A 70389-nucleotide genomic window follows, 5' to 3' on the forward strand; every position below is an offset into this window, starting at 1 on the left:
CACTAACCTTTGATGATCTTCATCAGATGACAACCCTAGGACATTATGTTATACAATACATACATGTTTTGGTCAATCAAGTTCATATTTATATCAAAAACCAGCTTTTTACATTAGCATGTGACTAGCATGTGACTAGCATTCCCACCGAACACTTCCGGTGAATTTACTAAATTACTCACGATAAACGTTCACAAAAAACATAACAATTATTTAAAGAATTATAGATACAGAACTCCTTTATGCACTCGCTATGTCCGATTTTAAAATTGCTTTTCGGTGAAAGCACATTTTGCAATATTCTGAGTAGATAGCCCGGCCATCACACGCTAGCTATTTTGACACCCACCAAGTGTGGTACTCACCAAACTCCGATTTACTATTAGAAAAGTTTGATTACCTTTGCTGTTCTTCGTCAGAATGCACTCCCAGGACTTCTACTTCAATAACAAATGTTGGTTTGGTTCCAAATAATCCATAGTTATATCCAAATAGCGGCGTTTTGTTTGTGCGTTCAAGACACTATCCGAAGGGTAAAGAAGGGTGACGCGCCCGACGCGTTTCGTGACAAAAAAATTCTAAATATTCCATTAGCGTACTTCGAAGCATGTCAACCGCTGTTTAAAATCAATTTTTATGCGATTTTTCTCGTATAAAAGTGATAATATTCCGACCGGGAGTCGTTGTTTTCGTTCAAAGAGAGAGAAAGTAAACATGGTGTCGGCTCGTGCACGCGCCTCCAGTCTCATTGTCCTCAGATCGACCACTATCAAAATGCGCTAATGTTTTTCAGCCATGGCCTGCAAAGCCACCATTCATCGTTCTGGCGCCTTCTGAGAGCCTATGGGAGCGTTAGAAAATGTCATGTTATGCCAGAGATCCCCTGTTTTGGTTAGAGATGATCAAGAAGGACATGAAATGGTCAGAGAGAGCGCTTCCTGTTTGGAATCTTCTCAGGTTTTGGCCTGCCAAATGAGTTCTGTTATACTCACAGACACCATTCAAACAGTTTTAGAAACTTTAGGGTGTTTTCTATCCAAATCAAACAATTATATGCATATTCTAATTACTGGGCAGGAGTAGTAACCAGATTAAATCGGGTACGTTTTTTATCCGGCCGTGCAAATACTGCCCCCTATCCCCAACAGGTTAAAGAGCGTTTGACATGCTTCGAAGTACAGTAATGGAATATTTTCAAATGTTTTGTCACGAAATGCGCTCGCGCGTCACCCTTCGGATACTGACCTGAACGCACGAACAAAAAGGAGGTATTTGAATATAACTATGGATTATTTGGAACCAAAACAACATTTGTTGTTGAAGTAGAAGTCCTGGGAGTGCATTCTGACGAAGAAGAGCAAAGGTAATCCAATGTTTCTTATAGTAAATCTGAGTTTGGTGAGGGCCAATCTTCGTGGGTGTCAAATTAGCTAGCCGTGATGGCCGGGCTATGTCCTCAGAATATTGCAAAATGTGCTTTCGCCGAAAAGCTATTTTAAAATCTGACAGCGCGATTGCATAAAGGAGTTCTGTGTCTATAATTCTTTAAATAATTGTTATGTGTTTTGTGAATGTTAATCTTGAGTAATTTATTAAATTCACCGGACGTTTGCGGTGGGTATGCCAGTTCTGAACATCACATGCTAATGTAAAAAGCTGTTTTTTGATATAAATATGAACTTGATTGAACAAAACATGCATGTATTGCATAACATAATGTCCTAGGAGTGTCATCTGATGAATATCATCAAAGATTAGTGTTGCATTTAGCTGTGGTTTTGGTTTTTGTGGCATATATGCTTGCTTTGAAAATGAATGTGTGATTATTTTTGGCTGGGTACTCTCCTGATATAATCTAATGTTTTGCTTTCGCTGTAAAGCCTTTTTGAAATCGGACAATGTGGTTAGATTAACGAGAGTCTTGTCTTTAAAATGGCGTAAAATAGTCATATGTTTGAGAAATTGAAGTTATAGCATTTTTTAGGTATTTGTATTTCGCGCCACGCGATTCCACTGGCTGTTGACTAGGTGGGACGCGAACTAGTTATTCAAAAACTCCACACATTTCTTGTTAACTAATTATAGTGTTGGCAAGTCTGTTAAGACAACAGACTTGTCAAAACTATAAATTGTTAACCTGTTGGGGGTAGGGGGCAGTATTGACACGGCCGGATAAAAAACATACCCGATTTAATCTGGTTACTACTCCTGCCCAGTAACTAGAATATGCATATAATTATTGGCTTTGGATAGACAACACCCTAAAGTTTCTAAAACTGTTTGAATGGTGTCTGTGAGTATAACATAACTCATATGGCAGGCAAAAACAAGAGAAGATTCCTTACAGGAAGTGCCCTCTCTGACAAGATCTTGTTCTTCTTGTCTCTGTTTATTGAAGACTGAGGATCTTTGCTGTAACGTGACACTTCCTACGGCTCCCATAGGCTCTCAGAGCCCGGGAAAAAGCTGAATGATATCGAGGCAGCCCCAGGCTGAAACACATTATCGCGTTTGGATAGTGGCCGGTCAGAGTACTCTGAGACTCAGGCTCATGCACGAGGGCACGAGATGTTTTTATTTTCTCTCTCTTTGTACGTATACAAGCTTTCCCGGTCGGAATATTATAGCTTTTTTACGAGAAAAATTGCATAAAAATTGATTTTAAACAGCGGTTGACATGCTTCGAAGTACTGTAATGGAATATTTAGAATTTTTTTGTCACGAAATGCGCCATGCTCGTCACCCTTATTTACCCTTTCGGATATTGTCTTGAACGCACGAACAAAACGCCGCTATTTGGATATAACAATGGATTATTTGGGACCAAACCAACATTTGTTATTGAAGTAGAAGTCCTGGGAGTGCATTCTGACGAAGAACACCAAAGGTAATCAAACTTTTCTAATAGTAAATCGGAGTTTGGTGAAGGCTAAACTTGCTGGGTGTCTAAAGAGCTAGCCCTGTGATGCCGGGCTATCTACTTAGAATATTGCAAAATGTGCTTTCACCGAAAAGCTATTTTAAAATCGGACATATCGAGTGCATAGAGGAGTTCTGTATCTATAATTCTTAAAATAATTGTTATGTTTTTTGTGAACGTTTATCGTGAGTAATTTAGTAAATTTTTTGTAAATTCACCGGAAGTTTGCGGGCGGTATGCTAGTTCTGAACGTCACATGCTAATGTAAAAAGCTGGTTCTTGATATAAATATGAACTTGATTGAACAAAACATGCATGTATTGTATAACATAATGTCCTAGGGTTGTCATCTGATGAAGATCATCACAGGTTAGTGCTGCATTTAGCTGTCTTCTGGGTTTTTGTGACATTATATGCTAGCTTGAAAAATGGGTGTCTGATTATTTCTGGCTGGGTACTCTGCTGACATAATCTAATGTTTTGCTTTCGTTGTAAAGCCTTTTTGAAATCGGACAGTGTGGTTAGATTAACGAGAGTCTTGTCTTTAAATAGCTGTAAAATAGTCATATGTTTGAGAAATTGAAGTAATAGCATTTCAAAGGTTTTGAAAATCGCGCCACAGGATTCAACTGCCTGTTACGTAGGTGGGACGAATTCGTCCCGCCGGTCCCATAGAGGTTAAAATGGTGTAAAATAGTCATATGTTTGAGAAATTGAAGTAATAGCATTTCTAAGGTATTTGAATAACGCGCCACGGGATTTCACTGGCTGTTACGTAGGTGGGACGAAATCGTCCCACTGGCCCTAGAGAAGTTAACAAGAAATGTGTGGAGTTGTTGAAAAATGAGTTTTAATGACTCCAACCTAAGTGTAGTTAAACTTCCGACTTCAACTGTATATGAAAATGATTAATATATTATTATAATACATAATATGATGAATTACAGTATCAGTTCCACTTTGTAGGCTACTGCTAATCACATCATTTAGCAGGTCAAATTAGATTTTAACATTCACGATTTGAACATTCTCTCATAACATTGCATAATATCTAAAGTGACCCTGTGTCATGTTACTAATTACAATGTTACCAATGATTACCTTCTAAATTGTTGGTCATCTCTGTCAGAGTTGTCCTACCTAACTGTATGATAAACCATATAACTGAACGTTACAATCTTTTTCCCCTCAATCATTTCTTAATAACGTATATCATTGGATGTCTTCTCCATAAGGTGTTTCTTGGTGTTCTTCTCCGGCCTGAACAGAATAATAAAGCATTTAGGAACAAATAATAGAAAGAACAACCCAAAGCTAGAGGTGATGATGGCAAATATCTCCACAGCTACAGTGAACTTCCCAGGAGAGCTGACATAAGCTGGGATAAAGGTGATCCAGACTGCACAGAATATGAGCATGCTGAAGGTGATGAATTTGGCCTCATTGAAGTTATCAGGCAGCTTTCGAGCCAGAAAAGCCAGCACAAAGCACAAGAGAGCCAGGAGTCCTATATAGCCCAACACAGCCCAGAATCCAATAGCTGAACCCACATCACACTCTAGAATGATCTTTTCCTTGTAGGTGGTGGGGTTTTTAATGGGGAAGGGAGGGGACAGGACCAACCACAGAGTGCATATCAAAGCCTGGACAAACGTGAAGGACACTACAGTCAATCTCTGCTGTGGAGGACCAAACCATTTCATAACATTACTGCCTGGAAGCGTAGCCCTGAAGGCCATCAACACCACTATTGTTTTCCCCAGAACACAAGAGATGCAGAGGACGAAGGTGATCCCAAACGCTGTGTGGCGCAGCATACAGGACCATTCAGAGGGCCGGCCAATGAACGTAAGAGAACACAGAAAACACAGAGCCAAGGAGAAGAGCAGCAGGAAGCTCAGCTCAGAGTTGTTGGCCCTGACGATGGCCGAAGATCGGTGGCGGTAGAAGATAGTTGCCGTGGCGATGGCCAGACAAGCCCCGCCCACAGAGCAGGCGGTCAGGATGATTCCGAGGACCTCGTGGAAGGACAGGAACTCCACAGGCTTAAGGATACAGCGGTCTCTCTCAGCGTTGGGCCAGTACTCCTCGGGACAGATCAGACAGTCTGAAGAATCTGACCAGGACAAAACAACAGACATCAAATGTTAATAATAATAGTTTCAGGTTTATTTTTTTACAAATACATGTCCCACAATGCTGCATTTTGTCAGTTTACAATAAAGAATGTTGAATTAATGTGCAGCTTACATGAGATAATAAGAACAGGAACATGATTGACAGACACTACCTCTGAAGTTCTGGTAATATGAATATACCACTACTTTGTAAACCGTGATAGAAATTACTACACATTTTATGCCAACTATTCCTATAGCCCTACCTGTGTTATTACTGATCTCTCCCTCTGCACATTGGATACAGTCATAACAGCATACAGGCTTTCCTTTCTGTATAGCCTTACGAGTGCCTGGGGGACAGCTCTCACTGCACACTGACACAGGTACTTGTGAACTGTTCTTTACCCAGGTGATTTCCCTCTCCATGTCAAACCTCTGGTCAAGAGGCAGGGACGCATCATAGCGCCCCACTGTCACAAACTCCAACTTCCCCCTCTCCCGTCTCTGCCAATTGACCAGCTCATAAGTGGCTATTGGGTCCCCGTTGGCATCGAAAGACACCTGGTACCCATTACGAGAAAAATTCACCCTCCTCAATCTCTCCAGGACCTGGGGGTTTGGAAGTGCAAGGGAGAGATAGAGAGAGGGGACAAAAGAGAAGGAGAGAGGTGAAGAGAGATGGAGATAAGGGAAGAGAGAGATGAGTAAAGGGAAGAGAGATGGAGAGATAGATGGAGAGAGGGGAAGAAAGATGCAAAGAGAGAAATGGAGAGAAGGGAAGATGGATCGAGAGAAGGAGAGAGAGAAAACAAAACATCAATTCAACTCATATATTTATCAGATGTGTTACTTCAGAAGAAGTTGTAAATTACAATGAGAACTCTAAGGCCTTCATACATGTAGTCTAAATAAACATATTTATCAGGAAATTATACTATTGACTTGTCATTCACCTGTGTTGGCTTCACATTAAGGTTTTTGTCACAGTTCACAGTGGAGTTTTCACTCTCTTCACAAACAATGCTGTGGATGGCGTGTGCTATGGCGTAAACAGCTTTATACACCATGTTAGTAACACGTAGCTGAGATGTATCTGTGTAGGGGGCCTGTAGCTGCTGTATATCCTCACTGCCATCACACACCTTCTCCTCAACCCCAACACCTGTAGAGGTCCCGACAGACAGACAGACAGACAGACAGACAGACAGACAGACAGACAGACAGACAGACAGACAGACAGACAGACAGACAGACAGACAGACAGACAGACAGACAGACAGACAGACAGACAGACAGACAGACATGTAAATAGATAGTTCGATAGACAGATTGATGGATGGATTGATAGATAGATAGATAGATATATAGATAGATAGAGAGATAGAGAGATAGACAGATACCTATCCCCAGCCTACAGCCAAAGGCTCCCTCCCAGAACTCAGTGAGCAGGGGAGAGTTGGACACCTTCTGTGGGGAGAGGTCCAGGAGGAAATCCCTGAAGCCGGGGATGACAGAGCGTTTGATGCCAAATCCGATGGCCCCGGCACACAGGCCGAAGCGCAGCATATCTGGGTCAGTGACCCAGGTCTCGCTCCCGATCCACTGGCGGGGCGGAGAGGGCAGGCGGTCCATCTCCTCCAGCAGGTTTCTCATGTCCCCAGAGGATACGAATGCAACCACCACCTGGGCTGTGGAGCTAGGGAACATGATTATATCATATGCTTAATATGCTGGTCATGTTTGTCATTCATTGGAATGTCTCAGTAAAGTGAACATGAGCATTAGTATTAATCAACAGTTTTGACAAGCTTAAGATATGCAAATCATGTTGGTCTCACAGATCAGCTTTGGGAAAAGAGAGAAATTAATAACAATAGTATTTTTTTATAAATATAGTCTTGCATTTGTGTGAATGAAAAGTTCACAAGTAATCATGGATCACCTGCGGATCACGTCGGCCACCCGTTGCACTCTGCTGAGTGGGTTGGTACGGGAGAAGGCTTCAGAATACTCCACACAGATGCCTTCCTCTTGTGCTGCCTGTAGGAAAGCCGCCATCCCGTTATTACCGTAGTCAGAGTCGGAACGGACCGCCCCAATCCAGGTCCAGCCGAAGTGCCTGATGAGGTGGGCCAGAGCGGCAGCCTGGAACTGGTCACTGGGGATGGTTCTGAAGAAGGTTGGATACTGTTTCTTATCACTCAGACACGCACAGGTGGAAAAGTGACTCACCTAGATAAAAACAGACAGTCGAAAACATGAGAAAGAACATCATGTCGCCCTAACAATTCTAATGTATTGGCTACTTCCTGCTTTCTTTCTTCAGCTATGTATTATGGTGTTAGGGAGACATTAATAGTAATAATCCCATGTATTTTTTTTCATTAGGCCAGAATGAAAAGGATACACATTTCTACCCAAGACCTTGGTCATTCTATTCATATTGAAAATATTTTTATAGGACATACTGGTTCTGTGAAATACATGAGTAAAAGGTGTGAAACTAATCCCTGGTCTCCCATAACAACCTAGCCTATGAAAGATAGTCCTCAGATCATGTTTTAATGCCTACAGAAGTTCTCCAGACTCAAAGTCCTCATCAGTCCATGTTCAAATGCCTTTCTACACATAATTTCACACAGAAATGTATTTCCTGAAAGAGAGGAGAATGTAAACTAGGAATACAGTAAATTAAAAGAAGCTGAATGATTTCTTTCCACGGGAGTTTACCTGAGGAATGCCTAAAGGGCCGATGATGCGCAACATGCTGATGGTAGGCGTGGAGGCAGACTCGCCAACGATAGCTGTCACTGTAGCTGAACCCGAGCACTGTTCTCCGGTATCAAACATGGGATCCTGGCCGTTAGCCAGCTGGAAGGCCACTTTCACGGCCATGGGGACCGAGGAGCAGGAATCGTGCACTTGATAACCAAGCGTGACACCCGGTAGAAGATATGAACTGTTGTTTATCTCCTCAACTGCGAAGATCATGGCGCGCGAGAAGCGCAACTCACGGGAATCCATTCTGTAAATAGAAAATTGGTCAGTGAGCACCTCCTGACGAATCATAAACTAGCCTATAGAATGTTTCCATGGCAAACAACCTAATATCTAGTATTATTTTCCACACCGTCTATATGCCTACACTTTTGTTGTCTGTAATTGAGGACATTGTATGATAGCCTGCAATTGAAAATGTGATCCTTTGTAACAGCAGTCTTTACCTACTCTCTCAGACACAAACAGTTTTTATCTGTCTTCAAACACACTGTTAGTCTGTCTTTAAACACACTGTTTATCTGCCTTTAAAACACTGTTTACCTATCTTTAAAACACTGTTTATCTGTCTTTAAAACACTGTTTGTCTCTTTAAAACACAGTTTATCTGTCTTTAAACACACTGTTTGTCTCTTTAAAACACTGTTTATCGTCTTTAAAAACACTGATTATCTGTCTTTAAACAAATTGTATCTCTGTCTTTAAAACACAATTTATCTGTCTACCCACACAGCCACAGTCCTGTCCCCTGTTCCCTCTTGCGCTCACTGACCTCCCTGTGCACTGCAGGGGCTCAGGCATGCTGGTGTAGCTGTGATCCACAGTGTGCACAAAGTAATGGATGGAGAAAACACCCCCGATGACAAAGTCCCCGTCCTGGGAGAACGCCGGAGGAAGAGGGGTGCCTTGGAGCCTGCATCTGACAGACTCCAGCCCAGAGGCAGAGACAGAGGCAGACGAGAGCAAGGCGAGCCCACCAGCCACCACAGCTAGATGTAGTAGAACCAGACTACCAGCCAGACTTGGATCCAGAGCAGAAGCCGGAGAGAGCCTCATTCCCCTGATGTGTGGAAGGTATGGCGTAATACAGCGCCACACAGACCCACATAGGTCAGGTTACCTCTCTACTCTGGGTTAAATACCCACCGTACCTCTGTGGGGATTCCTCTGGGGGCCACACTGTGGGTATGGCCATGCCAAGGAGGGAGGGGCTAGAGGCTGCTCTGCTCACCCAGTCAGGTCCTGCTTCTTTCAGCTATAGACAGTGTATGCACCAGCATCAGAACTACGTTGACTGTAATGGTTTATTTAGACATAAACATACATTAGACATACAATAACCATTTCCCTTACTTTCTAGTCCTCTTGGCACACTGGCTCTGCACAGTATTTCCCCTATCGTCTAGTCCACTTGGCACTTTGCCTCACTTATATTTCCTCTACAGTCTAGTCCTCTTGGCACGCTGGCTCTGCACAGTATTTCCTCAACTGTCTTGTCTTCTTGGTATGCTGGCTCTATACAGTTATTCCTCTACAGTCTAGTCCTCTTGGCAAGTTGGCTCTACACAGTATTTCCCCTACTGTGTAGTCCATTTGTCACTTTGCCTCACTTATATTTCCTCTACAGTCTAGTCCTCTTGGTATGCTGGCACTACTCAGTATTTACCCAACAGTCTAGTCCTCTAGGCACTTTTGCTCTTCACAGTATTTTTGTTACAGTCTAGTCCATTTGGCACTTTGCCTCAATTATATTTCCCCTAAAATCTAGTCCTCTTTGCAAGATGGCTCGACTCAGTATTTCCCCTACAATCTATTACTCTTGGCACGCTGGTAGTACACAGTATTTATTCTTAAGTCTAGTCCTCATGGTACGCTTCCTCTCATATATTTCCCCCACAGTCTAGTCCTCTTGGCACTTTGCCTCACTTACAGTTGAAGTCAGAAGTTTACATTCAACATTGCCAAATACATTTAAACTCAGTTTTTCAAAATTCCTGACATTAAATCCAAGTAAAAATTCCCTGCCTTAGGTCAGTTAGGATCACCACTTTATTTTAAGAATGTGAAAAGTCAGAATAATAGCAGATAAAATGATTTATTTTGGCTTTTATTTCTTTCATCACATTCCCAGTGGGTCAGATGTTTACATACACTCAATTAGTATTTGGAAGCATTGCCTTTAAATTGTTTAACTTGGGTCAAACGTTTTGGGTAGCCTTCCACAAGCTTCCCACAATAAGTTGGGTGAATTTTGGCCCATTCCTCCTCACAGAGCTGGTGTAACTGAGTCAGGTTTGTCGGCCTCCTAGCTCGCACACGCTTTTTCAGTTCTTCCCACAAATGTTCTATTGCATTGAGGTCAGGGCTTTGTGATGACCACTCCAATACCTTGACTTTGTTGTCCTTAGGCCATTTTTGTTACAACTTTGGAAGTATGTTTGGGGTCACTGTTCATTTGGAACGAAGTTTTAACTTCCTGACTGATGTCTTGAGATGTTGTTTCATCATATCCACATAATTTTCAATCCTCATGATGCCATCTATTTTGTGAAGTGCACCAGTCCTTCCTGCAGCAAAGCAACCCCACAACATGATGCTGCCACCCCCGTGCTTCACGATCGGGATGATGTTCTTCGGCTTGCAAGCCTCCCACTTTTTCCTCCAAACATAACGAATGTCACTATCTTTGTCCACATGTGCAGTTGCAAACCGTAGTCTAGCATTTTTATGGTGGTTTTGGAGCAGTGGCATCTTCCTTACTGAGCGGCCTTTCAGGTTATGTCGATATAGTACTCGTTTTACTGTGGATACAGATACTTTCGTACCTGTTTCCTCCAGCATCTTCACAAGGTCCTTTGCTGTTGTTCTGGGATTGATTTGCACTTTTCGCACCAAAGTACGTTAATCTCTAGGAGACAGAACGCATCTTCTTCCTGAGCGGTATGATGCCTGCGTGGTCCCATGGTGTTTATACTTGCGTACTTGTCAGGGTTGTATTAAGAACGGGACCAAGGTGCAGTGGATATTGAGTTCCACGAATTTATTCCAATGTGAAACTTAATTAATCACTCCAACCTAATTGTATGTAAACTTCCGACTTCAACTGTGTATGAAAATGTTTATTATGTTATTATAATACATAATATGATGAATTACAATATCAACTGAACACATGCACTTCAATGTTATATCAATTCATATAGGAATAAAGCTTTTCTCCAAACAACATGGAAGTGGTTCCACTCTGTAGGCTACTGCTAATCACATCATTTAGCAGGTCAAATTAGATTTAAATACTCTAGATTTGAACAATCTCTCATAACATTGGAATATCTAAAGTGAACCTGTGTCAAGTTACTCATTACAATGTTACCAATGATTAGATGCTAAATTGTTGGTCATCTCTTTCAGAGTAGTCCTACCTAACTATATAATTCACCATATAACTGAACGCTACAATGTATTTTCCCCTCAATCATTTCTTAATAACGTATATCATTGGATGTCTTCTCCATAAGGTGTTTCTTGGTGTTCTTCTCCGGCCTGAACAGAATAATAAAGCATTTAGGAACAAATAATAGAAAGAACAACCCAAAGCTAGAGGTGATGATGGCAAAGATCTCCACAGCTACTGTGAACTTCCCAGGAGAGCTGACATAAGCTGGGATAAAGGTGATCCAGACTGCACAGAATATGAGCATGCTGAAGGTGATGAATTTGGCCTCATTGAAGTTATCAGGCAGCTTCCGAGCCAGAAAAGCCAGCACAAAGCACAAGAGAGCCAGGAGACCAATATAGCTCAACACAGCCCAGAAACCAATAGCTGAACCCACATCACACTCAAGAATGATCTTTTCCTTGTAGGTAGTGAGGTTTTTAATGGGGAAGGGAGGGGACAGGACCAACCACAGAGTGCATATCAAAGCCTGGACAAATGTGAAGGACACTACAGTCAATCTCTGCTGTGGAGGACCAAACCATTTCATGACATTACTGGCTGGAAGCGTAGCCCTGAAGGCCATCAACACCACTATTGTTTTCCCCAGAACACAAGAGATGCAGAGTACGAAGGTGATCCCAAACACTGTGTGACGCAGCATACAGGACAATTCAGAGGGCCGGCCAATGAAGGTAAGAGAACACAGAAAACACAGAGTCAAGGAGAAGAGAAGCAGGAAGCTCAGCTCAGAGTTGTTGGCCCTGACGATGGCTGAAGTCCGGTGGCGGTAGAAGATGGTTGCCGTAGCAATGGCCAGACAAGCCCCGCCCACAGAGCAGGCGGTCAGGATGATTCCGAGGACCTCGTGGAAGGACAGGAACTCCACAGGCTTAAGGATACAGCGGTCTCTCTCAGCGTTGGGCCAGTACTCCTCGGGACAGATCAGACAGTCTGAAGAATCTGACCAGGACAAAATAACAGACATCAAATGTTAATAATAATAGATTCAGGTTTTATTTATTTACAAATACATGTCCCACAATGCTGCACTTTGTCAGTTTACAATAAAGAATGTTGAATTAATGTGCAGCTTACATGAGATAATAAGAACAGGAACATGATTGACAGACACTACCTTTGTAGTGCTGGTAATATGAATAAACCACTACTTAGTTAACCGTGATAGAAATTACTACACATTTTATGCCAACTATTCCTATTGTCCTACCTGTGTTATTACTGATCTCTCCCTCTCCACATTGGATACAGTCATAACAGCATACAGGCTTTCCTTTCTGTATAGCCTTACGAGTGCCTGGGGGACAGCTCTCACTGCAAACTGACACAGGTACTTGTGTACTGTTCTTTACCCAGGTGATTTCCTTCTCGATGTCAAGCCTCTGGTCAGGAGCCAGGGACGCATCATAGCGCCCCACTGTCACAAACTTCATCTTCCCACTCTCCCGTCTCTGCCAGTTGACCAGCTCATAGGTGGCCACTGGGTCCCCGTTGGCATCGAAAGACACCTGGTACCCATTACGAGAGAAGTTCACCCTCCTCAATCTCTCCAGGACCTGGGGGTTGGAAGAGCAAGAGAGAGAGAAAGAGAACGGGGACGAGAGAGAAGGAGAGAGTTGAAGAAAGGTGGAGATAAGGGAAGAGAGATGAGTGAAGGGATGAGAGATGGAGAGAGAGAGGTGAGTAGATGAGAGATGGAGAGATTAATGCAGAGAGGGGAAGAGAGAGATGAGAGATGGAGAGAGGGAAGAAAGATGGAAAGAGAGAAATGGAGAGAAGGGAAGAGAGATGGAGAGAGGCAGAGAGAGAAACAGAACATTAATTCAACTCATATTTATCAGATGTGTTACTTTAGAAGAAGTTTTAAAGTATAATGAGAACTCCTTGGCCTTCATACTTGTAGTCTAAATAAACATATTTATCAGGAAATTATAGTATAGACTTGTCATTCACCTGTGTTTGCTTCACATTAAGGTTTTTGTCACAGTTCACAGTGGAGTTTCCTCTCTCTTCACAAACAATGCTGTGGATGGCGTGTGCTATGGCATAAACAGCTTTATACACCATGTTAGTGACACGCAGCTGAGATGTATCTGTGTAGGGGACCTGTAGCTGCTGTATATCCTCACTGCCATCACACACCTTCTCCTCAACCCCAACACCTGTAGAGGTCCATACAGACAGACAGAGAGAGAGAGCAACAGACAGACAGACAGACAGACAGACAGACAGACAGACAGACAGACAGACAGACAGACAGACAGACAGACAGACAGACAGACAGACAGACAGACAGACAGACAGACAGACAGACAGACAGACAGACAGACAGACAGACAGACAGACAGACAGACAGACAGACAGACAGACAGACAGACAGACAGACAGACGGATGATGAATGGATAGATAGATAGATAGATAGATAGATAGATAGATAGATAGATAGATAGATAGATAGATAGATAGATAGATAGATAGATAGATAGATAGATAGATAGATAGATAGATAGATAGATAGATAGATAGATAGATAGATACCTTTCCCCAGCCTACAGCCAAAGGCTCCCTCCCAGAACTCTGTGAGCAGGGGAGAGTTGGACACCTTCTGTGGGGAGAGGTCCAGGAGGAAGTCCCTGAGGCCGGGGATGACAGAGCGTTGGATGCCAAATCCGATGGCCCCGGCACACAGGCCGAAGCGCAGCATATCTGGGTTAGTGACCCAGGACTCACTCCCGATCCACTGGCGGGGGGGAGAGGGCAGGCGGTCCATCTCCTCCAGCAGGGTTCGCATGTCCCAAGAGGATACGAATGCAACCACCACCCGGGCTGTGGAGCTGGGGAACATGATTATATCACATGCTTAATATGCCGGTCATGGTTGTCATTCAATGGAATGTCTCAGTGAAGTGAACATGAACATTAGTATTAATCAACACTTTGACAAGCTTAACCTGTTAGGGCTAGTGGGCAGTATTGAAACGGCCGGATAAAAAACGTACCCGATTTAATCTGGTTACTACTCCTGCCCAGTAACTAGAATATGCATATAATTATTCGCTTTGGATAGAAAACACCCTAAAACTGTTTGAATGGTGTCTGTGAGTATAACATAACTCAAATGGCTGGCCAAAACCTGAGAAGATTCCATGCAGGAAGTGGCCTGTCTGACAAGTTGTGTTTCATCTTGGCTCTTTTTATTGAAAACTGAGGATCTTTGCTCTAACGTGACACTTCCTACGGCTCCCATAGGCTCTCAGAGCCCGGGAAAAACCTGAACGATATCGAGGCAGCCTCTGGCTGAAACACATTATTGCTTTTGGCAAGTGGCCGATCAGAGTACTATGGGCTTAGGCGCATGCCCGAGTCGACCGAATGCTTTATTTTCTTTCGTCTGTTTACCTAAACGCAGATTCCCGGTCGGAATATTTTCGCTTTTTTAGCGGTTGACATGCTTCGAAGTACGGTAATGGAATATTTAGATTTTTTTTGTCACGAATTGCACCATGTTCGTCACCCTTATTTACCCTTTTGGATAGTGTCTTGAACGCACGAACAAAACGCCGCTGTTTGGATATAACTATGGATTATTTGGAACCAAACCAACATTTGTTATTGAAGTAGAAGTCCTGGGAGTGCATTCTGACGAAGACAGCAAAGGTAATAACATTTTTCTTATAGTAAAGCTGACTTTGGTGAGTGCTAAACTTGCTGGGTGTCAAAATAGCTAGCCCTGTGATGCCGGGCTATCTACTGAGAATATTGCAAAATGTGCTTTCACCGAAAAGCTATTTTAAAATCGGACATATCGAGTGCATAGAGGAGTTCTGTATCTATAATTCTTAAAATAATTGTTATGCTTTTTGTGAACGTTTATCGTGAGTAATTTAGTAAATTCACCGGCAGTGTTCGGTGGGAATGCTAGTCACATGCTAGTCACATGCTAATGTAAAAAGCTGGTTTTTGATATAAATATGAACTTGATTGAACAAAACATGCATATATTGTATAACATAATGTCCTAGGAGTGTCATCTGATGAAGATCACCAAAGGTTAGTGCTGCATTTAGCTGTGGTTTGGGTTTATGTGACATTATATGCTAGCTTGAAAAATGGGTGTCTGATTATTTCTGGCTGGGTACTCTGCTGACATAATCTAATGTTTTGCTTTCGTTGTAAAGCCTTTTTGAAATCGGACAGTGTGGTTAGATTAACGAGAGTCTTGTCTTTAAAATGGTGTAAAATAGTCATATGTTTGAAAAATTGAAGTTTTTGCATTTTTGAGGTTTTTGAATATCGCGCCACGGGATTACACTGGCTGTTACGTAGGTGGGACGATTTGGTGCCACCTACCCTAGAGAGGTTAAGATATGCATATCATGTTGGTCTCACAGATCATCTTTGGGAAAAGAGATAAATTAACAATAATAGTGTTGTTTTAATATAGTCTTGCATTTGTGTGAATGAAAAGTTCACAAGTAATCATGGATCACCTGCGGATCACGTCGGCCACCCGTTGCACTCTGCTGAGTGGGTTGGTACGGTAGAAGGCTTCAGAATACTCCACACAGATGCCTTCCTCTTGTGCTGCCTGTAGGAAAGCCGCCATCCCGTTATTACCGTAGTCAGAGTCGGAACGGACCGCCCCAATCCAGGTCCAGCCGAAGTGCCTGATGAGGTGGGCCAGAGCGGCAGCCTGGAACTGGTCACTGGGGATGGTTCTGAAGAAGGTTGGATACTGTTTCTTATCACTCAGACACGCACAGGTGGAAGAGTGACTCACCTAGATAAAAACAGACAGTCGAAAACATGAGAAAGAACATAATGTCGGCCTGCTTCCTGCTTTTTTTATTTATCTATGTAGTTTGATGTTAGGGAGACATTAATAATAATAAGCCAATTCATTGTTTTTCATTAGGCCAGAATGAATAGGATACACAAAAGTGTGACACCAATCTCTGGTCTCCCATAACAACCTAGCCTATGAAAGATAGTCCTCAGATCATGTTTTAATGCCTCCAGACGTTCTCCAGACTCATATTCCTCAGTCTATGTTCAAATACCTTTCTACACATAATTTCACACAGAAATGTACATTCCTGAAAGAGAGGAGAATACAATTGGAATACAGGGAATTAAAAGAAGCTGAATGATTTCTTTCCACGGGAGTTTACCTGAGGAATGCCTAAAGGGCCGATGATGCGCAACATGCTGATGGTAGGCGTGGAGGCAGACTCGCCAATGATAGCTGTCACTGTAGCCGACCCCGAGCACTGTTCTCCGGTATCAAACATGGGGTCCAGGCCATTAGCCAGCTGGAAGGCCACTTTCACGGCCATAGGGACCGAGTTGCAGGAGTCGTGCACTTGATAACCAAGTGTGACACCCGGTAGCAGGTATGAACTGTTGTTTATCTCCTCAACTGCGAAGATCATGGCGCGCGAGAAACGCAACTGACGGGAATCCATACTGTAAATAGAAGATGGGTTAGTGAGCACCTCCTGACGAATCATAAACTAGCTTATAGAATGTTACCATGGCAAACAGCCTAATATCTAGTATTATTTTCCACACCGTCTATATGCCTACACTTTTGTTGTCTGTAATTGAGGACATTGTAGGATAGCCTGCAGTTGAAAATGTGATCCTTTGTAAGAGTAGTCTTTCCCTATTATCTCAGACACAAACACACTTTTTATGTCTTTAAACACACTGTTAATCTGTCTTTAAACACACTTTTTATCTGTCTTTAAAACATTGTTTACCTGTCTTTATAACACTGTTTATCTGTCTTTAAAACACTGATTATCTTCTTTAAACACATTGTTTATCTTTCTTTTAACACACTGTCTCTGTCTTTAAAAACACTGTTTATCGGTCTTTAAACACATTGTTTCTCTTTCTTTAAAACACAATTTATCTGTCTACCCACACAGCCACAGTCCTGTCCCCTGATCCCTCTTGCGCTCACTGACCTCCCTGTGCACTGCAGGGGCTCAGGCATGCTGGTGTAGCTGTGATCCACAGTGTGCATGTAGTAATGGATGGAGAAAACACCCCCGATGACAAAGTCCCCGTCCTGGGAGAACGCCGGAGGACGAGGGGTTTCTTGGAGCCTGCATCTGACAGACTCCAGCCCAGAGGCAGATGTAGAGGTAGAGGCAGATGTGAGCAAGGCGAGCCCACCAGCCATCACAGCTAGATGTAGTAGAACCAGACAACCAGCCAGACTTGGATCCAGAGCAGGAGCCAGAGAGAGCCTCATTCCCCTGATGTGTGGAAGGTATGGGGTAGCACAGCGCCAGACAGACCCACATAGGTCAGGTTACCTCTCTACTCTTGGTTAAATACCCACCGTACCTCTGTGGGGATTCCTCTGGGGGCCACACTGTGGGTATGGCCATGCCAGGAAGGGAGGGGTTAGAGGCTGCTCTGCTCACCCAGTCAGGTCCTTCTTCTTTCAGCTATAGAGAGTTTATGCACCAGAATCAGAACTACGTTGACTGTAATGGTTTAGATAGACATAAACATACATTAGACACACAATAACCATGAGCCTCTCTAATATTTCCCTTACTGTCTAGTCCTCTTGGCACGCTGGCTCTGACAGTATTTACCCCACTGTCTAGTTCATTTGGCACTTTGCCTCACTTATATTTCCTCTACAGTCTAGTCCTCTTGGTACGCTGGCTCTACACAGTATTTACCCAACAGTCTAGGCCTCTTGGCACGCTGGCTCTGCACAGTATTTAACCCACTGTCTAGTTCATTTGGCACTTTGCCTCACTTATATTTCCTCTATAGTCTCGTCCTCCAGGCACGCTGTCTCTTCACAGTAATTCTGCGACAGTCTAGTCCATTTGGCATGTTGCCAAAATTATATTTAACCTACAATCTAGTCCTCTTTGCAAGCTGGCTCTATTCAGTATTTCCCCAACAGTCTAGTCCTCTTGGCATGCTGGCAATACACAGAATTTATTCTAAAGTCTAGTCCTCTTGGTACGCTTCCTCTCTTATATTTACCCTACAGTATAGTCCTCTGGGCACGTTGCCTCACTTACAGGTGAAGTATGAAGTTTACATTCACCTTAGCCAAATACATTTAAACTCAGTTTTTCAAAATTCCTGACATTTAACCTGTTAGGGCTAGGGGGCAGTATTGACACGGCTGGATAAAAAACGTACCCGATATAATCTGGTTACTACTCCTGCCCAGTAACTAGAATATGCATATAATTATTGGCTTTGGATATAAAACACCCTAAGGTTTCTAAAACTGTTTGAATGGTGTCTGTGAGTATAACAGAACTCATATGGCAGGCCAAAACCTGAGAAGATTTCAAGCAGGAAGTGGCCTGTCTGAACGATATCGGGGGACAAAGGGATTGGATATGCGCAATCCCACGATCGTGCTGTTCCTTCTTTTTCTTCTTGAATTAATATGCTATTGTCCGAGTTGGAATATTAGCGCATTTTTACGTAAAAAATACCATAAAGATTGATTTTAACATTTACATTTACATTTAAGTCATTTAGCAGACGCTCTTATCCAGAGCGACTTACAAATTGGTGCATTCACCTTATAATATCCAGTGGAACAACCACTTTACCATAGTGCATCTAAATCTTTTAAGGGGGGGTTAGAAGGATTACTTTAAACAGCATTTGACATGCTTCTAAGAACGTAATGGAACATTTTGACTTTTCGTCTCTGGTACTGCACTCGCGTGTTATGCCTTTGGATAGTGCTCTGTACGCACGAACAAAACAGAGGTATTTGAACATAAATATGGATTATTTCAAACAAAAACAACATTTCTTGTGGAAGTAGCAGTCCTGGGAGTGCATTCTGACGAAGATCAGCAAAGGTAAGAGAATATTTATAATATTAATTCTGAGTTTAGGTGACACCGAACTTGGCGGGTGTCTGTATAGCTTGCTGTGATGGCGAGCTATGTACTCAGAATATTGAAAAAATGTGCTTTCTCCATAAAGATATTTTAAAATCTGACACAGCGGTTGCATAAAGGAGTACTGTATCTATAATTCTTAAAATAATTGTTATATTTTGTCAACGTTTATGATGAGTATTTTTGTAAATTCACCAGAAGTTTATGGTGGGAATACATTTTCTGAACATCATGTGCCAATGTAAAATGCTGTTTTTGGATATAAATATGAACTTTATCAAACAAAACATACATGTATTGTGTAACATGATGTCCTAGGAGTGTCATCTGATGAAGATCATCAAAGGTTAGTGCTTCATTTAGCTGTGTTTTGGGTTTTTGTGACATATATCCTTGCTTGGAAAATGGCTGTGTTGTTATTTTTGTCTATGTATTCTCTTAACTTGTTATGGATAGGGGGCAGTATTTTCACGGCCGGATAAAAAACGTACCCGATTTAATCTGGTTATTACTCCTGCCCAGAAACTAGAATATGCATATAATGAGTAGCTTTGGATAGAAAACACTCCAAAGTTTCTAAAACTGTTTGAATGGTGTCTGTGAGTATAACAGAACTCAAATGGCAGGCCAAAACCTGAGAAGATTCTGTACAGGAAGAACCCTGTCTGACCATTTCTTGGCCTTCTTTGTCATCTCTATCCAAAACAAAGGATCTCTGCTGTAACGTGACATTTTCTAAGGCTCCCATAGGCTCTCAGAAGGCGCCAGAACGTTGAATGATGACTTTGCAGCCCATGGCTGAAAAACAGTATCGCATTTGGTAAGTGGTCGATCTGAGAACAATGAGACGGGTGTGCACATGCAAGTGAAGAGTCCATTTTAGATTATCAGTCTTTGAACGAAAACAACGACTCCCTGTCGGAATTTTATCGCTATTTTATGAGAAAAATCGCATAAAAATTGATTTTAAACAGCGTTTGACATGCTTCGAAGTACGGTAATGGAATATTTTGAATTTTTTTTGTCACGATACGCGTCCGTGCGTCACCCTTCGTTACCCTTCGGATAGAGTCTTGAACGCACAAACAAAACGCCGCTATTTGGATATAACTATGGATTATTTGGAACCAAACCAACATTTGTTGTTGAAGTAGAAGTCCTGGGAGTGCATTCTGACGAAGAACAGCAAAGGTAATCAAATTTTTCTTATAGTAAATCTGAGTTTGGTGAGTACCAAACTTGGTGGGTGTCAAAATAGCTAGCCCGTGATGGCGAGCTATCTACTCAGAATATTGCAAAATGTGCTTTCACCGAAAAGCTATTTTAAAATCGGACAACGCGATTGCATAAAGGAGTTCTGTATCTATAATTCTTAAAATAATTGTTATGTTTTTTGTGAACGTTTATCATGAGTAATTTAGTAAATTCACCGGAAGTGTTCGGTGTGAATGCTAGTTCTGAACGTCACATGCTAATGTAAAAAGCTGTTTTTTGATATAAATATGTACTTGATTGAACAAAACATGCATGTATTGTATAACATAATGTCCTAGGAGTGTCATCTGATGAAGATCATCAAAGGTTAGTGCTGCATTTAGCTGTGGTTTTGGTTTTTGTGACATTATATGCTAGCTTGAAAAATGGGTGTCTGATTATTTCTGGCTGGGTACTCTGCTGACATAATCTAATGTTTTGCTTTCGTTGTAAAGCCTTTTTGAAATCAGACAGTGTGGTTAGATAAAGGAGAGTCTTGTCTTTAAAATGCTGTAAAATAGTCATATGTTTGAAAAATTGAAGTTTTCGGATTTTTCGAGGAGTTTGTATTTCGCGCCACGCCCATCATTCGATATTGGAGCAGGTGTTCCGCTAGCGGAACGTCTAGATGTAAGTTAACACAATCTAATGTTTTGCTTTCGCTGTAAAGCCTTTTTGAAATCGGACAATGTGGTTGGATTAAGGAAATGTGTATCTTTAAAATGGTGTAAAATAGTCGTATGTTTGAGAAATTGAAATTTTTTGATTTTTGAGATTTGTTTTTCGCGCCGTGCTGTTCCATTGGATGTTGGCTAGGGGGTTCCGCTAGCGGAACGTCTGTCCTCAACAGGTGTTAATCCAAATAAAGATTCCCTGTCTTTGGTCACTGAGGATCACCACTTTATTTTAAGAATGTGAAAAGTCAGAATATTCTAGAGAAAATGACTAATTTCAGCTTTCATTTCTTTCATTACATTCCCAGTGGGTCAGAAGTTTACATGCACTCAATTAGTATTTGGTAGCATTACCTTCAAATTGTTTAACTTGGGTCGAACGTTTTGGGTAGCCTTCCACAAGCTTCCCACAATAAGTTGGGTGAATTTTGGCCCATTCCTCCTCACAGAGCTGGTGTAACTGAGTCAGGTTTGTCGGCCTCCTAGCTCGCACACGCTTTTTCAGTTCTTCCCACAAATGTTCTATTGCATTGAGGTCAGGGCTTTGTGATGACCACTCCAATACCTTGACTTTGTTGTCCTTAGGCCATTTTGCCACAACTTTGGAAGTATGCTTGAAGTCACTGTCCATTTGGAATACCCATTTGCAACCAAGCTTTAACTTCCTGACTGATGTCTTGAGATGTTGCTTCAATATATCCACATAATTTTCCATCTTCATGATGCCATCTATTTTTTGAAGTGCACCAGTCCCTCTTGCAGCAAAGCAACCCAACAACATGATTCTGCCACCCCCATGCTTCACGGTTGGGATGGTCTTCTTCGATTTGCAAGCCTCCTCCTTTTTCCTCCAAACATAACGATGGTCACGATCTTTGTCCCCATGTGCAGTTGCAAACCGTAGTCTGGCATTTCTATGGTGGTTTTGGAGCAGTGGCTTCTTCCTTGCTGAGCGGCCTTTCAGGTTATGTCGATATAGGACTCGTTTTACTGTGGAAAAAGATACTTTCGTACCTGTTTCCTCCAGCATCTTCACAAGGTCCTTTGCTGTTGTTCTGGGATTGATTTGCACTTTTCACACCAAAGTACGTTAATCTCAAGGAGACAGAACGCGTCTTCTTCCTGAGCTGTACGACGCCTGCGTGGTCCCATGGTGTTTTTACTTGCGTTTTATTGTTTGTACAGATGAACGTGGTTGCTTCAGGCGTTTGGAAATTGCTCCCTGTCACTACTACTTCTGAAGTCGGTCCCTCTCCTTGTTCGGGCGGCATTCGGTGGTCAACGTCACCAGCCTTCTAGCCATCGCCGATCCACTTTTTATTTTCCATTTGTTTTGTCCTTGTCTTACACACCTGGTTTCATTCCCCCATTTACTTGTCCAATATTTAACCCTCTGTTCCCCCATGTTTGTTTGTGAGTGATTGTTTGCATTTAATACGGTCCGTTATTGTGCCCTAGATTATTGCATTGTATTATTGATTCTTTGATTAAATTACATTTATTACTTATATCTGCTGTCCTGCGCCTGACTCCTCTACACCAGCTACACACAGGCTCATTACAGAATCAATCTCCTTGAATGGAGTCAGCAGGAGCAGACACCCTCACTGTGGCAGTAGAGGAGTGCGTCCAGCAGCACTCGACCCTTTTGCAACGTCTGGGCACCACCATGGATCGAGTGTTGCAGACGATAGATCGTTAGGAGAGAGGAGGAGGTCTTCAAGCGCCCCCACCAGCCCCACTACAGCAGACCCCCCTCCTTCACCCGGTCCCAGTGGGATTTGGCTCGCACTCCAGAGGGAGTATGATGGGACGGCTGCCGGATGCCAGGGGTTCCTACTCCAGCTGGAACACTACCTGGCGACCGTCCACCCGGCTCCTTCGGGACGTGAGAGTGTGTCCACCCTCGGCTCCTACCTCTTAGGCAAAGCCCTGGAGTGGGCCAACGCCGTATGGAGGGAAGGAGATGTGGCGCCATTGGACCATTACGCAGAGTTCACCCACCGCTTTCGGGCAGTTTTCATGCACTCGCCTGAGGGTCGAGCGGCAGGTGAACGTTTGTTCCACCTGAGGCAGGGGACGAGGAGTGCACAGGATTTCACTTTGGACTTCCGGACCCTGGCCGCCAGCGCGGGATGGAACGACAGGGCCCTGATTGATCACTACCGGTGCAGTCTGAGCGAGGACGCCCGTCGGGATCTGGCCTGCCTAGACACCACCCTCACGTTGGACCAGCTGGTGGACCTGTCCATCCGGCTGGACAACCTTGCTACCCGCGGACGTCCGGATTGGGGCCTGTCAGTTCCATCCCCAAGCAGCTCCGCTCCGATGCCCATGGAGCTGGGAGATGCTGCGCTTAGGGCGACCGGAGGAGGGGCCATTCCCTGCACCATCTGTGGCCGCAGAGGGCACACTGCTGGTCGGTGCTGGGGGGGTTTCTCAGAGAGTCGAGGAAGCAGGCAGGGCACTATCGTGTCACCCCAGGTGAGATGGAACCACGCTCACCCAGAGCCCCCTGTTGCTCACATGTATGTGTTTATTACATTTCCTGAGTTTTCCCTGCATTCCCAGCATAAGGCGCTCGTAGATTCAGGCGCATCTGGGAATTTTATTGACCCTTCATTTGCCCATAGTTTAGGGATCCCCCTTGTTCCTGTGGTTATGCCCTTCCCTGTGCACGCCCTAGATAGTCGACCATTAGGGTCAGGGCTGATTAGGGAGGCCACCGCTCCACTGGACATGGTTACGCAGGAGGGTCACAAGGAGAGAATCAGTCTCTTCCTTATTGATTCTCCTGCATTTCCTGTGGTGCTGGGCCTACCCTTGTTGGCCTGTCATGACCCCACTACTTCGTGGCAACAGAAGACTATCAAGGGGTGGTCACGAAAGTGCTCAGGGTGGTGTGTAGGGGTTTCCATCGGTGCGACTACGGTGGAAAGTCCAGACCAGGTCTCCACCTTGCGCATCCCCTCAGAATATGCCGATTTGGCTCTCGAAGGCGACTCAATTACCACCCCGTCGACGGGGGGATTGTGCGATAAATCTCCTCGTAGACGCAGCACTTCCCAGGAGTCATGTGTATCCTCTGTCACAGGAGGTGACGGTGGCTATGGAAACATATGTCTCCGAATCCCTGTGGCAGGGATACATTCAGCCCTCCACTTCACCTGCCTCCTCAAGTTTATGTTTTGTGAAGAAGAAGGATGGAGGTCTGCACCCGTGTATTGACTATCGGGGTATCAATCCGATCACGGTGAGGTACAGCTACCTGCTCCTCTCATCGCCAGTGCGATCGAGTCAATGCACGGGGCGCGCTTCCTCACAAAATTGGATCTCAGGAGTGCATACAACCTGCTGCGTATCTGGGAGGGGGACGAGTGCAAGACGGCATTTAGTACCACCTCAGGGCACTATGAGGACCTTGTCATGCCGTACGAGTTGATGAATGCTCCATCAGTCATCCAGGTTTTTTTTTGACGAGAATTTCCGGGACCTGCACGGGCAGGGTGTAGTGGTGTATATCGACGACATTCTGATAAACTCCGCTACACGCGCCGAGCATGTGTCCCTGGTGCGCAGGGTGCTTGGTCGACTGTTGAAGCATGACCTGTACGTGAAGGCTGAGAAATGTCTGTTCTTCCAACAGTCCGTCTCCTTCATAGGGTACCGCATTTCCACTTCAGGGGTGGAGATGGAGAGTGACCGCATTTCAGCCGTGCGTAATTGGCCGACTCCCACCACGGTAAAGGAAGTAGAGCGGACCTGTGAAGTAGGTGGACCTGTGCGATTGCAGTGGTCGGCTGTGGCGGTAAGGGCTTTTGGTCACCTGAGGGCTCTGTTTACCTCGGCTCCCGTGCTGGCTCATCCAGATCCCTCTTTGGCGTTTATAGTGGAGGTGGATACGTCCGAGGCTGGGATAGGAGCCGTGCTCTCTCACCGAAGCTCTCACACCGACGCTCCGCCCCTGTGCCTTCTTTTCGAAGAAGTTCAGCCCGGCGAGCGAAACTATGATGTGGGGGACCGGGAGCTTTGGCTGTCGTCAAGGCTCTGAAGGCATGGAGACATTGGCTTGAGGGGGCGAGACACCCTTTTCTCATCTGGACTGACCACCGCAATATGGAGTACATCCTGGTGGCGAGGAGACTGAACCCTCGCCAGGCAAGGTGGGCCATGTTTTTTACTCATTTTGTGTTCACCCTGTCCTACCGACCAGGTTCCCAGAACGCTAAGGCAGAAGCACTGCCCCCGATGTATGACACAGAGGAGTGGTCAATGGATCACACTCCCATACTCCCGACCTCTTGCCTAGTGGCACCGGTAGTGTGGGAGCTGGACACCGACATCGAGCGGGCATTACGTACAGAGCCCACTCCTCTCTAGTGTCCAGCTGGGCGTCTGTACGTTCCATCTGCTGTCTGCGACCGGTTGATCTATTGGGCCCATACGTCACCCTCCTCTGGTCATCCTGGCATCGGTCGGACGGTACGCTGTCTTAGTGGGAAGTACTTGTGGTCCACCTTGGCCAAGGACGTGCCCGGTCTCCCTACGGCCCTACAGACTTAGGAGGCCCTGTTCACTCATGTCTTCCTACACTACGGGGTGCCTGAGAACAAATTCTCTGATCGGGGTCCCCAGGTCACGTCCAGGATATGGAGGGCGTTCATGGAACGTCTGGGGTCTCGGTCAGCCTCACCTCAGGTTTTCACCCCGAGAGTAACGGGCAGGTGGAGAGAGTAAACCAGGATGTGGGTAGGTTTCTGCGGTCATATTGCCAGGACCGGCCGGGGGAGTGGGCGGTGTTCATCCCTTGGGCAGAGATGGCCCAAAACTCACTCCGCCACTCCTCCATTAACCTCTTACATCTAGACGTTCCGCTAGCGGAACACCTGCTCCAATATCCAATGATAGGCGTGGCGCGAATTACAAATTCCTCAAAAATACAAAAACTTCAATTTTTCAAACATATGACTATTTTACACCATTTTAAAAACAAGACTCTCCTTTATCTCCTTTGTCAGTTTACAATAAAGAATGTTCAATTAATGTGCAGCTTACATGAGATAATAAGAAAAGGATCGTGATTGACAGACACTACCTTTGTAGTGCTGGTAATATGAATAAACCACTATTTAGTAAACCGTGATAGAAATTACTACACGTTTTAAGCCAACGATTCCTATTGTCCTACCTGTTTTATTACTGATCTCTCCCTCTGCACATTGGATACAGTCATAACAGCATACAGGCTTTCCCTTCTGTACAGCCTTACGAGTGCCTCGGGGACAGCTCTCACTGCACACTGACAGAGGTACTTGTGTACTGTTCTTTACCCAGGTGATTTCCCTCTCCATGTCAAACCTCTGGTCAGGAGGCAGGGACGCATCATAGCGCCCCACTGTCACAAACTCCATCTTCCCACTCTCCCGTCTCTGCCAGTTGACCAGCTCATAGGTGGCCACTGGGTCCCCGTTGGCATCGAAAGACACCTGGTACCCATTACGAGAGAAGTTCACCCTCCTCAATCTCTCCAGGACCTGGGAGTTGGAAGGGAAGGGAGAGAGAGAGGGGACGAGAGAGAAGGAGAAAGGGGAAGAGAGATGGAAAGAATGGAAGAGAGATGGAGAGAGAAACAGAACATTAATTCAACTCATATTTATCACACGTGTTACTTCAGAAGAATTTATAATGTATAATGAGAACTCCTAGTTCTTCATACATGTAGTCTAAATAAACATATCAATCAGGACATACAATCGTCTTGTCATTCACCTGTGTTGGCTTCACATGAAGGTTTATGACACAGTTCACAGTGGAGTTTTCTCTCTCTTCGCAAACAATGCTGTGGATGGCGTGTGCTATGGCGTAAACAGCTTTATACACCATGTGAGTGATACGTAGCTGAGATGTATCTGTGTAGGGGGTCTGTAGCTGCTGTATATCCTCACTGCCATCACACACCTTCTCCTCAACACCAACACCTGTAGAGGTCCCTACAGACAGACAGACAGACAGACAGACAGACAGACAGACAGACAGACAGACAGACAGACAGACAGACAGACAGACAGACAGACAGACAGACAGACAGACAGACAGACAGACAGACAGACAGACAGACAGACAGACATGTAAAAAGATATATAGAAAAACAGACAGATTAATGGATGGATGGATGGATGGATGAATGAATGGATGGATGGATAGATAGATACCTATCCCAGTCTACAGCCAAAGGCTCCCTCCCAGAACTCAGTGAACATGGGAGAGTTGGACACCTTCTGTGGGGAGAGGTCCAGGAGGAAGTCCCTGAGGCCGGGGATGACAGAGCGTTGGATGCCAAATCCGATGGCCCCGGCACACAGGCCGAAGCGCAGCATATCTGGGTTAGTGACCCAGGTCTCGCTCCCGATCCACTGGCGGGGCGGAGAGGGCAGGCGGTCCATCTCCTCCAGCAGGATTCTCATGTCCCCAGAGGCTACGAATGCAACCACCACCTGGGCTGTGGAGCTGGGGAACATGATTATATCATGGTTAATATGCTGGTCATGTTTGTCATTCATTGGAATGTCTCAGTGAAGTGAACATGAACATTAGTATTAATCAACACTTTTGACAAGTTTAAGCTATGCAAATCATGTTGGTCTCACAGATCAGCTTTGGGAAAAGAGAGAAATTAATAAAAGTAGTATTTTTTATAAATATAGTCTTGAATTTGTATGAATGAAAAGTTCACAAGTAATCATGGATCACCTGCGGATCACATCGGCCACCCGTTGCACTCTGCTGAGTGGGTTGGTACGGGAGAAGGCTTCAGAATATTCCACACAGATGCCTTCCTCTTGTGCTGCCTGTAGGAAAGCCGCCATCCCGTTATTACCGTAGTCAGAGTCGGAACGGACCGCCCCAATCCAGGTCCAGCCGAAGTGCCTGATGAGGTGGGCCAGTGCGGCGGCCTGGAACTTATCACTGGGGATGGTTCTGAAGAAGGTTGGATACTGTTTCTTATCACTCAGACAAGCACAGCTGGCATAGTGGCTCACCTGGGTAAAAACAGACAGTCGAAAACATTAAAAAGAACATCATGTCGGCCTAACAACTCTAATGTATTGGCTACTTCCTGATTTTTTAAATTTAGCTATGTAGTTTGATGTTAGAGAGACATTAATAATAATAAGCCAATTCATTGTTTTTCATTAGGCCAGGTTGAAAAGGATACACAAAAGTGTGACACCAATCCCTGGTCTCCATAACAACCTAGCCTATGAAAGATAGTCCTCAGATCATGTTTTAATGCCTCCAGACGTTCTCCAGACTCATATTCCTCAGTCTATGTTCAAATACCTTTCTACAGATAATTTCAAACAGAAATGTATATTCCTGAAATAGAGGAGAATACAGTTGGAATACAGGGAATTAAAAGTTGAACTCATTCCTGAAAGAGAGGAGAATATACACTAGGAATACACTAAATTAAAAGAAGCTGAATGATTTCTTTCCATATGAGTTTACCTGAGGAATGCCGAATTGGCCTATGATGCGCAACATGCTGATGGTAGGCGTCGAGGCAGACTCGCCAACAATAGCTGTCACTGTAGCCGAACCAGAGCACTGTTCTCCGGTATCAAACATGGGGTCCAGGCCGTTAGCCAGCTGGAAGGCCACTTTCACGGCCATAGGGACCAAGGAGCAGGAGTCGTACAATTGATAACCAAGCGTGACACCCGGTAGCAGTTATGAACTGTTGTTAATCTCCTCAACAGCGAAGACCATGGCGCGCGAGAAGCGCAACTCACGGGAATCCACACTGTAAATAGAAGATGGGTTAGTGAGCACCTCCTGATGAATCATAAACTAGCCTATAGAATGTTCCAAATGCAAACAGCCAAATATCTAGTATTATTTTCCATACCGCCCATATGCCTACACTTTTATTGTCTGTAATTGAGGACATTGTAGGATAGCCTGCATTTGAAAATGTGATCCATTGTAACAGTAGGCTTTAACTACACTCTCATACACAAACACACTTCTTATCTGTTTTTAAACACACTGTTAATCTGTCTTTAAAACACTGTTTACCTGTCTTTAAAACACTGTTTGTCTCTTTAAAACACTGCTTATCTGTCTTTAAACACACTGTTTGTCTCTTTCAAACACTTTATCTGTCTTAAAAACACTGTTAATCTGTCTTTAAACACACTGTTTCTCTGTCTTTAAAACACAATTTATCTGTCTACCCACACATCCACAGTCCTGTCCCCTGTTCTCTCTTGCGTTCACTGAACTCCCTGTGCACTGCAGGGGCTCAGGCAGGCTGGTGTAGCTGTGATCCACAGTGTGCATGTAGTAATGGATGGAGAAAACACCCCCGATGACAAAGTCCCCATCCTGGGAGAACGCCGGAGGACGAGGGGTCCCTTGGAGCCTGCATCTGACAGACTCCAGCCCAGAGGTAGAGGCAGACGAGAGCAAGGCGAGCCCACCAGTAACCACAGCTAGATGTAGTAGAACCAGACTACCAGCCAGACTTGGATCCAGAGCAGGAGACGGAGAGAGCCTCATTCCCATGATGTGTAGAAGGGATGGGGTAATACAGCACCACACAGACCCACATAGGTCAGGTTACCTCTACTCTGGGTTAAATACCCACCGTACCTCTGTGGGGATTCCCCTGGGGGCCACACTGTGGGTATGGCCATGCCAGGAAGGGAGGGGTTAGAGGCTGCTCTGCTCACTGAGTCAGGTCCTGCTTCTTTCAGATATATAGACTGCATGCACCAGTGTAAGCCCTAATTAGACTGTAATGGTTTATATAGACATAAACATACAGTAGACACACAATAACCATCTGGCTCTCTTATATTTCTCCTAAAGACTTGTCCTAATGGCATTTTGACTCTACACAGTATTTCCCTTCAGTCTTGTCCCCTTGGTATGTTTCCTCTCTTATATTTCCACCACAGTCTAGTCCCCTTGGCACGCTGGCTCTACACAGTATTTCCTTTACAGTCTAGTCCTCTTGGCTCGCTAGCTATACAAAGTATTTTCCCGACAGTCTAGCCCTCTTGGCACGCTGGCTCTACACAGTATTTCCTCTACAGTCTAATCCTCTTTGCACGCTGGCTCTCTTATATTTCCACTGCAGTCTAGTCCTCTAGGCATGCTGGATCTACACAGGAACCGAGAAAGAAACCTGGAGAGGAACCAGGCTCTGACGGAAGGCCAGTCTTCTTCTGACTGTGCCAGGTAGAGATTATAACAGTATATGGCCAAGATGTTCAAACGTTAGACACAGTAGGTGTGGTAGAGTGAGAGAGTTTATAACAGCAAGTCCGGGACAAGGCAGCACGTCCGGTGAACAGGTCAGGGTTCAATTGAAACTGGAACAGCAGCACGACCAGGTGGACTGAGGACAGCAAGGAGTCATCAGGCCAGGTAGTCCTGAGGCATGGTCCCAGGGCTCAGGTCCTCCGAGAGAAGAGAAAGACAAAGAGAGAAAGAGAGAGAGAATTAGAGGGAGCATACTTAAATTCACACAGGACACCGGATAAGACAGGAGAAATACTCCAGATATAGCAGTGAACCTAGCCCCCCGACACATAAACTATTACAGCATAATTACTGGAGGCTGAGACAGGAGGGGTCGGGAGACACTGTGGCCCCGTCCGACTATACCCCTGGACAGGGCCAATCAGGCAGGATATAACCCCACGCACTCTGCCAAAGCACAGCCTCACACCACTAGATATCTTTAGCCACCAACTTTCTACCCTGAGACAAGACAGAGTATAGCCCACGAAGATCTCGTGGGCACAAACCCGAGGGGGGCGCTAACCCGGACAGGAAGATCACATCAGAGACTCAACCCACTCAAGTGACGCACCCCTCCTAGGGACGGCATGGAAGAGCACCAGTAAACCAGTGAGTTAGCCCCCGTAATAGGGTTGGAGACAGAGAATCCCTGTGAATCCCTGAGAGAAGTGAACCTGCCAGGCAGAGACATCAATGGCGGTTCGTCGCTCCAGTATCTTTCCGTTCACCTTCACACCACTGGGCCAGACTACACTCAATCATAGTACCTACTGAAGAGATGAGTCTTCAATAACGCCTTAAAGGTTGAGACCGAGTCTGCATCTCTCAAAATGGATAGGCAGACCATTCCATAAAAATTTAGCTCTATAGGAGAAAGCCCTGCTTAGAAATTCTAGGGACAATAAGGAGACCGGCGTCTTGTGACCGTAGCGTATGTGTAGGTATGTACGGCAGGACCAAATCAGAACGATAGATATGAGCAAGTCATGTAATGCTTTGTAGGTTAGCAGTAAAACCTTGAAATCAGCCCTAGTCTTAACAGAAAGCCAGTGTAGAGAGGCTAGCACTGGAGTAACTGAAGTTTATTTAGTGCTTTATCTGGGTAGCCGGAAAGTAGAGCATTGCAGTAGTCTATTCTAGAAGTGACAAAAGCATGGATACATTTTTCTGCATCATTTCTGGACAGAAAGTTTCTGATTTTTGCAATGTTATGTTATGGAAAAAAGCTGTCCTTGAAACAGTCTTAATATGTTCGTCAATAGAGAGATCAGGTTCCAGATTTACGCCAAGGAGCTTCACAGTTTTATTTGAGACGACTGTACAACCATCAAGATCAATTGTCAATTCCAACAGAAGATCTTTTTGTTTCTTGGGGCCTATAACTAGCATTTCTGTTCTGTCTGAGTTAACCTGTTATGGCTAGGGGGCAGTATTTTCACGGCTGGATAAAAAAACGTACCCGATTTAATCTGGTTACTACTCCTGCCCAGTAACTAGAATATGCATATAATTATTGGCTTTGGATAGAAAACACTCCAAAGTTTCTAAAAATGTTTGAATGGTGTCTGTGAGTATAACAGAACTCAAATGGCAGGTCAAAACCTGAGACATTCCTTTACAGGAAGTAGCCTGTCTGACCATTTCTTGAACTTCTTTGCCATCTCTATCTTTTACAAAGGATCTCTGCTCTAACGTGACACTTCCTACGTCGTCCATAGGCGCTCAGAGCCCGGGAAAAAACAGAATGTCGTCATCCCAGCCCCAGGCTGAAACACATTATCGCCTTTCTCAAGTGGCCGATCAAGGGACTGTGGGCTTAGGCGCGTGACCTGGCCGCCCCCGTCTTTGTGATTTTTCCTCTGTTTGCCGAAAAGGAGATTCCCGGTCGGAATATTATCGCTTTTTTACGAGATAAATTGCATAAAAATTGATTTTAAACAGCGGTTGACATGCTTCGAAGTACGGTAATGGAATATTTCGAATTTTTTGGTCACGAATTGCGCCATGCGCACAACCCTGATTTACCATTTCGGATAGTGTCTGGGACGCACGAACAAAACGCCGCTATTCGGATATAACGATGGATTATTTTGGACCAAACCAACATTTGTTATTGAAGTAGCAGTCCTGGGAGTGCATTCTGACGAAGACAACAAAAGGTAATCAAACTTTTATAATAGTAAATCTGATATTGGTGAGTGCTAAACTTGCCGGGTGTCTAAATAGCTAGCCCGTGATGGCTGGGCTATGTACTTAGAATATTGCAAAATGTGCTTTCACCAAAAAGCTATTTTAAAATCGGACATATCGAGTGCATAGAGGAGTTCTGTATCTATAATTCTTAAAATAATTGTTATGCTTTTTGTGAACATTTATCGTGAGTAATTTAGTAAATTGTTAGCAAATTCCCCGGAAGTTTGCGGGGGATATGCTAGTTCTGAACGTCACATGCTAATGTAAAAAGTTGTTTTTTGATATAAATATGAACTTGATTGAACAAAACATGCATGTATTGTATAACATAATGTCCTAGGTGTGTCATCTGATGAAGATCATCAAAGGTTAGTGCTGCATTTAGCTGTCTTCTGGGTTTTTGTGACATTATATGCTAGCTTGAAAAATGGGTGTCTGATTATTTCTGGCTGGGTACTCTGCTGACATAATGTAATGTTTTGCTTTCGCTGTAAAGCCTTTTTGAAATCGAACAGTGTGGTTAGATAAAGGAGAGTCTTGTCTTTAAAATGCTGTGAAATAGTTATATGTTTGAAAAATTGAAGTTTTTGTATTTTTGAGGAATTTGTAATTCGCGCCACGCCTATCATTGGATATTGGAGCAGGTGTTCCGCTAGCGGAACGTCTAGATGTAAGAGGTTAAAAAGTAAAACATTTGCCGCCATCCACTTCCTTATGTTTGAAACACAGCCTTCCAGGGAGGGCAAATTTGGGGCTTCACCATGTTTCATCGAAATGTACAGCTGTGTATCGTTCGCATAGCAGTGAAATCTAACCAAGATGTAAAATATATAGTGCAAACCTTGGCCTTCCCTGTAGCTCAGCTGGTAGAGCATGGTGTTTGCACGCATGGTGTTTGCAACGCCAGGGTTGTGGGTTCGATTCCCATGGGGGGCCAGTACGGGGAAAAAAAATGTATGAAATGAAATGTAAGTCGCTCTGGATAATAGCGTCTGCTAAATGACTAAAATGTAAATGTAAAACAATAGAGTTGATTTGTCAGAGGACAAACCATCCACAGAGACAAACTGATATCATTCTGACAGATAAGATCTAAACCAGGCCATAACTTGTCTGTGTAGACCAATTTGGGTTTCAAATCTCTCCAAAAGAATGTGGTGATTGATCGTATCAAAAGCAGCACTAAGGTCTAGGAGCACGAGGACAGATGCTGATAGTAGCAAAAAGTAATTTACCATATTCACGAATGCAGGCTCAGTGCTATGATGGGGTCTAAAATAAGACTGAAGTGTTTTTTATACATTGTTTGTCTTCAGGAAGGCAGTGAGTTGCTGTGCAACAGATTTTTCTAACATTTTTGAGAGGAACGGGAGTTTTGATATAGGCCAAAAGTTTTTTATATTTTCTGTGAAAAGGTTTTCAAAAGAGGCTTTATTACTGCCACTTCTAGTGAGTTTGGTACACATCCGGTGGACAGGGAGCAGTTTATTATGATCAACATAGGAGGGCCAAGCACAGGAAGCAGCTCTTTCAGTAGTTCAGTTGGAATTGGGTCCAGTATGCAGCTTGAAGGTTTAGAGGCCATTACTATTTTCATCAACGTGTCAAGAGATCTTTCAAAAATTGAGTGTCTCCCTTGATCCTAGGTCAGTGTTGCTCAGACCTTGCTTTCTAATGATCATGATCTCTTCGTCAAAGAAGTTCATGAATTTATCACTGCTGATGTGAAAGCCATCCTCTCTTGGGGAATGCTGCTTTTTAGTTAGCTTTGCGACAGTATCAAAAATACATTTAGGATTGTTCTTATTCTCCTCAATTAAGTGGGAAAATAGGATGATTGAGCAGCAGTGAGGGATCTTCGATTCTGCACTGTACTGTCTTACCAAGCTAATCGGAAGACTTCCAGTTTGGTGTAGTGCCATTTTCATTCCAATTTTCTGGAAGCTTGCTTCAGGACTCGGGTATTTTCTGTAAACCAGGGACCTAGTTTATAATTGTGACAAATGTTTTTTGTTTTTAGGAGTGCGACTGAATCTAGGGTATTACGTAAGGTTAAAATAAGTTCCTCCGTTAGGTGGTTAACAGATTGTTGTACTCTGACGTCCTTGTGTAGGTGGAGGGAGTCTGGAAAGGCATCTAGGAATCTTTGGGTAGTCCAAGAATTTGTAGTACTGCTTTTGATGATCCTTGATTGGGGTCTGAGCAGATTATTTGTTGCGATTACAACCGTAATAAAATGGTTGTCCGATAGTCCAGGATTATGAGGAAAAACATTAACTTGTTGGGGCTAGGGGGCAGTATTTGCACGGCCGGATAAAAAACGTACCCGATTTAATCTGGTTACTACTCCTGCCCAGTAACTAGAATATGCATATAATTATTGGCTTTGGATAGAAAACACCCTAAAGTTTCTAAAACTGTTTGAATGGTGTCTGAGTATAACAGAACTCATTTGGCAGGCCAAAACCTCAGAAGATTCCTTACAGGAAGTGGCCTGTCTGACAATTTCTTGCCCTCCTTGATAATCTCTAACAAATACAGGGGATCTCTGGCATGACGTGACACTTCCTACGGCTCCCATCGGCTCTCAGAAGGCGGGAAAAAGCTGAACGATGTAATTCCATCCCCAGGCTGAAACACATTAGCGCGTTTGGCAAGTGCTCTATCAGAGGGCCATTAGACTGAGGCTCGTGCATGAGGGGATAGCATGCTTTTACTTTCACTCTCTTTGTAATAAAAAACGATTTCCCGTTCGGGAATATTATCACTTTTTTACGTGAAAAATGGCATAAAAATTGATTTTAAACAGCGGTTGACATGCTTCGAAGTACGGTAATGGAATATTTAGAATTTTTTGGTCACGAAATGCGCCATGCTCGTCACCCTTATTTACCCTTTTGGATAGTGTCTTGAACGCACGAACAAAACGCCGCTATTTGGAAATAACAATGGATTATTTGGGACCAAACCAACATTTGTTATTGAAGTAGAAGTCCTGGGAGTGCATTCTGACGAAGACAGCAAAGGTAATAACATTTTTCTTATAGTAAATCTGACTTTGGTGAATGCTAAACTTGCTGGGTGACTAAATAGCTAGCCCTGTGATGCCGGGCTATCTACTTAGAATATTGCAAAATGTGCTTTCACCAAAAAGCTATTTTAAAATCAGACATATCGAGTGCATAGAAGAGTTCTGTATCTATAATTCTTAAAATAATTCTTATGCCTTTTGTGAACGTTTATCGTGAGTAGTTTAGTAAATTTTTTGTAAATTCCCCCGGAAGTTTGCGGGGGGTATGCTAGTTCTGAACGTCACATGGTAATGTAAAAAGCTGGTTTTTGATATAAATATGAACTTGATTGAACAAAACATGCATGTATTGTATAACATAATGTCCTAGGTGTGTCATCTGATGAAGATCATCAAAGGTTAGTGCTGCATTTAGCTATCTTCTGGGTTTTTGTGACATTATATGCTCGCTTGAAAAATGGGTGTCTGATTATTTCTGGCTGGGTACTCTGCTGACATAATCTAATGTTTTGCTTTCGTTGTAAAGCCTTTTTGAAATCGGACAGTGTGGTTAGATTAACGAGAGTCTTGTCTTTAAAATGGTGTAAAATAGTCATATGTTTGAAAAATTGAAGTTTTTGCATTTTTGTGGAATTTGATTAACGCGCCACGGGATTACACTGGCTATTGAGTAGGTGGGACGCAAGCGTCCCACCTAGCCCATAGAGGTTAACCTGTTATGGCTAGGGGGCAGTATTTTCACAGCCGGATAAAAAACGTACCCGATTTAATCTGATTATTACTCCTGCCCAGAAACTAGAATATGCATATAATTATTGGCTTTGGATAGAAAACACTCCAAAGTTTCTAAAACTGTTTGAATGGTGTCTGTGAGTATAACAGAACTCATTTGCTAGGCCAAAACCTGAGAAGATTCTATGCAGGAAGTGGCCTGTCTGACAATTTCTTGCCCTTCTTGATTATCTCTATCCATTACAGAGGATCTCTGCTGTTTTGTGACACTTCCTACGGCTCCCATAGGCTCTCAGAAGGCGGCAAAAAGCTGAATCGTGGCTTTGCAGGCTCTGGTTGAAAAAAAGTAGCGAGTTTGGGTAGTGGCTGGTTACAGTACTGTGAGACTCAGGCGCGTGCCCGCGTCGACCCCATGCTATGTTTTCTTTCGTCTGTTTACCTAAACGCAGATTCCCGGTCGGAATATTATCGCTTTTTTACGAGAAAAATTGCATAAAAATTGATTTTAAACAGCTGTTGACATGCTTCGAAGTACGGTAATGGAATATTTAGAAATCTTTTTGTCACGAATTGCGCCATGCTTGTGACCCTTATTTACACTTCGGATAGTGTCTTGAACGCACGAACAAAACGCCGCTATTTGGATATAACGATGGATTATTTTGGACCAAACCAACATTTGTTATTGAAGTAGCAGTCCTGGGAGTGCATTCTGACGAAGACAACAAAGGTAATCAAACTTTTGTAATAGTAAATCGGAGTTTGGTCAGGGCTAAACTTGGTCGGTGTCTAAATGGCTAGCCGTGATGACTGGGATATCTACTGAGAATATTGCAAAATGTGCTTTCACCGAAAAGCTATTTTAAAATCGGACATATCGAGTGCATAGAGGAGTTCTGTATCTATAATTCTTAAAATAATTGTTATGTTTTTTGTGAACGTTTATCGTGAGTAATTTAGTAAATTCACCGGCAGTGTTCGGTGGGAATGCTAGTCACATGCTAGTCACATGCTAATGTAAAAAGCTGTTTTTTGATATAAATATGAACTTGATTGAACAAAACATGCATGTATTGTATAACATAATGTTCTAGGAGTGTCACCTGATGAAGATCATCAAAGGTTAGTGCTGCATTTAGCTGTGGTTTGGGTTTTTGTGACATATATGCTTGCTTTGAAAATGGCTGTGTGATTATTTTTGGCTATGTACTCTCCTGACATAATCTAATGTTTTGCTTTCGCTGTAAAGCCTTTTTGAAATCGGACAATGTGGTTGGATTAATGAGAGTCTTATCTTTCAATTGGTGTAAAATCGTCATATGTTTGAGAAATTGAAGTTATAGCATTTTTGAGGTATTTGTATTTCGCGCCACGCGTTTCCACTGGCTGTTGAATAGAGTGGGAAGCTAACGTCCCACCTAGCCCAGAGAGGTTAAGTCTAGTCTTGTTGGCATACTGGCTATACACTGTATTCCTCTACAGGCTAGTCCTCTTGGCATACTGGTTCTACACAGTATTTCCTCTACAGTCTAGTCTTCCTGGCACGCTAGCAGCACACAGTATTTATTCTAAAGTCTAGTACTCTTGGTACTCTTCCTCTCTTTTATTTCCCCTGCTGTCCAGTCCTCTTTTACGCCTGCTCTACACAGTATTTCCTCGACAGTCTAGTCTTCTTGGCACACTGTCGCTACACAGTATTTCCTCTACTGTGAGTCCTCTTGTTACGCTGACTGTCTTTTATTTCCCCTACAGCCTAGACCTCTTGGCATGTTGCCACACTTATATTTCCTCTACAGCCTAGTCCTCTTGGCACGCTGGCTCTATAGAGTATTTCCCCTACTGTCTAGTCTTCTTGGTACGCTGGCAGTACACAGTATTTATTCTAAAGTCTAGTCCTCTTGGTACGCTTCCTCTCTTATATTACCCCTGCAGTATAGTCCTCTTGGCACGTTGCCTCACAGTTGAAGTCGGAAGTTTACATTCACATTAGAAAAATATATTTAAACTATTAAATATGTTGCTTCAATATATCCACATAATTTTCTCTCCTCATGATGCCATCAATTTTGTGAAGTGCACCAGTCCCTCCTGCAGCAAAACAACCCCACAACATGATGCTGCCACCCCCATGCTTCACGGTTGGGATGGTGTTCTTCAATTTGCAAGCCTCCCCCTTTTTCCTCCAAACGTAACGATGTTTGTCCCCATGTGCAGTTGCAAACCGTAGTCTGGCATTTAATTGGCGGTTTTGGAGCAGTGGCTTCTTCCTTGCTGAGCAGCCTTTCAGGTTATGATGATATAGGACTCATTTTACTGTGGATATAGATACTTTCGTACCTGTTTCCTCCAGCATCTTCACAAGGTCCTTTGCTGTTGTTCTGGGATTGATTTGTTTTTTTCGCACCAAAGTACGTTAATCTCTAGGAGACAGAACGCATCTTCTTCCTGAGCGGTATGATGCCTGCGTGGTCCCATGGTGTTTATACTGCGCACTATTGTTTGTACAGATGAACGTGGTACCTTCAGGCATTTGGAAATTGCTCCCAAGGATGAACCAGACTGTGGAGGTCTACAATTAATATTCTGAGGTCTTGGCTGATTTCATTTGATTTTACCATGATGTCAAGCAAAGAGGCACTGAGTTTGAAGGTAGGCCTTGATATACATCCACAGGTACACCTCCAATTGACTCAAATGATGTCATCCAGCCTATCAGAAGCTTCTAAAGCCATGACATATTTTTCTGGAATTTTCCAAGCTATTTAAAGGCACAGTCAACTTAGTATATCTAAACTTCTCACACTCTGGAAGTGTGAAACAATGAATTGTAAGTGAAACAACTGTAAACAATTGTTGGAGAAATGACTTATGTCATGCACAAAGAAGATGTCCTAACAGACTTGCCAAAACTATAATTTATTAACAAGAAATGTGTGGAGTTGTTGAAAAACGAGTTTTAATGACTCCAACCTAAGCGTATGTAAACTTCCGACTTCAACTGTGTATGAAAATGTTTATTATATTATTATAATACATAATGTGATGAATTACAATATCAACTGAACACATGCACTTCAATGTTATATCAATTCATATAGGAATAAAGCTTTTCTTCAACAACCTGGAAGTGTTTCCACTCTGTAGGCTACTGCTAATGACATAATTTAGCAGTTCAAATTAAATTTTAACACTCTAGATTTGAACAATCTCTCATAACATTGGAATATCTCAAGTGAACCTGTGTCATGTTACTAGTTACAATGTTACCAATGATTACCTGCTAAATTGTTGGTCATCTCTGTCAGAGTAGTCCTACTGAACTGTATAATAAACCATATAACTGAATGTTACAATGTTTTCCCCCTCAATAATTTCTTAATAACGTATATCATTGGATGTCTTCTCCATAAGGTGTTTCTTGGTGTTCTTCTCCGGCCTGAACAGAATAATAAAGCATTTAGGAACAAATAATAGAAAGAACAACCCAAAGCTAGAGGTGATGATGGCAAAGATCTCCACAGCTACAGTGAACTTCCCAGGAGAGCTGACATAAGCTGGGATAAAGGTGATCCAGACAGCACAGAATATGAGCATGCTGAAGGTGATGAATTTGGCCTCATTGAAGTTATCAGGCAGCTTCCGAGCCAGAAAAGCCAGCACAAAGCACAAGAGAGACAGCAGTCCTATATAGCCCAACACAGCCCAGAAACCAATAGCTGAACCCACATCACACTCTAGAATGATCTTTTCCTTGTAGGTAGTGAGGTTTTTAATGGGGAAGGGAGGGGACTGGACCAACCACAGAGTGCATATCAAAGCCTGAACAAACGTGAAGGACACTACAGTCAATCTCTGCTGTGGAGGGCCAAACCATTTCATGGCATTACTGCCTGGAAGTGTAGCCCTGAAGGCCATCAACACCACTATTGTTTTCCCCAGAACACAAGAGATGCAGAGGACGAAGGTGATCCCAAACGCTGTGTGACGCAGCATACAGGACCATTCAGAGGGCCGGCCAATGAAAGTAAGAGAACACAGAAAACACAGAGTCAAGGAGAAGAGCAGCAGGAAGCTCAGCTCAGAGTTGTTGGCCCTGACGATGGCCGAAGTTCGGTGGCGGTAGAAGACAGTTGCCGTGGCGATGGCCAGACAAGCCCCGCCCACAGAGCAGGCGGTCAGGATGATTCCGAGGACCTCGTGGAAGGACAGAAACTCCACAGGCTTAAGGATACAGCGGTCTCTCTCAGCGTTGGGCCAGTACTCCTCGGGACAGATCAGACAGTCTGAAGAATCTGACCAGGACAAAACAACAGACATCAAATGTCAATAATAATAGATTCAGGTTTTATTTATTTATAAATACATGTCCCACAATGCTGCACTTTGTCAGTTTACTATAAAGAATGTTGAATTAATGTGCAGCTTACATGAGATAATAAGAACAGGAACATGATTGACAGACACTACCTTTGTAGTGCTGGTAATATGAATAAACCACTACTTAGTTAACCGTGATAGAAATTACTACACATTGTATGCCAACTATTCCTATAGTCCTACCTGTTTTATTACTTATTTCTCCCTCTGCACATTGGATACAGTCATAACAGCATACAGGCTTTCCTTTCTGTATAGCCTTACGAGTGCCTGGGGGACAGCTCTCACTGCACACTGACACAGGTACTTGTGTACTGTTCTTTACCCAGGTGATTTCCCTCTCCATGTCAAACCTCTGGTCAAGAGGCAGGGACGCATCATAGAGCCCCACTGTCACAAACTTCATCTTCCCACTCTCCCCTATCTGCCAGTTGACCAGCTCATAGGTGGCCACTGGGTCCCCGTTGGCATCGAAAGACACCTGGTACCCATTACGAGAGAAGTTCACACTCCTCAATCTCTCCAGGACCTGGGGTTTGGAAGGGCATGGGAGAGAGAGAGGGGACGGGAGAGATGGAGAGGTGGGAAGAGAGATTGTCAGAAGGGAAGAGAGAGAGAGAGAGAGAGAGAGAGAGAGAGAGAAACAGAATATTAATTCAACTCATATATTTATCAGATGCGTTACTTCAGAACAAGTTGAAAAGTATAATGAAAACTCCTAGGCCTTCATACATGTAGTCTAAATAAACATATCAATCAGGACATACAATCGTCTTGTCATTTACCTGTGTTGGCTTCACATTAAGGTTTTTGTCACAGTTCACAGTGGAGATTTCTCTCTCTTCACAAACAATGCTGTGGATGGCGTGTGCTATGGCGTATACAGCTTTATACACCATATTAGTGATACGCAGCTGAGATGTATCTGTGTAGGGGGTCTGTAGCTGCTGTATATCCTCACTGCCATCACACACCTTCTCCTCAACACCAACATCTGTAGTAGTCCATACAGACAGACAGACAGACAGACAGAATGAGAGAATGAGAGACAGACAGACAGACAGACAGACAGACAGACAGACAGACAGACAGACAGACAGACAGACAGACAGACAGACAGACAGACAGACAGACAGACAGACAGACAGACAGACAGACAGACAGACAGACAGACAGACAGACAGACAGACAGACAGACAGACAGACAGACAGACAGACAGACAGACAGACAGACAGACAGATAGATAGATAGATAGATAGATAGATAGATAGATAGATAGATAGATAGATAGATAGATAGATAGATAGATAGATAGATAGATAGATAGATAGATAGATAGATAGATAGATAGATAGATAGATAGATAGATAGATAGATAGATAGATAGATAGATAGATAGATAGATAGATAGATAGATGATAGATAGATAGATACCTTTCCCCAGCCTACAGCCAAAGGCTCCCTCCCAGAACTCAATGAGCAGGGGAGAGTTGGACACCTTCTGTGGGGAGAGGTCCAGGAGGAAGTCTCTGAGGCCGGGGATGACAGAGCGTTGGATGCCAAAGCCGATGGCCCCGGCACACTGGCCGAAGCGCAGCATGTCTGGGTCAGTGACCCAGGACTCAGTACCGATCCACTGGCGGGGCGGAGAGGGCAGGCGTTCCATCTCCTCCAGCAGGATCCTCATTTCCCCAATGGCTGTGAATGCAACCACCACCCGGGCTGTGGCGCTGGGGAACATGATTATATCATATGCTTAACCTGTCTGGGATAGGGGGCTGTATTTTCACGGCCGGATAAAAAACATCCCCGATTTAAACTGGTTACTACTCTTGCCCGGAAATGAGAATATGCATATTATTAGTAGATTTGGATAGAAAACACTCCAAAGTTTCTAAAACTGTTTGAATGGTGTCTGTGAGTATAACAGAACTCATATGGCAGGCAAAAACCTGAGAAAATTACAAGCAGGAAGTGGCCTGTCTGACAATTTGTAGTCCTTCTGTTGCATCTCTATCAAAATTACAGTATCTGTGCTGTTACGTGACACTTTCTAAGGCTTCCATTGGCTCTCTAAAGCATTCAGAAACCGGATTGACACGTCTCCTGTCTCTGGGCAGACAACAGCAGCAGAGTTTGTCAGTGGACTGCCTGGTGACAGAGAGACTGGAGATGCGCGTTCACGAGACCTCACCATTTTTTTCTTTCACTCTTTGAATGAATACAACGTTGTCCGGTTGGAATATTATCGCTATTTTACGAGAAAAATAGCATAAAAATTGATTTTAAACATTTAGAATTTTTTTGTCACGAAATGCCCTCGCGCGTTACCCTTTGGATAGTGACCTGAACGCACGAACAAAACGGAGGTATTTGGATATAACTATGGATTATTTGGAACCAAAACAACACTTGTTGTTGAAGTAGAAGTCCCGGGAGTGCATTCTGACGAAGAACAGCAAATGTAATCCTAATTTTGTAATTGTAATTCTGAGTTTAGGTTGCCCCAAACTTGCCGGGTGTCAATTTAGCTAGCCGTGATGGCTGAGCTATGTACTGAGAATATTGCAAAATGTGCTTTTGCTGAAAAGCTATTTTAAAATCTGACATAGCGAATGCATAAAGGAGTTCTGTATCTATAATTCTTAATATAATTGTTATGTATTTTGTCAACGTTTATGGTGAGTAATTTAGTAAATTCACCGGAAGTTTTCGGTTGGTATGCTAGTTCTGAACATCACATGCTAATGTAAAAAGCTGTTTCTTGATATAAATATGAACTTGATTGAACAAAAAATGCATGGATTGTATAACATAATGTCCTAGGAGTGTCATCTGATGACGATCATCAAAGCTTAGTGCTGCATTTTGCTGTGGTTTTGGTTTTTGTGACATATATGCTTGCTTTGAAAATGGCTGTGTTATTATTTTTGTCAGGGTACTCTCCTGACATAATCTAATGTTTTGCTTTCGCTGTAAAGTCTTTTTGAAATCGGGCAATGTGGTTGGATTAACGAGAGTCTTATCTATCAAATGGTGTAAAATAGTCATATGTTTGAGAAATTGAAGTTATAGCATTTTTGAGGTATTTGTATTTTGCACCACGCGATTCACTTGGCTGTTGAATAGAGTGGGATGCTAACGTCCCACCTAGCCCAGAGAGGTTTTAATATGCTGGTCATGTGTGTCATTCATTGGAATGTCTCAGTGAAGTGAACATGAACATTAGTATTAATCAACACTTTTACATGCTTAAGATATGCAATTCATGTTGGTCTCACAGATCAGCTTTGGGAAAAGAAAGAAATTAATAACAATAATATTTTTTATAAATATAGTCTTGCATTTGTGCGAATGAAAAGTTCACAAGTAATCATGGATCACCTGCGGATCACGTCGGCCACGCGTTGCACTCTGCTGAGTGGGTTGGTACGGGAGAAGGCTTCAGAATATTCCACACAGATGCCTTCCTCTTGTGCTGCCTGTAGGAAAGCCGCCATCCCGTTATTACCGTAGTCAGAGTCGGAACGGACCGCCCCAATCCAGGTCCAGCCGAAGTGCCTGATGAGGTGGGCCAGAGCGGCAGCCTGGAACTGGTCACTGGGGATGGTTCTGAAGAAGGTTGGATACTGTTTCTTATCACTCAGACACGCACAGGTGGAAAAGTGACTCACCTTGGTAAAAACAGACAGTCGAAAACATTAAAAAGAACATCATGTCGGCCTAACAACTCTAATGTATTGACTACTTCCTGCTTTTTTTTTTAGCTATGTAGTTTGATGTTAGGGAGACATAACCTGTTTAGGATAGGGGGCAGTATCTTCACGGCCGGATAACTAACGTACCCAATTTAATCTGGTTACTACTCCTGCCCAGAAACGAGAATATGCATATAATTAGTAGATTTGGATAGATAGCACTCTACAGTTTCTAAAACTGTTTGAATGGTGTCTGGGAGTATAACAGAACTCATATGGCAGGCCACAACCTGAGAAAATTACAAGCAGGAAGTGGCCTGTCTGACAATTTGTAGTCCTTCTGTTGCATCTCTATCAAAATTACAGTATCTGTGCTGTTACGTGACACTTTCTAAGGCTTCCATTGGCTCTCTAAAGCATTCAGAAACCGGATTGACACGTCTCCTGTCTCTGGGCAGACAACAGCAGCAGAGTTTGTCAGTGGACTGCCTGGTGACAGAGAGACTGGAGATGCGCGTTCACGAGACCTCACCATTTTTTTCTTTCACTCTTTGAATGAATACAACGTTGTCCGGTTGGAATATTATCGCTATTTTACGAGAAAAATAGCATAAAAATTGATTTTAAACATCGCTTGAAATGCTTCTAAGTACGGTAAAGGAACATTTACAATTTTTTTGTCACGAAATGCCCTCGCGCGTTACCCTTTGGATAGTGACCTGAACGCACGAACAAAACGGAGGTATTTGGATATAACTATGGATTATTTGGAACCAAAACAACACTTGTTGTTGAAGTAGAAGTCCCGGGAGTGCATTCTGACGAAGAACAGCAAATGTAATCCTAATTTTGTAATTGTAATTCTGAGTTTAGGTTGCCCCAAACTTGCCGGGTGTCAATTTAGCTAGCCGTGATGGCTGAGCTATGTACTGAGAATATTGCAAAATGTGCTTTTGCTGAAAAGCTATTTTAAAATCTGACATAGCGAATGCATAAAGGAGTTCTGTATCTATAATTCTTAATATAATAGTTATGTATTTTGTCAACGTTTATGGTGAGTAATTTAGTAAATTCACCGGAAGTTTTCGGTTGGTATGCTAGTTCTGAACATCACATGCTAATGTAAAAAGCTGTTTCTTGATATAAATATGAACTTGATTGAACAAAACATGCATGTATTGTATAACATAATGTCCTAGGAGTGTCATCTGATGAAGATCATCAAAGGTTAGTGCTGCATTTAGCTGTGATTTTGGTTTTTGTGACATATATGCTTGCTTTGAAAATGGCTGTATGATTATTTTTGGGAGGGTACTCTCATGACATAATCTAATGTTTTGCTTTCGTTGTAAAGCCTTTTTGAAATCGGACAACGTGGTTAGATAAAGGAGAGTCTTTAAAATGGTGTAAATAGTCATGTTTGAGAAATTAAATTTTTTGCATTTTTGATGAATTTGTAATTCGCGCCACGCTATACCATTGGATATTGGTGAGGCGTTCTGCTAGCGGAACGTCTGTCTAAACAGGTTTTAATAATAATAAACCATTTTTTTTTTTTTCATTAGGCCAGATTGAAAAGGATACATTTTTCTACCCATTTTTGTCTTGGTCATTCTATTCATATAGAAAATAGTTTTATAAGATATACTGGTGCAGTGAAAAACATGAGTAAAAGGTATGACAACAATCTCTGGTCTCCCATAACAACCTAGCCTATGAAAGCTAGTCCTCAGATCATGTTTTAATGCCTCCAGACGTTCTCCAGACTCATATTCCTCAGTCTATGTTCAAATACCTTTCTACACATAATTTCACACAGAAATGTATATTCCTGAAAGAGAGTAGAATACAGTTGCAATACAGTAAGTTAAAAGTTTAACTCATTCCTGAAAAAGAGGAGAATATCAGTAGGAATATGTTAAATTAAAAGTAGAACTCATTCCTGAAAGAGAAATGACTATACAGTAGGATTACAGTAATTAAAAGTTGAACTCATTCCTGAAAGAGAGGAGTATATACAGTAGGAATACAGTAAGTTTAAAAGAAGCTGAATGATTTCTTTCCAGATGAGTTTACCTGAGGAATGCCGAAAGGGCCGATGATGCGCAACATGCTGATGGTAGGTGTGGAGGCAGACTCGCCCACGATAGCTGTCACTGTAGGCGACCCCGAGCATTGTTCTCCGGTATCAAACATGGGGTCCAGGCCGTTAGCCAGCTGGAAGGCCACATTCATGGCCATGGGGACCGAGGTGCACGAGTCGTGCACTTGATAACCAAGCGTGACACCCGGTAGAAGGTCTGAACTGTTGTTAATCTCCTCAACTGCGAAGATCATGGCGCGTGAGAAGCGCAACTCACGGGTATCCATGCTGTAAATAGAAGATATGTGAGTGAGCACCTCTTGACTAAATGGTAAACTAGCCTATAGAATATCGTGTTATACGAGGGCAAACATCTTAATATCTAGTCTTATTTTACACACTGTCTACATGCCTACACTTTTGTTATCGGTAATTGAGGAAGTAGGATAGCCTGCATTTGAAAATGTGACCCTTTGTAACAGTGGGCTTTACCGACTCTCTCAGATACAAACACACTTTATATCTGTCTTAAAAACACTGTTTATTTGTCTTTAAAACACTGTTTATCTGTCTTTAAACACACTGGTTATCTGTCTTTAAACACACTGTTTACCTGTCTTTATACACACTGGTTATCTGTCTTTAACACACTGTTTCCCTGTCTTTAAAATGCTGTTTCTCTGTCTAACACACTGTTTACCTGTCTTGAAACACACTGTTCATCTGTCTTTAAAAAACTGTTTATCTGTCTTTAAAACACTATTTATCTGTCTTAAACACTGTTTGTCTATCATTAAACACGCTGTTAATCTGTCTTTAAACACACTGTCTCTGTGTCTTTAAAACACAATTTGTCCGTCTCCCCAAACAGCCACAGTCCTGTCCCCTGTCCCCTCTTGCGTTCACTGACCTCCCTGTGCACTGCAGGGGCTCAGGCATGCTGGTGTAGCTGTGATCCACAGTGTGCATGTAGTTGTGGATGGAGAAAACACCCCCGATGACAAAGTCCCCGTCCTGGGAGAACGCCGGAGGACGAGTGGTGCCTTGGAGCCTGCATCTGACAGACTCCAGCCCAGAGGCAGAGGCAGACGAGAGCAAGGCGAGCCCACCAGCCACCACAGCTAGATGTAGTAGAACCAGACTACCAGCCAGACTTGGATCCAGAGCAGGAGCCGGAGAGAGCCTCATTCCCCTGATGTGTGGAAGGTATGGGGTAGCACAGCGCCACACAGACCCACATAAGTCAGGTTACCTCTCTACTCTGGGTTAAATACCCACCGTACCTCTGTGGGGATTCCTCTGGGGGCCACACTGTGGGCATGGCCATGCCAGGAAGGGAGGGGCTAGAGGCTGCTCTGCTCACCCAGTCAGGTCCTGCTTCTTTCAGCTATAGAGAGTTTATGCACCAGCATCAGAACTACGTTGACTGTAATGGTTTATTTAGACATAAACATACATTAGACATACAATAACCATGAGCCTCTCTTACATTTCCCTTACTTTCTAGTCCTCTTGGCACACTGGCTCTGCACAGTATTTCCCCTATCGTCTAGTCCACTTGACACTTTGCCTCACTTATATTTCCTCTACGGTCTAGTCCTCTTGGCACGCTGGCTCTGCACAGTATTTCCCAAACTGTCTTGTCTTCTTGGTATGCTGGCTCTATACAGTTATTCCTCTACAGTCTAGTCCTCTTGGCAAGTTGGCTCTACACAGTATTTCCCCTACTGTGTAGTCCATTTGTCACTTTGCCTCACTTATATTTCCTCTACAGTCTAGTCCTCTTGGTACGCTGGCACTACTCAGTATTTACCCAACAGTCTAGTCCTCTTGGCAAGTTGGCTCTACACAGTATTTCCCTACTGTGTAGTCCATTTCGCACTTTGCCTCAATTATATTTCCCCTAAAATCTAGTCCTCTTTGCAAGATGGCTCGACTCATTATTTCCCCTACAATCTATTACTCTTGGCACGCTGGTAGTACACAGTATTTATTCTAAAGTCTAGTCCTCATGGTACGCTTCCTCTCATATATTTCCCCCACAGTCTAGTCCTCTTGGCACTTTGCCTCACTTACAGTTGAAGTCAGAAGTTAATCAGCGTCTGATCCCGTTAGCGGGATCAAAATCCAGCGAAAAATCATATCGCCAATTAGCATTAAAAAAATATCATAATTTAAAAAAAAATATATAATATATATATTTTTTTTTTATAGATACACCTCTCCTGAATCGACCCACGTCGTCCGATTTCAAAAAGGTTTTACAGGAAAAGCAAATCATTAGATTATATTAGATGAGTCCATCGTAAAAAGCAGCTTCATAGCCATTTTCCGACCAACCACTTGCATCACATATAATCAAAAAACAGCTAAATGCAGCACTAACCTTTTACAAACTTCATCAGATGGCACCCCTAGGACATCATGTTATACAATGCATGCATTCTTTTGTTCAATAAAGGTCATATTTATATATAAAAACAGCATTTTACATCTCTGTCTGACGTTGACTACATAATTTCCCCTCAAAAGCGTCCCGGTAAACAATGCTACATTTCCCTAAATTGCTATACTATAACGATTTTTTAAATGTATATTGTCAATCTAACATTTATAGATGAATATCTCTTGAGAACACCCGTCATACCAGATTTTAAATTAACTTTACTGGGTAATCACACTTTGCGATAAAAGGAGATGCGATACTCAGAAAATTAGCTAATATACAGAGCTCGGCGCCATCTTGGAAAGAATCTCATGTCACGTCTTATCTTCTATAATATTGTCAATAATCGCCTACCTTTAGTTGTCTTCATCAGAAAGCATCCCAGGTCCACAACAGATGTATTTTCGGTCAAAAAGTCCATACTTCACGTTCCATTAGCCTGATGTTGGTAGCGCGTCCTATGGCTCTCTCCAAGCGCAGCTCTGAAGTTCATAATAAATGCAATGCTCACGCATGTAGGTTCGTTCAAACATGTCAAACGTTGTATAAAATAAATCTTCAGGGCCTCTAACACCAAGAGAGCCAATAAGATTCGAGGGGGATGATGTCATGGCCTTTAAAACCGTATCCAAAGGTGGGGGCAGACATGGCCGCCGGCGTCATAATGGTGATGGCCCATCCCCTGTGACCAATTTCAAACTCGTGTCATTCACTGAGTTTTGACTCTATAAGGCTCAAACCACTGTGAAAGGACTGGCGACATCTAGTGGAAGCAATAGGAAGTGCTCACTGAACCATGGTTAACGGTGTGATTAATAAGGAAAGATGAGAAGTCAAGTCCACAATTCAGAATTCCACTTCCTGTTTCAATCGGTCTCGGGGTTTTGACTGCCATTTGAGTTCTGTTATACTCACAGACACCATTCAAACAGTTTTAGAAACTTTAGAGTGTTTTCTATCCATATATAATAAGTATATGCATGCCCTATCTTCTGAGTTTGATTAGTAGGCCGTTGAAAATGGGAACGATTTTTTTTCAAAATGCGCTGTGGCGCCCCCTATCCTACGCTATCCTCAAGAGGTTAACATTCACCTTAGCCAAATACATTTAAACTCCGTTTTTCAAAATTCCTGACATTAAATCCAAGTAAAAATTCCCTGTCTTAGGTCAGTTAGGATCACCACTTTATTTTAAGAATGTGAAATGTCAGAATAATAGCAGAGAAAATGATTTATTTTGGCTTTTATTTCTTTCATCACATTCCCAGTGGGTCAGATTTTTACATACACTCAATTAGTATTTGGAAGCATTGCCTTTAAATTGTTTAACTTGGGTCAAACGTTTTGGGTAGCCTTCCACAAGCTTCCCACAATAAATTGGGTGAATTTTGGCCCATTCCTCCTGACAGAGCTGGTGTAACTGAGTCAGGTTTGTCGGCCTCCTAGCTCGCACATGCTTTTTCAGTTCTTCCCACAAATGTTCTATTGCATTGAGGTCAGGGCTTTGTGATGACCACTCCAATACCTTGACTTTGTTGTCCTTAGTCTATTTTTGTTACAACTTTGGTAGTATGTTTGGGGTCACTGTTCATTTGGAACCAAGTTTTAACTTCCTGACTGATGTCTTGAGATGTTGCTTCAATATATCCACATAATTTTCCATCCTCATGATGCCATCTATTTTGTGAAGTGCACCAGTCCTTCCTGCAGCAAAGCAACCCCACAACATGATGCTGCCACCCCCTTGCTTCACGATTGGGAAGATGTTCTTCGGCTTGCAAGCCTCCCACTTTTTCCTCCAAACATAACGAATGTCACTGTCTTTGTCCCTATGTGCAGTTGCAAACCGTAGTCTAGCATTTTTATGGTGGTTTTGGAGCAGTGGCATCTTCCTTACTGAGCGGCCTTTCCGGTTATGTCGATATAGGACTCGTTTTACTGTGGATACAGATACTTTCGTACCTGTTTCCTCCAGCATCTTCACAAGGTCCTTTGCTGTTGTTCTGGGATTGATTTGTACTTTTCGCACCAAAGTACGTTAATCTCTAGGAGACAGAACGCGTCTTCTTCCTGAGCGGTATGACTCCTGCGTGGTCCAATGGTGTTTATACTGCGTACTATTGTTTGTACAGATGAACGTGGTACCTTCAGGAGTTTGAAAATTGCTCCCAAGGATGAACCAGACTTGTGGAGGTCTACAATTTTTTTATCTGAGGTCTTGGCTGATTTCATTTGATTTTACAACGATGACAAGCGAAGAGGCACTGCTTTTGAAGGTAGGCCTTGAAATACATCCACATGTACACCTCCAATTGACTCAAAATGTCAATCAGCCTATCAGAAACTTCTAAAACCATGACATATTTTTCTGGAATTTTCCAAGCTGTTTAAAGGCATAGTCAACTTAGTGTATGTAAACTTCTCACCCACGAAGTGTGAAACAGTGAATTACAAGGGAAACAACTGTAAACAATTGTTGGAGAAATTACTTGTGTCATGCACAAAGAAGATGTCCTAACAGACTTGCCAAAACTATAATTTGTTAACAAGAAATGTGTGGAGTTGTTGAAAAACGAGTTTTAATCACTCCAACCTAAGCTTATGTAAACTTCCGACTTCAACTGTGTATGAAAATGTTTATTATATTATTATAATACATAATATGATGAATTACAATATCAACTGAACACATGCGCTTCAATGTTATATATAAACATATAGAAATAAAGCTTCTCTCCAACGACATGGAAGTGTTTCCACTCTGTAGGCTACTGCTAATCACATCATTTAGCAGGCCAAATTAGATTTTAACAAACTAGATTTGAACAATCTCTCAAATCATTGGAATATCTAAAGTGAACCTGTGTCATGTTACTAGATAAAATGTTACCAATGATTAGCTGCTAAATTGTTGGTCATCTCTGTCAGACTAGTCCTACCTAACTGTATAATAAACCATATAACTGAAGATTACAATGTTTTTTCCCCTCAATCATTTCTTAATAATGTATATCATTGGATGTCTTCTCCATAAGGTGTTTCTTGGTGTTCTTCTCCGGCCTGAACAGAATAATAAAGCATTTAGGAACAAATAATAGAAAGAACAACCCAAAGCTAGAGGTGATGATGGCAAAGATCTCCACAGCTACAGTGAACTTCCCAGGAGAGCTGACATAAGCTGGGATAAAGGTGATCCAGACAGCACAGAATATGAGCATGCTGAAGGTGATGAATTTGGCCTCATTGAAGTTATCAGGCAGCTTCCGGCCCAGAAAAGCCAGCACAAAGCACAAGAGAGCCAGGAGTCCTATATAGCCCAACACAGCCCAGAAACCAATAGCTGAACCCACATCACACTCTAGAATGATCTTTTCCTTGTAGGTAGTGAGGTTTTTAATGGGTAAGGGTGGGGACAGGACCAACCACAGAGTGCATATCAAAGCCTGGACAAACGTGAAGGACACTACAGTCAATCTCTGCTGTGGAGGACCAAACCATTTCATGATATTACTGCCTGGAAGTGTAGCCCTGAAGGCCATCAACACCACTATTGTTTTCCCCAGAACACAAGAGATGCAGAGGACGAAGGTAATCCCGAACGCTGTGTGGCGCAGCATACAGGACCATTCAGAGGGCCGGCCAATGAAAGTAAGAGAACACAGAAAACACAGAGCCAAGGAGAAGAGCAGCAGGAAGCTCAGCTCAGAGTTGTTGGCCCTGACGATGGCCGAAGTTCGGTGCCGGTAGAAGACAGTTGCCGTGGCGATGGCCAAACAAGCCCCGCCCACAGAGCAGGCGGTCAGGATGATTCCAAGGACCTCGTGGAAGGACAGGAACTCCACAGGCTTAAGGATACAGCGGTTTCTCTCAGTGTTGGGCCAGTACTCCTCGGGACAGATCAGACAGTCTGAAGAATCTGACCAGGACAAAACAACAGACGTCAAATGTTAATAATAATAGATTCAGGTTTTATTTATTTACAAATTCATGTCCACAATGCTGCACTTTGTCAGTTTACAATAAAGAATGTTGAATTAATGTGCAGCTTACATGAGATAATAAGAACAGGAACATGATTGACAGACACTACCTTTGAAGTTCTGGTAATATGAATCAACCACTATTTAGTAAACCGTGATAGAAATTACTACACATTTTATGCCAACTATTCCTATTGTCCTACCTGTGTTATTACTGATCTCTCCCTCTGCACATTGGATACAGTCATAACAGCATACAGGCTTTCCTTTTTGTACAGCCTTACGAGCGCCTGGGGGACAGCTCTCACTGCACACTGACAGAGGTACTTGTGTACTGTTCTTTACCCAGGTGATTTCCCTCTCCATGTCAAGCCTCTGTTCAAGAGGCAGGGACGCATCATAGCGCCCCACTGTCACCAACTCCATCTTCCCACTCTCCCGTCTCTGCCAGTTGACCAGCTCATAGGTGGCCACTGGGTCCCCGTTGGCATCGAAAGACACCTGGTACCCATTACGAGAGAAGTTCACCCTCCTCAAACTCTCCAGAACCTGGGGGTTGGAAGGTCAAGGGAGAGAGAGAGAGAGGGAGGGGACGAGAGGGAAGGAAAGAGGTGAAGAGAGATGGAGATAAGGGAAGAGAGAGATGAGTGAGGGGTAGAGAGATGGAGAGATAGATGGAGAGAGGGGAAGAGAGAGATGAGAAATGGAGAAATGGAAAGAAAGATGGAAAGAGAGAAATGGAGAGAAGGGAAGAGAGATGGAGAGGCAGAGAGAGAAACCAAACATTAATTCAACTAATATTTATCAGATGTGTTACTTCAGAACAACATGTAAAGTATATTGACAACTCCTAGGCCTTCATACATGTAGTCTAAATAAACATATCTATCAGGAAATTATACTACAGTCTTGTCATTCACCTGTGTTGGCTTCACATGAAGGTTTTTGTCACAGTTCACAGTGGAGTGTTGTCTCTTTTCACAAACAATGCTGTGGATGGCGTGTGCTATGGCGTAAATAGCTTTATACACCATGTTAGTGACACGCAGCTGAGATGTATCTGTGTAGGGGACCTGTAGCTGCTGTATATCCTCACTGCCATCACACACCTTCTCCTCAACCCCAACACCTGTAGAGGTCCCTACAGACAGACAGACAGACAGACAGACAGACAGACAGACAGACAGACAGACAGACAGACAGACAGACAGACAGACAGACAGACAGACAGACAGACAGACAGACAGACAGACAGACAGACAGACAGACAGACAGACAGACAGACAGACAGACAGACAGACAGACAGACAGACAGACAGACAGACAGACAGACAGACAGACAGACAGACATGTAAATAGATAGGTAGATAGATAGATAGATAGATAGATAGATAGATAGATAGATAGATAGATAGATAGATAGATAGATAGATAGATAGATAGATAGATAGATAGATAGATAGATAGATAGATAGATAGATACCTTTCCCCAGCCTACAGCCAAAGGCTCCCTCCCAGAACTCAGTGAACATGGGAGAGTTGGACACCTTCTGTGGGGAGAGGTCCAGGAGGAAGTCCCTGAGGCCGGGGATGACAGAGCGTTGGATGCCAAATCCGATGGCCCCGGCACACAGGCCGAAGCGCAGCATATCTGGGTCAGTGACCCAGGATTCACTCCCGATCCACTGGCGGGGCGGAGAGGGCAGGCGTTCCATCTCCCTCAGCAGGATTTTCATGTCCCAAGAGGATACGAATGCAACCACCACCCGGGCTGTGGAGCTGGGGAACATGATTATGTCATATGCTTAATATGCAGGTCATGTTTGTCATTCATTGGATTGTCTCATTGAAGTGAACATGGACATTAGTATTAATCAACACTTTTGACAAGCTCAAGATATGCAAATCATGTTGGTCTCACAGATCAGCTTTGGGAAAAGAGAGAAATTAATAACAATAGTATTTTTTACAAATATAGTTTTGCATTTGTGTGAATGAAAAGTTCACAAGTAATCATGGATCACCTGCGGATCACGTCGGCCACCCGTTGCACTCTGCTGAGTGGGTTGGTACGGGAGAAGGCTTCAGAATACTCCACACAGATGCCTTCCTCTTGTGCTGCCTGTAGGAAAGCCGCCATACCGTTATTACCGTAGTCAGAGTCGGAACGGACCGCCCCAATCCAGGTCCAGCCGAAGTGCCTGATGAGGTGGGCCAGAGCGGCAGCCTGGAACTGGTCACTGGGGATGGTTCTGAAGAAGGTTGGATACTGTTTCTTATCACTCAGACACGCACAGGTGGAAAAGTGGCTCACCTAGGTAAAAACAGACAGTCGATAACATGAGAAAGAACGTAATGTCGGCCAAGTGAGTCTCAATTATTGGCTACTTCCTGCTTTTTTCTTTCGCTGTGTGGTATGATGTTAGGGAGACATTAATAATAATTAGCCAATTTATTGTTTTCATTAGGCCAGATTGAAAAGGACACATTTTTCTACCCATTTCTATCTTGGTCATTCTATTCATAATGAAAATAGTTTTATAAAACATACTGGTGCAGTGAAAAACATGAGTAAAAGGTATGACAACAATCTCTGGTCTCCATAACAACCTAGCCTATGAAAGCTAGTCCTCAGATCATGTTTTAATGCCCCCAGACGTTCTCCAGAAATGTATATTCCTGAAAGAGAGGAGAATACAATTGGAATACGGTAAATTAAAAGTTGAACTCATTCCTGAAAGAGAGGAGAATATACAGTAGGAATACAGTAAGTTTAAAAGAAGCTGAATGATTTCTTTCCAGAGGAGTTTACCTGAGGAATGCCTAAAGGGCCGATGATGCGCAACATGCTGATGGTAGGCGTAGAGCCAGACTCGCCCACGATAGCTGTCACTGTAGGCGACCCCGAGCACTGTTCTCCAGTATCAAACATTGGGTCCAGGCCGTTTGCCAGCTGGAAGGCCACATTCATGGCCATGGGGACCGTGGTGCACGAGTCGTGCACTTGATAACCGAGTGTGACACCCGGTAGAAGGTCCGAACTGTTGTTTATCTCCTCAACTGCGAAGACCATGGCACGCGAGAAGCGCAACTCACGGGAATCCAAACTGTAAATAGAAGATAGGTGAGTGAGCACCTCTTGACTAAATGGTAAACTAGCCTATAGAATATCTGGTTATACCAGTTGAAACATCTTAATATATAGCCTTATTTTCCACACTTTCTAAATGCCTACACTTTTGATATCGGTTATTGAGGACATTGTAGGATAGCCTGCATTTGAAAATGTGACCCTTTGTAACAGTAGGCTTTACCTACTCTCTCAGATACAAACACACTTATTATCTGTCTTAAAAACACTTTATCTGTCTTTAAAACACTGGTTATCTGTCTTTAAAACACTGGTTATCTGTCTTTAAAACATTGTTTACCTGTCTTTAAACACACTGTTTCTCTGTCTTTAAAACACTGTTTATCTGTCTTTAAACACACTATTTTTCTGTCAAAAAACACACTGTTAATCGATCTTTAAACACACTGTGTCCGTGTCTTTAAAACACAATTTATCTGCCTCCCCACACAGCCACAGTCCTGTCCCCTGTTCCCTCTTGCGTTCACTGACCTCCCTGTGCACTGCAGGGGCTCAGGCATGCTGGTGTAGCTGTGATCCACAGTGTGCATGTAGTTGTGGATGGAGAAAACACCCCCGATGACAAAGTCCCCGTCCTGGGAGAACGCCGGAGGACGAGGGGTGCCTTGGAGCCTGCATCTGACAGACTCCAGCCCAGAGGCAGAGGCAGACGAGAGCAAGGCAAGCCCACCAGCCACCACAGCTAGATGTAGTAGAACCAGACTACCAGCCAGACTTGGATCCAGAGCAGGAGCCGGAGAGAGCCTCATTCCCCTGATGTGTAGAAGGGATGGGGTAATACAGCGCCACACAGACCCACATAGGTTAGGTTACCTCTCTACTCTGGGTTAAATACCCACCGTACATCTGTGGGGATTCCTCTGGGGGCCACACTGTGGGTATGGCCATGCCAAGGAGGGAGGGGCAAGAGGCTGCTCTGCTCACCCAGTCAGTTCCTGCTTATTTCAGCTATAGAGAGTTTATGCACCACCATCAAAACTACGTTGACTGTAATGGTTTAGATAGACGTAAACATACATTAGACACACCATAACCATGAACCTCTCTTATTTTTCCCTTACTGTCTAGTCCTCTTGGCACGCTGGCTCTACACAGTTTTTACACAACAGTCTAGTCGTCTTGGCACGCTGGCTATGCACAGAATTTCCCCAACTGTCTTGTGTTTTTGGTATGCTGGCTCTATACAGTTATTCCTCTACAGTCTAGTCCTCTTCGTACACTGGCTCTACACAGTATTTACCATACAGTCTAGTCCATTTGGCACTTTGCCTATATTATATTTCCCCTACAATCTAGTCCTCTTTGCATGCTGGCTCTACTCAGTATTTCCCTTACAGTCTATTCCTCTTGGCACGCTGGCTCTTCACAGTATTTCCTCTACAGCTTAGTCCTCTTGGCATGCTGCTGCACTTATATTTCCTCTACAGCCTAGTCCTCTTGGCACACTGGCTCTTCACAGTATTTCCCCTTAAGTTTAGTCCTCTTGGTACGCTGGCAGTACACAGTATTTATTCAAAAGTCTAGTCCTCTTGGTACGCTTCCTGTCTTGTATTTCCCCTACAGTCTAGTCCTCTTGGCACGTTGCCTCACTTACAGTTGAAGTCAGAAGTTTACATTCACCTTAGCCAAATTCATTTGAACTCAGTTTTTCAAAATTCCTGACATTTAACCTGTTGGGGGAAGGGGGCAGTATTGACACGGCCGGCTAAAAAACGTATCCGATTTTATCTGGTTACTACTCCTGCCCAGTAACTAGAATATGCATATAATTATTGGCTTTGGATAGAAAACACCCTAAAGTTTCTATAACTGTTTGAATGGTGTCTGTGAGTATAACAGAACTCATATGGCAGGCAAAAACCTGAGACGATTCCTTACAGGAAGTGCCCTCTCTGACAAGATCTTGTTCTTCTTGTCTCTGTTTATTGAAGACTGAGGATCTCTACTGTAACGTGACACTTCCTACGGCTCCCATAGGCTCTCAGAGCCCGGGAAAAAGCTGAATGATATCGAGGCAGCCCCATGCTGAAACACATTTACGCTTTTGGCAAGTGGCCGATCAGAGGACAATGGGCTTAGGAGCGTGCATGAGTCGACCCCGTGCTTTATTTTCTTTCCTCTTTTTACCTAAACGCAGATTCCCGGTCGGAATATAATCGCTTTTTTAGGAGAAAAATGGCATAAAAATTGATTTTAACCTCTCTGGGCGGTAATGGAATAATTAGAATTTTTTTGTCACGAAATGCGCCATGCTCGTCACCCTTATTTACCCTTTCGGATAGTGTCTTGAACGCACGAACAAAACGCCGCTATTTGGATATAACAATGGATTATTTGGGACCAAACCAACATTTGTTATTGAAGTAGAAGTCCTGGGAGTGCATTCTGACGAAGAACAGCAAAGGTAATAACATTTTTCTTATAGTAAATCTGACTTTGGTGAGTGTTAAACTTGCTGGGTTTCTAAATAGCTAGCCCTGTGATGCCGGGCTATCTACTGAGAATATTGCAAAATGTGCTTTCACTGAAAAGCTATTTTAAAATCGGACATATCGAGTGCATAGAGGAGTTCTGTATCTATAATTCTTAAAATAATTGTTATGCTGTTTGTGAACGTTTATCGTGAGTAATTTAGTACATTTTTAGTAAATTCACCGGAAGTCTGTGGGGGGTATGCTAGTTCTGAACGTCACATGCTAATGTAAAAAGCTGGTTTTTGATATAAATATGAACTTGAAGGTATTTGAATAACGCGCCACAGGATTCCACTGGCTGTTACGTAGGTTGGACGATTTCGTCCCACTGGCCCTAGAGAAGTTAATCCAAGTAAAAATTCCCTGTCTTAGGCCAGTTAGGATCACCACTTTATTTTAAGAATGTGAAAAGTCAGAATAATAGTAGAGAAAATTATTTATTTCAGCTTTAATATCTTTCATCACATTCTCAGTGGGTCAGAATTTTATATACGCTTAATTAGTATTTGGTAGCATTGCCTTTAAATTGTTTAACTTTGGTCAAACGTTTTGGGTAGTTGATAAGATAATTGATCTGTTTAAGGTTTTGACTAAAGTATTCCACTCTGAAACCATTTAACTTTGTGAAATGTATTAGAATTATAAGACTATAATAATGTGTTAAAAACTATAAACCAATACTTTGTGTGAGTAGACTGTTTAACCTGTCTGTTCTAGGGGGAAGTAAACTGGTTACTACTCTTTCCCAGAAACGAGAATATGCATATTATTAGTAGATTTGGATAGAAAACACTCTAAAGTTTCTAAAACTGTTTGAATGGTGTCTGTGAGTATAACAGAACTCATATGGCAGGCAAACAGCTGAGAAGATTCCAAGTAGGAAGTGGCCTGTCTGACAATTTGTAGTCCTTCTGTTGCATCTCTATCGAAATTACAGTATCTGTGCTGTTACGTGACACTTTCTAAGGCTTCCATTGGCTCTCTAAAGCCTTCAGAAACCGGATTGACGCGTCTCCTGTCTCTGGGCAGATAACAGCAGCACAGTTTCTCAGTGGTCTGCCTGGTGACAGAGAGACTGGATATGCGCGATCCTGAGACCTCGCCATTTTTTTCTTTCCCTCTTTGAATGAATACAACATTGTCCGGTTGGAATATTATCACTATTTTACGAGACAAATAGCATAAAAATTGATTTTAAACAGCGTTTGACATACTTCTAAGTACGGTAATGGAACATTTTGACATTATTTGTCACGAAATGCGCTCGCGCGTTACCCTTTGGATAGTGACCTGAACGCACGAACAAAACGGAGGTATTTGGATATAACTATGGATTATCACTACATTTGTTGTTGAAGTAGAAGTCCTGGGAGTGCATTCTGACGAAGAACAGCAAAGGTAATACAATTTTTCTAATAGTAATTCTGAGTTTAGTGAGCCCCGAAGTTGGCGGGTGTCTGAATAGCTAGCCTGTGATGGCTGAGCTATGTACTCAGAATATTGCAAAATGTGCTTTCGCCGAAAAGCTATTTTAAAATCTGACATAGCCATTGCATAAAGGAGTTCTGTATCTATAATTCTTAAAATAATTGTTATGTATTTTGTCAACGTTTATGATGAGTAATTTAGTAAATTCACTGGAAGTTTTCGGTGGGTATGCTAGTTCTGAACATCACATGCTAATGTAAAAAGCTGTTTTTTGATATAAATATGAACTTGATGGAACAAAACATGCATGTATTGTATAACATAATGTCCTAGGAGTGTCATCTGATGAAGATCGTCAAAGGTTAGTGCTGCATTTAGCCGTGGTTTTGGTTTTTGTGACATATATGCTTGCTTTGAAAATGGCTGTGTGATTAATTTTGGCAGGGTACTCTCCTGACATAATCTAATGTTTTGCTTTCGTTGTAAAGCCTTTTTGAAATTAGACAATGTGGTTAGATTAACGAGAGTCTTATCTTTAAAATGGTGTAAAATAATCATATGTTTGAGAAATTGAAGTTATAGCATTTTTTAGGTATTTGTATTTCGCGCCAAGCGTCCCACCTCGCCCAGACATGTTAATTTTATTTTACAGGGACAGTGCACATCAATCACAGTTGTGTGTGTCTAATGGCAGAGTATTCCTATTAAACACTTTGAGAGCCTGTTTGCAGACAGACTGAAGGGGTTTTAATGTTGTAAAGCAAGCTTGGGCCAAACTAGTCAAGGAGTATATTAGGTATGGGAGTTTCATAGATTTGAAGTACAGTATTGTATCCACTGTATCATTACTGAAATTGTCACATCACATTACCCTCTACCCATGTGATAGGTCAAAAAATCTCAACTCATATAGACTTGCAGAGGTTCCCAAATGCCGCTAAAATATCATTTATTTCAACTTGAAGCAAAGATGATTGAGCAATGTGTTGAATTTGCGCATGTTCAATCACATAACCATTGAGGAAGTTTAAAACTAATGATTGGGGGGAGTACAATGGAATTATAAGTATTATTAGGTTTTGTTTGTAGTCAATTTTGGGGTTTTTGAATTGGTGTAGTATAATGAAATGCTGACCAAGGGGTTGTTTTTTTTTTTTGGGGGGGAAGGAGTGCTTCATTGTCTCTCTTTGGAATGTTTCCCAGACCCACGATTTCTTAAAGGGGTATACACACATATGGAATCTTAGAAGTTACACACACACATAGAATCGTTGAAGTTTTGTTTTCTGAGTTTTAATTAAACACATGAAGTCTTTGGATAAGGGAAATGTTCTGGGAACCTGGGATCCAAAATGTGTGATGGTTTTTCCTTCATTTGTCTAATGTAGTAAGAAACACGGTTATGAAAGGGTGGTATGACTTTTGACTTCTATCATGGCTTTCTTTTGTGGTCTGATCAGCCTCATTGAAAAGCCATTTGGATAGTGAATTTAAGGTCATTTGTAATACTAATTTAAAAAAAGTGTTGTTTTTTTTACGATTTTTGAAAAACTTCCAAAATTACCATTACAGTCACGAATTTGACATGCTCAAAAATACTGCAGAAATGCAAAATTGACTGGCCCGATGAACTCGGGATGGCTGGGCAGTGACTGTGGTTCCTCTCCATCGCTTGTTGTGGTGTTTTCATCATGTTCATTTGGTGATGTTTTTCACTATTGAATCATATTGCAAATGTACAACATTTACATTTACATTTACGTCATTTAGCAGACGCTCTTATCCAGAGCAACTTACAAATTGGTGCATTCACCTTATGATATCCAGTGGAACAACCACTTTACAATAGTACATCTATATCTTTTTTGGGGGGAGGGTGGGGGGAGGGTTAGAAGGATTACTTTATCCTATCCTAGGTATTCCTTAAAGAGGTGGGGTTTCAGGTGTCTCCGGAAGGTGATGATTGACTCCGCTGTCCTGGCATCGTGAGGGAGCTTGTTCCACCATTGGGGTGCCAGAGCAGCGAACAGTTTTGACTGGGCTGAGCGGGAACTGTGCTTCCGCAGAGGTAGGGAGGCGAGCAGGCCAGAGGTGGATGAACGCAGTGCCCTTCTTTGGGTGTAGGGACTGATCAGAGCCTGAAGGTACAGAGGTGCCGTTCCTCTCACAGTTCCGTAGGCAAGCACCATGGTCTTGTAGCAGATGCGAGCTTCAACTGGAAGCCAGTGGAGTGTGTGGAGGAGCGGGGTGACGTGAGAGAACTTGAGAAGGTTGAACACCAGATGGGCTGCGGCGTTCTGGATGAGTTGTAGGGGTTTAACCTGTTAGGGCTAGGGGGCAGCATTGACACGGCTGGATAAAAAACATACCCGATTTAATCTGGTTACCACTCCTACTCAGTAACTAGAATATGCATATACTTATTACATATGGATAGAAAACACCCTAAATTTTCTAAAACTGTTTGAATGGTGTCTGTGAGTATAACAGAACTCAAATGGCAGGTCAAAACCTGAGAGATTCCTTTACAGGAAGTGGCCTGTCTGACCATTTCTGGAACTTCTTTGCCATCTCTATCATTTACTAAGGATCTCTGCTCTAACGTGACACTTCCCACGTCGTCCATAGGCTCTCATAGCCCGGGAAAAAAGAGAATGTCGTCATTCCAGCCCCAGGCTGAAACACATTATCGCCTTTCTCAAGTGGCCCATCAAGAGACACTAGCTTATGCGCGTGACCCCGACCGCCCCCGCCTTTGGGATTTTTTCCTCTGTTTGCCGAAAAGGAGATTCCCTGTCGGAATTTTATCGCTTTTTCACGAGAAAAATGACGTAAAAATTGATTTTAAACAGCGGTTGACATGCTTCGACGTACGGCAATGGAATACTTTGAATTTTATTGTCAGGAATTGCGCCAAGCGCGACACTTCTTTACTATTTCGGATAGTGTCTGGAACGCACGAACAAAACGCCGCTATTCGGATATAACGATGGATTATTTTGGACCAAACCAACATTTGTTATTGAAGTAGACGTCCTGGGTGTGCATTCTGACGAAGACAACAAAAGGTAATGACATTTTTATAATAGTAAATATGATTATGGTGAGTGCTAAACTTGCCGGGTGTCTAAATAAGCGAGCCCGTGATGCCTGGGCTATGTACTTAGAATATTGCAAAATGTGCTTTCACCAAAAGCTATTTTAAAATCGGACATATCGAGTGCATAGAGGAGGTCTGTATCTATAATTCTTAAAATAATTGTTATGCTTTTTGTGAACGTTTATCGTGAGTAATTTAGTAAAATGTTAGCGAATTCCCCGTAAGTTTGCGGGGGTATGCTAGTTCTGAACGTCACATGCTAATGTAAAAAGCTGGTTTTTGATATAAATATGAACTTGATTGAACAAAACATGCATGTATTGTATAACATAATGTCCTAGGGTTGTCATCTGATGAAGATCATCAAAGGTGAGTGCTGCATTTAGCTGTCTTCTGGGTTTTGGTGACATTATATGCTGGCTTGAAAAATGGGTGTCTGATTATTTCTGGCTTGGTACTCTGCTGACATAATCTAATGTTTTGCTTTCGTTGTAAAGCCTTTTTGAAATCGGACAGTGTGGTTAGATTAACGAGAGTCTTATCTTTAAATGGCTGTAAAATAGTCATATGTTTGAGAAATTGAAGTAATAGGATTTTGAAGATTTTGAAAATCGCGCCACAGGCTGGCAGTGGATGTTACGTAGGTGGGACGAATTCGTCCCGCCGGTCCCATAGAGGTTAATGACACAGGCAGGGAGCCCCGCCAACAGCAAGTTGCCGTAATCCAAACGGGAGATGACAAGTGCCTGGATTAGGACCTGCACCGCTTCCTGTGTGAGGCAGGGTCGTACTCTGCGAATGTTGTGGAGCATGAACCTACAGGATCGGGTCACCGCCTTGATGTTAGTGGAGAACGACAGGGTGTTGTCCAGGGTCACACCAAGGCTCTTAGCACTCTGGGAGGAGGACACAATGGAGTTGTCAACCGTGATGGCGAGATCATGGAACGGGCAGTCTTTCCCCGGGAGGAAGAGCAGCTCCGTCTTGCCGAGGTTCAGCTTGAGGTGGTGATCCATCATCCACACTGATATGTCTGCCAGACATGCAGAGATGCGATTCACCACCTGGTTATCAGAAGGGGGAAAGGAGAAGATTAATTGTGTGTCGTCTGCGTAGCAATGATAGGAGAGACCATGTGAGGATATGACAGAGCCAAGTGACTTGGTGTATAGCAAGAATAGGAGAGGGCCTAGAACCGAGCCCTGGGGGACACCAGTGGTGAGAGCACGTGGTGCGGAGACGGATTCTCGCCACGCCACCTGGTAGGACCGACCTGTCAGGTAGGACGCAATCCAAGAGTGAGCCGTGCCGGAGATGCCCAACTTAGAGAGGGTGTAGAGGAGGATCAAAGGCAGCAGATAGGTCTAGAAGGATGAGAGCAGAGGAGAGAGCCTCCGTGACACAGAGAAGAGCAGTCTCAATTGAATGACCAGTCTTGAAACCTGACTGATTTGGATCAAGAAGGTCATTCTGAGAGAGATAGCAAGAGAGCTGGCCAAGGACGGCACGCTCAAGAGTTTTGGAGAGAAAATAAAGAAGGGATACTGGTCTGTAGTTGTTGACATCGGAGGGATCGAGTGTAGGTTTTTTGAGAAGGGGTGCAACTCTCGCTCTCTTGAAGACGGAAGGGACGTAGCCAGCGGACAATGATGAGTTGATGAGCGAGGTGAGGTAAGGGAGAAGGTCTCCGGAAATGGTCTGGAGAAGAGAGGAGGGGATAGGGTCAAGCGGGCAGGTTTTTGGGCGGCCAGCCGTCACAAGTCGCAAGATTTCATCTGGCGAGAGAGGGGAGAAAGAGGTCAAAGCATAGGGTAGGGCAATGTGAGCAGGACCAGCGGTTTCGTTTGACTTAAGCTTGAATGGGCTAGTGACTGTGACAGCATGGAATTCAAAGGAGGAGATAGACAGATGGGTCAGGGGAGAAAGAGAGAATGTCCACTTGGGAGAGATGAGGATTCCCGTGCCACCACCCCGCTGACCAGATTCTCTCGGGGTATGCGAGAACACGTGGTCAGACGAGGAGAGAGCAATAGGAGTAGCAGTGTTTTCTGTGGTAATCCTTGTTTCCGTCAGCGCCAAGAAGTCGAGGGACTGGAGGGTAGCATAGGCTGAGATGAACTCTGCCTTGTTGGCCGCAGACTGGCAGTTCCAGAGGCTGCCGGAGACCTGGAATTCCACGTGGGTCGTGGGCGCCGGGACCACCAGGTTAGAGTGGCAGCGGCCATGCGGTGTGAAACGTTTGTGTGGCCTGTGCAGAGACCTTGTGTTCCAAAACGTTTTCCAAGACACAGGAAAGGTCTGGTTGAAATATTACTGACGTTTCACGTTAAAATGGCCCTAAGATTGATGCAATACAACGTTTGACATGTTTGAACGAACGTAAATAGATTTTTTTGGGGGGGCTTTTCGTCGTGACATTTCCCTCGCACGCCCTACATTTTGAGTAGCCTACTGAACACGCTAACAACATGGAACAACATGGCGTTATTTGGACATAAATTATGAACTTTATCGAACAAAACAACATTTGTTGTGGACCTGGGATACCTGGAAGTGCCTTCTGATGAAGATTATTAAAGGTAAGTGAATATTTCTAATGTTATTTATGATTTTAGATGACTTCAAAATGGCGGCTATCTGTATTGCGTAGTGTATTTTTCTGAGCACAGTACTCAGATTATTGCAAAGTGTTCTTTCCCAGTAGAGTTATTTTGAAATCTGTCAATGCGGTTGCATTCAGGAGATGTTAACTTCTTACATCAAGACGTTCCGCTAGCGGAACACCTGCTCCAATATCCAATGATAGGCGTGGCGCGAATTACAAATTCCTCAAAAATACAAAAACTTAAATTTTTCAAACATATGACTATTTTACACCATTTTAAAGACAAGACTCTCCTTTATCTAACCACACTGTCCGATTTCAAAAAGGCTTTACAGCGAAAGCAAAACATAAGATTATGTCAGCAGAGTACCCAGCCAGAAATAATCAGACACCCATTTTTCAAGCTAGCATATAATGTCACAAAAACCAAAACCACAGCTAAATGCAGCACTAACCTTTGATGATCTTCATCAGATGACACGCCTAGGACATTATGTTATACAATACATGCATGTTTTGTTCAATCAAGTTCATATTTATATCAAAAAACAGCTTTTTACATTAGCATGTGACGTTCAGAACTAGCATTCCCACCGAACACTGCCGGTGAATTTACTAAATTACTCACGATAAACGTTCACAAAAAACATAACAATTATTTTAAGAATTATAGATACAGAACTCCTTTATGCACTCGCTATGTCCGATTTTAAAATAGCTTTTCGGTGAATGCACATTTTGCAATATTCTGAGTAGATAGCACAACATCACAGGCTAGCTATTTTGACACCCACCAAGTTTGACCCTCACCAAACTCCGATTTACTATTAGAGAAGTTTGATTACCTTTCCTGTTCTTCATCAGAATGCACTCCCAGGACTTCTACTTCAATAACAAATGTTGGTTTGGTTCAAAATAATCCATAGACATATCCAAATAGCGGCGTTTTGTTCGTGCGTTCAAGACACTATCCAAGGGTGACGAAGGGTTACGCGCCCGACGCGTTTCGTGACAAAAGATTTCTAAATATTTCATTACCGTACTTCGAAGCATGTCAACCGTTGTTTAAAATAAATTTTTATGCTATTTTTCTCGCAAAAAAGCGATAATATTCCGACCGGGAGTCGTTGTTTACATTCAAAGACGAAAGAATAAAAACATGGGGTCGTCTCGTGCACGCGCCTCAGTCTCATAGTACTCTGACCGACCACTATCCAAACGCGCAAATGTTTTTCAGCCAGGGCCTGCAAAGCCACGATTCAGCTTTTTGCCGCCTTCTGAGAGCCTATGGGAGCCGTAGGAAGTGTCACGTAACAGCAGAGATCCCTTGTTTTGGATAGAGATGATCAAGAAGGCCAAGAAATGGTCAGACAGGGTACTTCCTGTACAGAATCTTCTCAGGTTTTGGCCTGCCAAATGAGTTCTGTTATACTCACAGACACCATTCAAACAGTTTTAGAAACGTTGGAGTGTTTTCTATCCAAAGCTAATAATTATATGCATATTCTAGTTTCTGGGCAGGAGTAATAATCAGATTAAATCGGGTACGTTTTTTATCCGGCCGTTTAACCTGTTGGGGCTAGGGGGCAGTATTTTCACGGCTGGATAAAAAAACGTACCCGATTTAATCTGGTTACTAATCCTACCCAGTAACTAGAATATGCATACACTTATTATATATGGATAGAAAACACCCTAAAGTTTCTAAAACTGTTTGAATGGTGTCTGTGAGTATAACAGAACTCATTTGGCAGGCAAAACCCTGAGACATTTTCTGACAGGAAGTGGATACCTGATGTGTTGAATTACCTTTAAGCCTATGGATTGAAACACACAGGGGCTGATTAATGTTTTGGCACTTCCTATTGCTTCCACTAGATGTCACCAGCCTTTACAAAGTGTTTTGGGTCTTATACTATGAGATCTGACCGAACAAGAGCCTTGGAACGGTGATGGCCGATTAGACTCTGGCGCGTGAGGTCATGTTGGGTACCCTCGTTCCAATACGTTTTAAAAGAGAATGCATTCGTCCACCTTGAATATTATTCATGTTCTGGTTAAAAAAGGCTCTAATGATTTATGCTATACAACGTTTGACATGTTTGAATGAACGTAAATATATTTTTTCCCCTCGTTCATGAAGTGAAGTCCGGCGGGCTTAGATCATTTGCTAACAACACGGAGCTTTTTGGACATAAATGATGAGCTTTTTTGAACAAAACTACATTCGTTATGGACCTGGGATTCCTGGAAGTGACATCTGATGAAGAGAATCAAAGGTAATGGATTATTTACATAGTATTTTTGATTTTAGATCTCTCCAACATGGCCGTTTGTCTGTATCGCAAAGCGTATTTTTCTGGGCGCAGTGCTCAGATTATTGCAAAGTGTGATTTCCCAGTAAGGTTATTTTTAAATCTGGCAAGTCGATTGCGTTCAAGAGATGTAAATCTATAATTCTTTAAATGACAATATAATATTTTACCAATGTTTTCTAATTTTAATTATTTAATTTGTGGTGCTGACTTGACTGCCGGTTATTGAAGGGAAACGATTTCCTGAACATCAACGCCATAGTAAAACGCTGTTTTTGGATATAAATATGAACTTGATAGAACTAAAAATGCATGCATTGTCTAAAATAATGTCCTAGGAGTGTCATCTGATGGAGATTGTCAAAGGTTAGTGCATCATTTTAGCTGGTTTTATGGTTTTGGTGACGCCTGTCTTTGAATTGACAAAACATTACACACAGCTATTGTCAATGTACTCTCATAACATAATCTAACTTTATGCTTTCGCCGTAAAACCTTTTTGAAATCGGACAACGTGGTTAGATTAAGGAGATGTTTATCTTTCAAAGGGTGTAAGATAGTTGTATGTTTGAAAAATCTGAATTTTGACATTTATTTGGTTTCAAATTTGCCGCTCTTGAAATGCACCTGCTGTTGATAGGGTGCACCACGGGTGGCACGCTAGCGTCCCATATAGCCCCAAGAGGTTAAATACTGCCGCCATCCATAACAGGTTAATCTATAATTCTTTGAATAACAGTTTAATATTTTATCCACGTTTTATAATGAGTATTTTTGTAAATTCACCGGCAGTTTTGGGGGAGATACATTTCTGAACGTCACGCGCCGATGTAAAATGCTGTTTTTGGATATAAATATGAACTTGATAGAACAAAAAATGCATGTATTGTCTAACATAATGTCCTAGGAGTGTCATCTGATGAAGATTGTCAAAGGTTAGTGCATAATTTTAGCTGGTTTTCTGCTTTTGGTGACGCCTGTCCTTGAATTGAAAATGGCTGTGTGTTCTTTTTTGGCTATGTACTCTCCAAACATAATCTAACTTTATGCTTTCGCCGTAAAGCCTCTTTGAAATCGGACGATATGGTTAAATTAAGGAGATGTTTATCTTTCAAATGGTGTAAAATAGTTGATTGTTTGAGAAATTGAAATTATTAGATATTTGCTGTTTTGAATTTCGCGCCATGTATCTTGTCAAGCAATCCCGTTACCAGGATAAGAACGGGAAGGGGTGGTCCCAACAGGTTAACTAAACAACTGGGGGAAGCGAGAGAGCAGGGCCTCCCTCACTAACCATTCACTGAAACACTCAAATATAACTTTTCCAACTTCCACTTTAGAAATTATAATTGATGTAAACTACAGTGGTTCAATGTTTCCAGGAATAGGCTCAAACTTAGTTTATTCAGCTAGATAACTTGGTACAGTATTCTTCTGTGAAACCCACCCAGTGCACCGTGTCATATGACAACGTAGCTAACTAGCATGCTAGCATCCAATAACACACGGTTAGCACCAATACTTGGTTACAACAAACTACCAATGGATCATTTGTGTCCGTGTCTAGTTCCTTTCATAACGCAGAAGTAATTAAACGTTGGCTAGCTAACACAAAGTCAGTCCTGCTAGCTACACAAGTGGACTACACAACTCGAAAGTTCAGAAAGTTAAGCTTATGTTGAAAAAATCTTATTGACTAAAAATGATACAGTACTGCTAGCTGCTAGAGTTGGCTAGCTAGCAGTGGCTGCATTTACCTTTATCTTTTATCTTTGATACATAGACAACTATGTAGCTAGCTAACATTACACATTACAATATGTTGCAATTTGTTGCAATATTTTTCAATGGGCATTTACCATCACAAATTTGACATGCTCAAAAATACTGCAGAAATGCATAATTGACTGGCCCGATGAACTCGGGATGGCTGGGCAGTGACTCTGGTTCCTCTCCATCGCTCGTCACCCAGCAAGTCAGCGTCCATCAGTCAATTAGATGTCATTCTGACACCAAACTGATACCACCTGACACCAAATCCACTTTTTCCAACTCATTTAGAAGCCAACTATCACATATTTCAGAGCAGGCTCATAAATCACAGTGCCTTCAGTTTAAACCATAAAAAAACATAAAACCCATAGTTACGTTCTAGCTGTGGGTCCAGCTCTGACATTATATCTAGGTCTATGTGAGGCGACCCCGAATCCCAAGTTTCGGCTTGATAGGTCATTCGGTGCCCGAGCAGTGACCTTAATTGGTGCTGAAAATCCACTTATTCCGGGCATTGCTACGGGGTTCTTGAATGAGCTATCGGACAGAAACGTTGGGGTCCGTCTCTATGGGCCGAGG

At 42.9% G+C, this 70389-nt stretch overlaps 4 protein-coding genes across 4 annotated transcripts; all 4 read right to left on the reverse strand.

Moving 5' to 3' along the window:
* Positions 1-3865: 3865 nt before the first annotated feature.
* Positions 3866-8874, reverse strand: LOC106613281 (extracellular calcium-sensing receptor). The gene is made up of 7 exons (XM_045687039.1): positions 8591-8874; positions 7771-8065; positions 6983-7272; positions 6435-6736; positions 5994-6202; positions 5304-5649; positions 3866-5036 (listed from the first exon to the last, which is right to left on the reverse strand). Exons 1-7 carry the CDS (start codon positions 8872-8874, stop codon positions 4120-4122), a joined length of 2643 nt encoding a protein of 880 aa, XP_045542995.1. The 3' UTR covers positions 3866-4119.
* Positions 8875-11034: 2160 nt separating this feature from the next.
* On the reverse strand, positions 11035-28896 carry LOC106596946 (vomeronasal type-2 receptor 1). The gene is given in 15 exon segments (XM_045687040.1): positions 11035-11748; positions 11750-11804; positions 11807-12217; positions 12486-12831; positions 13295-13437; positions 13815-14110; positions 15767-16056; positions 16448-16742; positions 17249-17352; positions 25049-25116; positions 26300-26645; positions 26881-27075; positions 27324-27618; positions 27862-28151; positions 28621-28896. Coding segments are annotated over 15 exon segments (3843 nt in total). The 5' UTR covers positions 28882-28896; the 3' UTR covers positions 11035-11300.
* A 10610-nt stretch (positions 28897-39506) lies between these two features.
* LOC106613267 (extracellular calcium-sensing receptor) lies at positions 39507-42498 on the reverse strand. Its single transcript, XM_014215354.2, has 4 exons — positions 42192-42498; positions 41542-41750; positions 40940-41285; positions 39507-40671 (listed from the first exon to the last, which is right to left on the reverse strand). Exons 1-4 carry the CDS (start codon positions 42496-42498, stop codon positions 39755-39757), a joined length of 1779 nt encoding a protein of 592 aa, XP_014070829.2. The 3' UTR covers positions 39507-39754.
* A 9228-nt stretch (positions 42499-51726) lies between these two features.
* LOC106613268 (extracellular calcium-sensing receptor-like) lies at positions 51727-56872 on the reverse strand. Its single transcript, XM_014215355.2, has 7 exons — positions 56587-56872; positions 55777-56071; positions 54989-55278; positions 54448-54743; positions 53885-54093; positions 53168-53513; positions 51727-52900 (listed from the first exon to the last, which is right to left on the reverse strand). Exons 1-7 carry the CDS (start codon positions 56862-56864, stop codon positions 51984-51986), a joined length of 2631 nt encoding a protein of 876 aa, XP_014070830.2. The 5' UTR covers positions 56865-56872; the 3' UTR covers positions 51727-51983.
* Between the last annotated feature and the right edge of the window lie 13517 nt (positions 56873-70389).

This window comes from Salmo salar, chromosome ssa09, assembly GCF_905237065.1.
Source record: "Salmo salar chromosome ssa09, Ssal_v3.1, whole genome shotgun sequence".
Classification (NCBI taxonomy): domain Eukaryota; kingdom Metazoa; phylum Chordata; class Actinopteri; order Salmoniformes; family Salmonidae; genus Salmo; species Salmo salar.

What these genes read in the sequence shown, in the direction of transcription:
- LOC106613281 (XM_045687039.1), bottom strand. Translation starts at nt 8,874, where the DNA reads ATGAGGCTCTCTCCGGCTTCTGCTCTGGATCCAAGTCTGGCTGGTAGT. An exon ending in GCCCTTTAGGCATTCCTCAG is followed by an intron (nt 7,273 to 7,770) that starts GTAAACTCCCGT and finishes GTTTTTATCTAG; the next exon opens with GTGAGTCACTTTTCCACCTG. An exon ending in AGAGATCAGTAATAACACAG is followed by an intron (nt 5,037 to 5,303) that starts GTAGGGCTATAG and finishes TGTCCTGGTCAG; the next exon opens with ATTCTTCAGACTGTCTGATC.
- LOC106613267 (XM_014215354.2), bottom strand. Translation starts at nt 42,498, where the DNA reads ATGTTCCCCAGCGCCACAGCCCGGGTGGTGGTTGCATTCACAGCCATT. An exon ending in TTAATGTGAAGCCAACACAG is followed by an intron (nt 41,286 to 41,541) that starts GTAAATGACAAG and finishes TCCAAACCCCAG; the next exon opens with GTCCTGGAGAGATTGAGGAG. An exon ending in AGAAATAAGTAATAAAACAG is followed by an intron (nt 40,672 to 40,939) that starts GTAGGACTATAG and finishes TGTCCTGGTCAG; the next exon opens with ATTCTTCAGACTGTCTGATC.
- LOC106613268 (XM_014215355.2), bottom strand. Translation starts at nt 56,864, where the DNA reads ATGAGGCTCTCTCCGGCTCCTGCTCTGGATCCAAGTCTGGCTGGTAGT. An exon ending in GCCCTTTAGGCATTCCTCAG is followed by an intron (nt 55,279 to 55,776) that starts GTAAACTCCTCT and finishes GTTTTTACCTAG; the next exon opens with GTGAGCCACTTTTCCACCTG. An exon ending in AGAGATCAGTAATAACACAG is followed by an intron (nt 52,901 to 53,167) that starts GTAGGACAATAG and finishes TGTCCTGGTCAG; the next exon opens with ATTCTTCAGACTGTCTGATC.